We start from the raw sequence: 72089 nt of genomic DNA on the forward strand, positions 1-72089 counted from the left end.
CACAGACGCTGACTCAATCCGGTCGCTTTCAAATATCGCAGCAGCGCTTTTGTGGCCTTTTGTAGCTGTGATATGCGAGGCCATGATCCCAAGATCTTGTAGGCACACAAACTAAATTAACAAGCATGGTGTCCCGCGCACACAAGCCAACATGGACACATTTCACTCGATGACCGCGGACACTCGCTGTCGAAACGCTGGCGTGAGGAAACGCGGCGGCAGCAGCGAGCGAAGTGTCCTTCGTGCTGTCTATCGCTTGAGCGCAAAGTGAACGCCGAGAACACGGCACGCACAAGTTACAAGCCCCCGCCGCAACTAGACTCTGCACCCAACGCAGATCGCTCTGAAGATAGGGCCACGGGACTGCGCGCAGCAGCCACATGCACAGTTGCAGCCGGAGTACAATGCCACCACCCCCCCTTCCCTGCCCTCCTCCTTCTGGGGCTTCGCAACGTTAGGTGCCTCGTGCGTGACGGAAGACCTGCGCTCTTCCTCTCCGTTTTCGTCCTTTTTGACGCGGGCGAGATTGAGCTGCGATCGTCGGCTGCCCTCGCGCTTTCACTCGCACGTGTAGGGCACGCGGCAACGGTGTACGGCAACGGCAACGGTGTCCAACCCTGCGGAGCAATTTTTGCGGCGAGGTTTTGTTTCGTCAGTCGGTAACTGGCCTGAATATTGTCGTGTCGGAAGTGCGGAAAAAATGGAGAAAAGGACCAGTATTTAAGGCGTAAAACGCCCGCACGTTGAGACTTCGTGTTGCTGAAACACGACGCATGCACACGGTGTGCTCAAACACGCGCGTACTTACCTCAGTTACAGGTTTTGACTGCATGAAAATATGTGTACGTGGTTTTGTAGGTTCATTTACGTGCCTGCAGGATACTTTTGTTGGAATTTGATCGCAAGAAAGAACTTGATGGGACAACTGAACAGAGGTTCTGAAAACCTCATTAGCACCAGTAGCACTTTTGTTGAGGTGCTCATTTTATACCTCTATACTACGTGCGTCTGTATTTTTTTGCGTTGCAAGTTTTCGCAGGGAGGCACTGTCTCTTTAACTGGAAAACTCCCCCCCCCCGCCAAGCCACACAACACAGAGAAAAAATTGATTTTTCCGTTTTACGTGCCGCAACCACAATATGATTATAGGCGCGCCATAATGGGGGACTCCGAATTAATTTTGACGAGCTGTGGTTCTTTACCGTGCCCCCAATGGACGGGACACGGGCGCCTTACCATATCGCCCCCCATCGAAATGCCTCCGCCGCGGCCGCGATTTTATCCCGCGACCTCCCTCGATCAATCCGTCTACGCGTACTTTCGTCGCACTGGGTCAGCAATGGCGGTCGGAGCGCGCTGGAAAGAAAGAAATATACAAAAGCACGACGCGTGCTTCCACGTGTCACAGATTAGCCAATGAAAGAGCAGAGGAGGCTAGGGCGACAGGAGGCGTGGAGGAGCAGAAAATTTGGGTGTGGTAGTTAATCATCACCATCAGCAGCAGCTGCAGCAGCAGCAGCAGCAGCCTATTCATCTCCACTGCAGGACTAAGGCCTCTCCCTGCGATCTCCAATTACACCTGTCCTGCGCCAACCGACTCCATATAGCACCAGCAAATTCCCCGAATTTCGTCACTCCATCTAGTCTTCTGCCGTCCTCTACTGCGCTTCCCTTCTCTTGGTGCCCATTCTGTTACCCAATTACACCTGTCCTGCGCCAACCGACTCCATATAGCACCAGCAAATTTCCCGAATTTCGTCACTCCATCTAGTCTTCTGCCGTCCTCTACTGCGCTTCCCTTCTCTTGGTACCCATTCTGTTACCCTAATGGTCCAACGGTTATCTAGTCTGCGCATCACATGACCTGCCTAGCGGCATTTTTTTCTCTTAATGTCTATTAGAATATCGTCTATGCCCGTTTGCTCTCTGATCCAACTGCTCTCTTTCTGTCTGCCTAGTTATGCCTAGCATTCTTCGTTCCATCGTCCTTTGCGCGCTCCTTAACTTTTTCTCAAGCTTCTTTGTCAGCCTCCAAGTTTCTGCGCCGTATGTCAGCACCAGTAAAATGCACTGATTGTATACTTTCCTTTTCAATGATAACGGTAAGCGCCCATTCAGGAGCTCCCGATGTCTGCCGTATGCAATCCAACCCATTTTTATTCTTCTGTGAATTTCCTTCTCATGGTCCGCGTTCCCTGAGACCTAGGTAAACGTACTCCTCCACAGACTCTAGTGGCTGACCTGCGATCTTGAAATGTTGTTCCCTTGCCAGGTTATTTATCATTATCTTTGTCTTCTGCATATTAATCTTCAGTCCCACTCTTACACTTTCCCTGTTAAGGCCCTCAATCATTTGTTGTAACTCGTCTGCATTGTTGCTGAATAGAACAATGTCATCGGCAAACCGAAGGTTGCTCAGATATTCGCCGGCGATCCTTACTCCTAAGCCTTCCCAGTTTAATAGCTCGAATACTTCTTCCAAACACACAGTGAATAACGTTGGAGAGATTGTGTCTCCCTGTCTGACCCCTTTCTCTATAGGTATCCTCCTCCTTTTCTTGTGTAGAATTCAGGTAGCTATGGAACCTCTGTAGATATTTTCTAGGGTATTTACTTAAGCGGTCTGTACTCCTTGATTACGCAATGCCTTTATGACTGCTGGTATCCCTGCTGAATCAAATACTTTTTCGTAATCTATGAAAGCCATATAGAGAGGTTTATTGTACTCTGCGAATTTCTCTATAACCTGGGTAATGACATGGATGGGATCTATTGTAGAGTAACCTTTCCTCAAGCCAGCCTGCTCCCTTGGTTGACTAAATTCCAGTGTTATCCTTATTCTGTTGGAGATTATTTTGGTAAATATTTTATATAATACTGGGAGTAAGCTAATGGGCGTATAATTTTTTAGTTCTTTAACGTCACCTCTTTTGTGGATTAGTGTAATGTTTGCATACTTCCAGTTTTCTGGGACCTTTGCAGTCGATAGACACTTTGTATGGAGAGCCGCCAGTTTTCCTAGCATTATGTCACCTCCATCTTTAAATAAATCGACTGCTATTCCATCCTCTCCTGCCTCTTTTCCCCGTTTCATGCCTTGCAAGGGCTTTCTGACCCCATCTCTAGTTATAGGAGGAGTTTCTCTATACTGTTCATTATTGTTTTGAATAGAACGCTCCTGAGTCGTCTGGGTACTGTAAAGGTCAGTATAGAATTCTTCCGCTGCTTTTACTATATCTTCCAGATTGCTCATGATATTGCCCTGCTTATTTTTTAGCACATACATCTTGGTTTGTCCTATGTCAAGTTTCCTTCTCACTGATTTCAGGCTGCGTCCATTTTGTACGGCTTCTTCAGTCTTTCTCACGTTATAGTTTCGAATATCACTTATTTTCGCCTTGTTGATCAGTTTTGACCATTCCGCGAATTCTATAATATCTCTTGAGTTGGACACTTTCATTATTTGTCGTTTCTTTATTAGGTCCTTTGTTACTTGGGAGAGCTTGCCTACTGGTTGCCTTGGTGCCTTGCTTCCCACTTCAATCACTGCCTCTGAAGCCAGCCTCATTAAGGTTTCATTCTTTACCTCTATGTCATCATCATCATCTCTCTGTTCTAAGGCTGCATAATTGTTTGCAAGTACCAGCCTAAATTTGTCTGCTTTTGCCCTTACTGCCTCTAAGTCGACCTGTTTTTTTTTACCAATTTTACTCTTTCTCGCTTAAATTCAGGTGGATCCTGGCCCTCACTAACCTGTGATCACTACATTTTACCCTACCTATTACTTGAACATCCTGCACTATGCTGTAATCAGCAGAAAGTATGAAATCAATTTCATTTCTTGTTTCACCATTAGGGCTTTTCCAGATCCATTTTCTGTTGCTACGTTTCCTGAAAAAAGTGTTCATTATTCTCAGCTTATTCCTTTCTGCGAATTCTACCAGCATCTCGTCTCTAGCGTTTCCAGAATCGACACGGTAGTTGCCAATTGTCTGTTCACCCGCCTGCTTTTTCCCGTCTTTTGCATTGAAGTCCCCCATTACTACTGTATACCGCGTTTACACTTTTCTCATCGCTAATTCAACATCTTCATAAAACTGATCTACTTCCTCATCGTCATGACTGGACATTGGAGTGTAGGTTTGTACTACCTTTATTCTATACCTTTTATTGAGTTTGATTACGACTACTGCTACCCTCTAGTTGATGCTGTAAAATTCGTCAATGTTGCCCGCTATGTCTTTATGGATTAGAAATCCCACCCCGTATTGGTTCTTAACCGGGAGACCTCTATAGCAGAGGACATGGCCGTTATTCCACCCTAGCCAGGTCTTCCTAACCCAGACCAGCCTAACCAGGTCTTCTAATCTCACTAAGGCCGATAATATCCCAAACAATGTCTGATAGTTCATCGAAGAGTCCTGCTAAGCTTGCCTCGCTCGAGAGGGTTCGGGTGTTAAGAGTTTCCAGGGTCAATTTCTATTGGCGGCCTGTCCGCACCCAGATATTCTTAGCACCCTCTGCTGCGTTGCAAGTCTGACCGCCACCTTGTTCAGATGCTCAGCAGCCACTGGGGACTGAAGGCCATTTCATTGAGGAGATCATTTCAGTAGGGAGAATGGTAGTTCATACTGTTTTTCCCCATTTTTTATTGTTTAACCTAGCTAGGACATTCGGCAGTATAATAGCAAGAGCTTGGTGGCACAACCCACCGTCCCGTTCCAAAGGGAACGCTCGTAACATCCATCCATCCATCCATCCATGGAAACGCCGGGGAGAGCGGGGTGGCGGAAAGATCTAAGAATGGCGTTACGTTTGGAAAATTTAGGGGCTTTAATCATCACCCTTGGACTTTATACGGAGCCTCACGGCGACGGCGGCGGTGACGCCGACGCCGACGGCTGAAATGCGCTTGTAGTGTCCATATAGTTACTATCGCAATAATAAACACGCGCTCTGTAATTAGTACTTTTTTGGACCAAAACGCTCTGTATCCCTCCACCCCACAGCCGGTCCGGGTGACCCATCTGTTAACTGGGTCCGGGTGACCCATCTGTTAACTGGGTGACCCAGATAACATGCGCAGCGATTTCGTATCAACTTGTGACCCAACGTATTTACAACAATATTGCGGAGCTGAGTGGGACCTCATAACTCTTGAACAGGTGTCGTATGAAAGTTTTGTTTTTGGTATTTCATCAACTATATCGTCATTGTTCAGAGATTCTTCACCACTTATTTTTGTTTGTATAGTGGAACAGATTAAATGGAAACAGCCACTGCTTAATAAACTTAGGATCAAACCAACACCTCGCCAGACATATGCAGTGACAGGGCGTGCTATATTTCATTATACAGGGTGTTTCACGTAACTTGAACGAAGAATTTAAAGGAAGAGTGCTTGGCGGCAACTGAATGAAACCAACGACATATTATTTGCCGTGATGTGGAGGTCCTTAAGATATTTTTATATTGCGCTTAATTAGTTCCATTAGTTCAAAAAGATCAATTATGCAAAATTTTTAATATTCTCTTTAGTCCTAAGTGCCTTATGTTACGTTCTCCGACCGGCCCAAAATTGACCGAGCCACGCACGTTTCAGTTCTGGGAAACTATATGTGTATAGGGGCGGTAGTTACTTGTGTTCAGAAATTTACGGTAAATAGCGGCCTTCGTCATGGTAATCGACGGGGGCTTTCGATGGAAGTGTGAACATAATAAGAGCCTGTTTAAGATGGGCTGATTAATAGCCTGTTTAATAAGAGCTGATGACATGGTAGAGAGAATGGCATAAACAAAACATCGTTTGTCTTCCTCTGCGGGGATCAATATCTCCACAGTGGCAATGTGAAGCTATAGGAGTCGGAATCGCGTATTACATCTATTCTACGGTGCTTGTGGCGTACACAACACAGTCTCGGGGACGGGGTCATTTGCGCATCCATTTCGGAGGCGCCAGCAGGCGAGCCTGTATAGTTTCTACGCTATCTGAAGTGCGTAAAATCAGAGTTGCGAATATGAAGCTGGGATCCTGATGCGCGAAAGGCGCGGGTGGCCGTGTGTTCCTTCTTTTAAATGGCGGATGTTGCTCATTATGCGCCTAGCGGAGTGGATTATAAAGATGGGTCGCTCGTCCATTTTTCGCAACTGATGAATGGAAAATAGTCCGCAACAATCATTGACATGTCAGCTCAGCACGTTCGCTGATGTCAGTCATCGCGGAGTGAGACCGAGATCCACATCTCTCTTTCCTTTTATCGTGTGTCTTTGCCCTGATCATGTTCGTGCATCCTCAAAATCCTCGTATAGAACTCGTTCCTCGTGCAATGTTTTTTTTTTTTTTTTTTGTGAAAAGAGGCATAGATCGTATGAATTTAAAATAAGTAGAATAACAATTTAAATTAGGGACCTACTCTTCACAGTTGGGATCCAACTTTTTTTTTCTGTGTTGTGCAGGCTACAATATAAATTATTATTATTATATTTATTATTTTTCAAATACTGCAGGCCCTCACAGCGGGCCCTAGCAGGAGTGGCATAAAAATACAACAGGGCCCAATATAAATTCATCGTAGTGACAGCACAAAACATAAGAGCTAATTTACAATGGGACAGGTTGTATAGTAACAGGAGAAAATTTATACAGTGTGAAACATGACTATGAATAAGAAGCAATCAATTTGTCAATAGATTCAATGTTCATAATCACATCAGAAGGCAGCTTGGTCCATTCCTCAATTATACGCGGAAAAAAAGAATACTTAAAGGCGTTTCTTTTGGCGTGGTATGGAGTTAGAGACTGATCATGATGATGCCTTGTACGACGAGTAGTAATGGGCATAAGATAAGGTTGAGGATTCATAGAAAATTTATTGCTCTTAAGTAAAAAATGAAATTTTAGGCTTTGAATTTGCCTTCGTTCTTGCAGCGATTGAATGGCATGCTCTTTCAATAATTCGGACGGTGAGTCTTTACTGTGGTATTTTAAAAAAATGAAGCGTACGGCTTTCCTCTGGATTGACTCCAGTGCCTCAATATTCTCTTTAGTGTAGGGGTCCCAAACTACAAGCCTACACTTGTTTTGGTCTGAGGAGGGTATAGTATACTAAATGCTTTACCCTGGGAAGAACATTCTTTAGTTTGTGGTGGAGAAGACCAAGTTTTCGGTAGGAAGACGAGCAAACATTGGCAACATGACTGCTCCAGCCTAAAGGTTATGTTATGGTAACACCGAGGTATTTATATTAATTAACTTCTATTAAGGGATGCGGTGCAAGGGTGTGCGGAAAGAAATGCACAAGTTTTTGGTTGTTAATCTTCATAAAAACTGCTTTTTGGGCAATAATCTGCATATCCCAACATCTGCACCATGTGTTAATCCTCTAGAGGTTAGAGTTAAGCAGAACTTGGTCACCAGGACAGTTAATGTCGTTAAACAGCATGCAATCATCAGCAAACAGTTTAATTTGAACCGGTTAAGTTATGACACTAACAATATCATTTATATATATTAGAAATAACAACGGGCCCAGTACACTTCCTTGTGGAACACCTGAAGTAACTGGTAAAGTATTTGGATGATGACCAACAACGGTAACACACTGTATACGGTTGGTGAGATATGACGAAACCCATGTGACCACAAATTTAGGAAGTCCAATTATTTCAAGTTCGTATATTAATTTTGCATAAGATAGAGCATCGAACGCTTTTCAGAAGTATAAGAAAATGCTATCGACCTGGCCTGAGCGGTTAAGCAATGTTGCAAAGCTGTGTATAACATATGTGAGTTGAGTCACAGTGGACAATATTTTCCTAAATTGGTGTTGAACAGATGAGAGTAAACCATTGTCATTTAGAAATTTAGTTATATAGTTACTTAAAATGGGCTGTGCTAACTTACAACAAGTTGTAGTGAGCGAGATAGGACGATAATTAGAAATAAGCCTCCTATCACCCTTTTTACGCACAGGTACAATGCAAGCTTCCCTCCAATCAGAAGGGAGCTTTCGTGTGGCAAATTAGGTGCGAAAAAACAACGTCAGAACTATTAAAACTGTCACCTTCAAATGTCTACATTCGTTCGTACGTGTTTTTCTTATCTACCTCAGAAAACTCTGGCATATTATCTTGATGTCTTGATTTTCCTGAAATTTGCGAACTGATGTTTTGACCAACATGACGCCACAATAAATTTGACTGCGATATATTTTAATCCACGGCATCACACTTGAAAACATCTTTGCTGAGTTTGTTACACTTGCCGACGATTCTATAACTGTGCAGAATTAAAAAACCATTTCCACCGAAATCGGCAGCTTTACGCCAGTTTACGAACTGGGCGGTGCCAATAGCTATGGTTTAGACTTTCAACACTTTTACATTGAATGACAATTGTATTTGTTTTTATTCTTCCTGTGTTAAAAATCTTAGCACTGCTCTCGTGTAGCATACGTGAGCTCTTCTCGGCTGAGTTTTGCTTTATATGCGACGGCCACTGTCAAGCGGTTACAAAATGTAGATTACACAAGCTGACCATTTCTAAGTTCTATGCAATTTTTGAAATAGCATCTTGCAGGTAACACAATTCTACTCCTTGAGCTAGACTGTTCAGAGACGCGGACATTACTTGCGAAATAAATCGAAACACATGTTCAACTAATTAAAAAAAACACTAATCTTATTTTGACATAATCGCTTTACGGCACATGTTGCAATTTACGAATTGTAGCCGCTGAGTTTGCAAGGCTTAACCACTTGGAATGAATTTCCAGAATGAGGCCGGTTTGTAGATATGGGCCATCAAACTTGCGGTAAAAATGCTCTGTTGTTCCCCTTACTTTGTTAACGAAACGCTCTTTCATTCATTCAAGCACAAAAGTAACTGAAACGCCCAGGTATTTCGTTCCATGCTATGGCACATATCTCGAAGCAGGTGACATTCTGGACATGCATTTCCCGTGAATACGTCTTCCAAGCTCACCGGCTACAATTTGTAAACCACAATATATATGCCGTAAAATAAATAATTAAAGAGTTAATTACTAAGATTTTTAATTAGTTGAATATGTATTTTGATTGGTTGTGGTAGTAATGTCCCCTCTTCGAATAAGCCAAGCTCAATAATATGCTACCTGCCACAGGCGATCTTAAAAATTCCATAAAACTTAAAAAGGATCACTCTGTTTAACTTTAATGAACGAAAATGCTTAACGATAGTCCCATTTGGAGTGGCACCATTACAGTGATGGCCACGGTTACAGACTGACAGAGCTTTATTTTTTTTATGATACTTCAACGAGTTCTTCATCTACAAATAAATTGATCAATTCAAGATTGAATGGTCTCTCAGAACCGTTTTGGTGAAATATTACGCTGTTGCTAAGTACCAGACGAAGACTATACCGACAATGAAGCCAACGGTAATCTAGATAAAAATAACTGTTGGTTAGTTGAATAAGTAAACTTAATTATTAATAATTATTGTAATTGCCGAAAGGTTCAACAAATAAAATGGATAGATGATAAGAGAGAGAGAGAATGAAGAGGAAAGGCAGGGAGGTTAACCAGATATGAGTCTCCGGTTTGCTACCCTACACTAGGGATGGGGGATAGGGGTTAGAAAAATGACAGAGAGGAAAACGCAAAAAAAAAAAACGAACGCGCACACATGGAGACACACACACAAAAGGCGTTCCAGTTAAAGTCGTTCACACAGGCCGGTAGATCGCAAGAAGCGCAAAAGCGCTTGCACGGCCTTCTTCTGTGACGGTAGGTCCTTTCGATGTTGCAGAATTCTTTTTTCGGATAGCGGTTGGTCGTCCAGTTGGTCAAGTTCGTGGCTAAGGCATGCCCTCTGTGGACTGTACTGCGGGCAGGTGCACAAAATATGGCCAATTGATTCTTCATGGCCGCAGTGGTCACAGGTTGGGGTGTCGGTCATGCCTATGTGGAAGGCATAGGCTTTAGTAAAGGCAGCGCCCAACCAAAGTCTATATAAAAGCGTGGCGTGGCGTCTCTACGGCGAAGCTGTGATGGCGCTCGAAGACTTAATGTTGGATCAAGTGCGTACAGTCGCGGATTTCTTAAATGTGGCTCATTCCATTGCGACGCGGTGCACTGCCGAGCAAGTAGGCGGAGCTTCCGTGCCGCGTCAGTTCTAGAAAGAGGAATTGGGACGTGGCGCTCCTCAGTATGGGCTGAGCGGGCAGCGTGATCCGCCCGTTCATTGCCGATAATCCCGCAGTGAGTTGGAAGCCACTGAAAGGTTATTTCGTGGCCTGCATCACTTATATGGTGTAATGTCTCTGTAATATGGAATATTAGTTGTTCGTGCGGTTCGCGTCGTAAAGGGGACAGTAGAGACTGCAGTGCCGCCTTCGAATCGCAGAATATTGTCCAATTGTGTGGCGGTTCATCACCAATGTGATGAAGAGCAGTAAAGAGCGCGGCGAGCTCTGCTGCCGTCGATGTTGTCGCGTGGGTCGTCTAAATTTGATTGTTGTAGCTTTCGCTGGTATGACGATTGCCGCCGCGGAGCTGCTTGGAAGGACAGATCCATCAGTGTAAATATGCGTAGAGTCACGGTAGTTCTCGTACAAATATAGTAGCGTGAGCTGTCTAAGGGCTGGTGATGACAGATCAGCTTTTTTCGAGATACCAGGTATTGCGAGGTTGATTTTTGGCTGAGCGAGGCACCATGGAGGGATCGAAGATCTCGCAGCCGGAGTGAAACAAGCTGGCAATGATTCATCATATGCAGTTATCGTTTGGCTGAAAGATGTGTGTGGCCTGTCCGCTGGTAGAGAGGCTAAATGGTGACGAGGAGTCCTGGCTAGATGCCTTATATGGGTCCTGAGTACTTCAATTTCAATGTGGGTCTTGACAAAGTGGTCTCTAGCGATTGCTATCGTAGCCACTGTTGAAGCACTCTGAGGCAGGCCTAGACAGATCCGGAGCACTTGACCCTGAAGACTTTGTATTGTGCGTAGATTCGTTTTGCCTGTGTTGTTTATTGCTGGCATGCTGTATCGCAGAAATCCCAGAAAAAGCACCCTGTACAGTTGTAACATGGCACTAGGCGACATTCTCCAGGTCTTGCCAGCGAAAAACTTGACCAGGTGGCAGATGCCTGTCAACGGTTTTTTCACGTAAGATATGTGTGGGCTCCATGACAAGTCCCTGCCGATTATGACACCTAGAAACTTGTACGATCGGACCCGTCGTATTATTTGGCCATTTATCGTTACACTGTAGCTTGCCATGGGTTTGCGCGTAAATGGCACTAGTGCGCATTTCTCGGAGGAAATTTCGAGGCCTCGATTAAGGAGGTAGATAGCAGTTTGTGTCGCGGCTTTCTGAATTCTCGCTCGCAGCAGTAGGCGTGTTACTGCAGATGTCCATATGCAGATGTCATCCGCGTACATTGATAGCCTGACTGTGGTTGGCACGTGCTCAAGGAGAGCAATTAGTGTTAGATTAAATAACACGGGGCTAAGTACGCCGCCCTGGGGGATGCCGCGGTAGCTATAATGTAGAGAAGTATGGCCTTCCTCGGTGCTTACAAAGAAGGATCGCATGGATAGATAGCTCCGTATCCATTGAAACACCCAACCACCCACTCCTACCTCTGGGAGAGCAGAGAGGATGGCTTCATGCGTAACGTTGTCATACGCCCCTTTAACGTCGAGGAATAAGGATGCGCAGAGACGCTTACGGCGTTTCTCATGTTGAATGTAGGTCACCAGGTCGACGACGTTATCGATCGATGATCGACCGCGTCGGAAGCCCGCCATGGCATCTGGGTAGGTGTTGTGGTACTCCAAGTACCACTCCAGGCGTCCTAGGACCATCCTCTCCATTACTTTGCCCACACAGCTCGCCAAAGCGATCGGGCGATATGATGAGAGCTCCAACGGCGACTTGCCAGTCTTCAGCAGTGGAACAAGGCGACTTGTCTTCCAGGTTGTTGGTAGCGTGCCATTTCTCCAAGATTCATTGTACACCTCAAGAAGAACCCCTCTCGCTCGCTCCCCCAGGTGACACAGAGCTCGGTAGGAAATTCCGTCAGGTCCTGGCGCTGATGTGCGGCTACACAAAGCTAATGCTGCCTTAAGTTCGTGGATCGAGAATGGTAGATCCAACCGGTGATCACGTGGTGGCGGACAGCTGCTCGAAGGCGATGGAATGTTGGTAGCTGTGAGTTGGCCGGATAATCTGGCGCAGAAATTCTCTGCCACGTCAATCTCCGATTTCTTTTGAGAGAGGGCAAGTGCCTTGAATGGGAATCGCTGTACGGGAAGTGTCCGCAGTCCGCGCACCGTTCTCCATAGTTGCGATAAAGGCTTGCGTGGATCTAGCGGCTAACAGAAGGCAGCCGAACGTTGCGATTCGAGCTTGTCTAACCGGCGCTGTATCTCCTTTTGCGTGCGCCTGGCGGTCCGTAGATCGTCCATTGTTTTCGTACGTCGGTATCTTCGTTCAGCACGTCGTCGGATTGCTCGAAGTCGTTCTAGTTCCACATCAAAATCATTAAGTTTCGAGGAGCATGTTAGAGTAAGCATAGTGTCTTGCACCACGCTCTTGATTGCCTCTTCCAAGTCGAAAGATGGATTGGCGTCGCAGTGTTCTTCCATAATAGACTGAAATTTAGGCCAGTCCACTCTTTGGATCGTATCCCGTATTTTGGAAGTGGTCAATCCTCTGATCTTGATGCACGTGGGGATATGGTCGCTTCCGTGCGTCTCTATGTCCGCAAACCGCCCTGCACGTCTGACTAGGCTTCGTGAGACGAAAGCCAAGTCAAGACAGCTGCTGTACGTGGAGCCACGTAAGAACGCAGGACTTCTATCATTCAGCAGCCAAAGTTCATTACTGGAGGCGAAAGATACCAGAGCTCTGCCTCTTGCGTTGATGATCGGACTTCCCCAGAGTGTATGATGGGCGTTGAAATCTCCAGTGATGACCCAGGGATTGGAAGCTGAGGAAAGGATGTCTCGTAGTCTTTTGTAATCAAATCGACTTGACGGAGATAGGTAGGCGCCTACAAAAGTGAAGGCCAGATTCTTTTTCCTTACGCTTAGGCATATATATTGATTACTGTCATTAGGTGGTACAGGCTGATGAGTGTAGGTGAGGTCACGGCGAATAAACACCAAAACCTTACTGTTTTCATAAACAGCTGACGAGATAAATGATTCATATCCAGAAAGCCTGATTTTGTTCGATAAGTTCGGCTCGCAAATGACGATAATGGGAAACATATTGGCGAACACGAAGCGACGGAAATCCGAAAGGCGCGCTCTGAGTCCGCAGGCATTCCACTGAAAAATAGCTGCTTGTCGGACCTCTTCCCTAAAGGACCGTGGCTGTGGAGCCATGATCTACTCAAGGGTTGCAAGCACCGGACTCAGAGCGTCCAGTACTTGAAGCGCACTTCTGGCAGACGGTGTGTGCATGTTGCTTAGCAGCACGCGAATGGCATTCATTAAAGGCCTAATAAGTGCTATCACTTGTTCATCTGTTTTCCGCGGCTCCTCGGATACAGCACCTTGCTGTACTGGGGGCGGCTTCTTCTGCGGCTCTTCTGGCGGTCGTGTACGCGGAAGTGGCGGCCATTCCTTTGTGGAGAGAGATCTGGCAGTTTGCTCCCTTCCAACATTGGTGTTCGGAGTGCTGGAAACGTCCGCTGATGATGATGCTTGACGAGGGGACTTTTTCTGAAAGCTTGATGTTTTCCGCCGTGAAGACCTTCGTCGGTGACGTCGTCTTCGCCGTACTTTCACAGCGGCCTCTTTGTGGGTAGAGTTGTCTCTCACCATTTGTTTAAGAATGGTGATCTCTTTCTTGATCTGGGGACAGTCTTTGGAAGTGGCGCAGTGATCACCTTGACAGTTAGGACACTTCAACGTGGTTGCGCTGCAGTTGTCTTCTGAGTGGGGTTCGGCACATCGAGGGCTTACGGCCGAATTTCTGCAAACACCCTTCACATGTCCAATCTTCTGGCAATTGAAGCATTGCATTGGTCTTGGAATAAATGGTCGAACCTGGTGGCGGAAGTGGCCGACCTTCACGTAGGGTGGAAGGCAGTCGCCTTTGAAGGTTATCCTCACACAACGTGTGTTGCCGAGGCGACCAACATGCACAATCACGTTGTGTTCGCTTGCTGGTTTTATGAGAATTGGGAGGTCTGCATTAGATATTTCATTGTCAATGTCATAGATGACTCCTGTTATTGTGGCACCATTCGTTGGCACGATGGATCGGACCTTGATGTTTCCCAGTTGCGTTACATGTTGTAGTATGGTCAGTGCACTCGGGTTCATCACATCGATTGCCAGGATGTTTCGCCTAGTATTTATCCTAACATCCTTGATCTCATTTGGCACGGTGTTTTCTAGATACACGGAGAGTGCTTGCCTGTTGAGGACGCGCAGGTTGTCGGTAGCGTTCTGTGGCACAAACAGGATGGAGTGAGGCCATCGCTGAGGAGCTGTTTTCACAGTGTTCGAGCTGGACGCCGAAGATGAGTTGATAATTCTTCGTTTGGCCTTGCGGTACTGGACAAGTCGAAAGCTGTCTTCCGAGGACTCGTCACCTGATGCACAGTACAGCTCTGTGTCCTCACTACCACTCGACGTATTTCCTCGCTTCCTCGAACCGATGTCCGCGGGTGAACGGGAACCGGGAGGATCCTCGGGGTGTTGTACATTCATCACCGCGATGGAGGGGGCGGTAGACCCCACAGGTGCAGTAAGAAGTCCAGAAAAACACAGAGACGGGCGAGATGTGTTCCGCAAGAGAAGCAGCACCGGCTAACACCCCTATGCGCAGTCAAGAAGGAGCCCTCGCTGTGGCGCGATTGGTAGAGCAACGCCCGCATCATTGTATCGGCTCTCACCGGGAGCGCTTAGCCGTTCTTTGTTTTCTCTTTTATTTTATTAAGAATATGATCCAAGATCCTCGCAAATATAAACCTCTATTATATTTATTCTACATTTCAACAAAATATACGATACCCCCTGTCCTTTCATTCGCTTGTGTTCATTGGTTTTTCAGCTTGCGCTTATTAAAGGTGTCGATGACGGAAGAAGTCTTTAGCATTGTGCGTGTGATTGCATCAAACATTTGAGAATTTGTTAATTGAACGCAGCCCAGCTGCGCGTTCTATGTCACCGGTAGCAACATGTGACAGCGCTTAACAAAGGCTGAGCTTGATATGCGGTAGTGTACCGCTGCTTACAAGACCACCCGACAAACAAAACATGAAGGCCGCCTCTGATGCGCCGGTGCTCCCACACAGTTTTCTGTGGCTAAGTATAGGACGTAATAGGGAGCAAAGTTATTGGTGCATTTTTCTTCATGCGTGAGATATCAAGTTTATTTTTTCCATTGAACAACATTATGCGAAGCGGCGGTAGTTTTCAACAAAGAGGAAAATAAGGTTCGCGATATCGAAATAGTAAAATAATATTGTCTGGTATTCCAGCTCTAATAAATATGACTTCTTAACAAGTTTTGCACACTTTCTAGGGGCGTATTTAGGACATCCCAATGTGAAATAACACCGTCGCACTGCCTTTGAGATCTTTCGTTAGCTTAGTTCAGAAACGAAACTTGTGGAGCAAACATGGGTGCTTCGCGTCACCCTGGAACCTTTGGCTGGACTGAAGACGGCGGTGTCTCATGGTGAAATTGACGCGTGCTATGAAGGAAGGAAGGAAAAAGTGGAGAAGGAAGGCAGGGAGGTTAACCAGTTTTGCCTAACCGGTTTGCTACCCTACACATGGGAGGGGGATGGGGGGGATGAAAGATGGGGAGAAGAGATAGAGGGCACATAACACGGCACACACATCGTTGGTTACAGTCTGTCACTCTTGTGTGGTACGTGACATCACTGTCACAGTCGCTTGTCCAAGCCCGTATCCTTCATAAACCGAAGTAGTCCCTTCGTCGCCTTCAGCTGCGATGTCTTCAGTCGGCGATATGTGAAAATGGTTGCAACTGACAATGGTCTACTGTCAAGGTGCGCTAGAACGGACGCCATGGACTGTCTCTGAACATTATATTCAGGACAGTCGCACAGAATGTGTTCCAGCGTCTCCTCGCAAAGACAGGCATTGCAGAGAGCGTTGTCGGCCATTCCAATGCAAAACGAGTAAGATTTCGTGAAGGCCACCCCTAGCCATAAGCGATAAAGCAGGGTGGCCTCACTTCGGCGGAGTCCGGTTGGCATACAGAGATGCATCAAGGAGGGCAGGTCGTGTGCATTATGGTATGCGGGGCGCGAAACTGTCTCTATGAAGCGAGACCTTTGATAATAGCTCACAATCCTTGAGGCGCAGTAAAATTCGGCAAACCTAGGCGGTGGTCTTTCCATTTCTCCTGCAAGTAATATCCGTCTCTCTGAATAATCCAGCTGAAGGACTAGAACTTTGTTATCTGCCACAGCAAATTTTTAAAAATTTCATGAAACTTAAAAATGATCCCCCTGTATGTGCTCCCAGTGTTTTATCACGTGCTATTTTGCTGGGGTACCGATATTTTATCCATGTCCGAGCCCATCAAACGTTGATTTTGAACGAGCCCATTGATGTCATTACGGAGAGTACAAATTCTGGAGTCATAGCTTATCGGTGATGACTCTCGTGTAGAGCGATGCGGTGATAGCGTAAAAACTGAAACCAATGCACAAAATACCAAGTTAGCTTTATAATAGTGCTCGAAGTACCCGATACGGAAAAGAGAACCCAATTGGCTCCTCCGCCATCCCGCCATATCAACCATTGGTTTAAACGGCTTATTTATCCTTTCTCCCGAGCAAATATTTTTACACCCTGCTCAGTATCTAATATGTAAGCATTGCCATTTGACATTCAAAACACAATTTAAGGAATCGAAGAAGACATACAATATCAGCACAGCCTTTATTTACATATACTCTACAACAGCCACATACAAGGTGTGCAAAGACCACATTGAAATTCGGCGCCTTGTCTTGCCTTTATATGTCTTGTGTCCTGGAATAAGGAGCATTGAGAGTGTTGAAACCTTTACCCTCTTCTAAATCACAAAAACAAGCTACGATGTATGTAATAACGCATGCACAAAATAAAGCCTAAGCAGGGAGAAACAAAAAGAAAACGGATAACAAAAAAAGGCCTACGTGATGGTATTGTTCATCGATAAGAATTGCCTGTAGAGAAGCAGTAATTAAAGGCGTAGTATTTTAGGGCTGTCCTTATTACAATGGTTCCATTAGTAATGCGAAAACACGTAGATACTGTAACTGAAATTAAATATCCTCATTTGTGCGAAACAATGCGTCGGTCTAATTATACACTCAACATGGGACAATATGTGACGTCACTACTGCTCACCTCCTGCTAAAATTTGACAAAAATATTTCAATTCTTGTTTTCAAACTCGATATAGCCAAAAGCCTACTCCGTGCTTATGAACCATCAGTCGTTAAATATGCTAGATAAATAAAAATTAACCATGACATGCACTGCAGTCTTGATATTTATTTACGCTATGCCTCCGTAATGTGCACACTTAACGCTGTTCTCCATTTTAAGAGAAATAGTACGCAGAAGAAAATAAATGTTACCTCAAGAATACATGACATTCATCCCTTCAGGCCGTATCCTCCGTACTTCAGACCACCTCCATAACCACCACCGTAGCCAAGACCAACACCATATCCCAGACCGCCTCCGTAGCCGAGTCCACCACCAACCCCTCCGAGGCCGGAGTGGGCAACGATGGCGCCTCCGCCGTGGACCTTGTTCACGTGGTGCACGGTACGCACGAGGAAGGCGGGTCCGGCCACTGATTTCGCGAAACCAGGACCGCCGCTCAGCAGAACCACGCTGCTGCCGACGCCCACTCCACCGAGACCTCCACCGTAGCCAAGACCACCGTAGCCTAATCCGTAGCCGCCTCCGTATCCAACACCATAACCTCCCAATCCGCCAGCGCAGGCGCAAGCCACCATGGCCAAGCAGAGCAAAAGAACCTGGAAAAGGCGAGCTCTTAAAGAATTAAACACCCATAAACACTATCTTCAACAACTCTGAAATGCACGCCCTCGCTTCATGAGTGTTAAGGACGTGAAAGTGTCTCAACATGCGATACACCAGTACTTTGTAAACACAACGATTATTTGTGGTGGATGAGATATTGTGGCGAGGGGGTCTTATATAAAAACAATTTGTTAATAAATAAAATGTGTGGTAGATTGGGCCTGAATTCCTATAGGCGTTCGTAGGAAAGTGCGGTTCGTTTTAACGAATGCCGGGTAACTGCAATAGCAACCAAAATGATAACAGAGACAGCTCTTTAAAATATATTTATGAACTTGGAGAATACGCCTGTGTAACCCGCCGCGTTGGCCTAGCTGCTATGGTGTTGCGCTGCTAAGCACGAGGTCGCGGGATCAAATCCCAGCCGTGGCGGCCGCATTTCGATGGAAGCGAAATGCAAAAACGCCCATGTCCCGTGCATTGGGGGCACGTTAAAGATCCCCTTGTTATCAAAATTATTCCGGGGTCCACCGCTAAGGACTGGCTCATATTAAGAAATCATGGTTCTGATGCGTATAAAACCCAAGAATTAAATTCAGCAATGCCTCGATAAGGCAACTATTTAATTTCTCAGGACTGTCTTCCATTGTGCGATGTTTTTGGGGCCATGTGATTTGCTATTACTGCAGCCATAATGAACAGCTCTTTCGGACAAGCGACTTCGCGAATCTTGTCCCTGATTTTGTTTCTTCACATAAAAAGCAACCAATACTACGGTTCTTCATAGGGAATAGTAAGAATGGCCCTGCCTGATCCCGTAGACTGGCGTAATTTACTGCGACGTCGTCAGTATTTCCAGAGCCGACAACTAATCTCGGCGAGACACTCATGTCTAAACTACACGATGCATTCAAACTTCGATGTAAATGTCGGTCCTGCCACTTGATTCCGGCATTTCATGAAATATAGTAAAGCAACGACTCACTTACCAGAGCGTTCATAGTGGACTTCTGGGAAGTTAGTAGGAGCACAACTGTTCTGACTCGGTCTTGTGTTCCCTTTATATACCCATTGTAAGCCGCCTTCCACGCAGCCGTTGCGTCACTGCAGGATAAGTGTGGCAAAGGCGGGGCCAGCAGACATTCCTAGGGAGTTTGTGCTTTGCCTTACTGGCGTTACGAATAAAACCGTAACTCGGACATTAGCCGGCAAATCACTTCACGGGGGTTTTCTTTTACGTTGCAACCAAAGATTAAAAAAAAAAGCGTTAAGCTGATCTTTGTGATAACATTCGTGCACAGGAAAAGAAAAGCCACCCGCACGGTTAAAACCAATTTGTGGGCATTACCCGCAGTGCTCGCGGTTCGCCACTGCATATCCGGCTTCGATTGTCGCCCAGCGGCTTCTTCGCCGAGCCCGCTGTTGCGGCGGAATTCTTCCCCACTCGTCCGGCAGCCCTGAGCAGCTCACCGAGCGAGGGAAGAGAATGTGAACGGTGCCTATCGGTGCCTAGCTCGGCTGCGCTTACACTTTCGCTTTTGGTGCGTCCTGTTACTTCAGGCCGTGGGAGAAAGACACAGTACAGCTGTCGCACCCTGTGCTTTTCTTGGCCATTGCACACGTGATCAGCGGGAAGGATATCGCACTTTACGGGTGGCAACTGTGGCAATAGGCTACCCATGCGCGCGGTTGTCGCACGCTCCGTCTGCGCGCTTCCTTGTGCACCTGTCTAGATAAATTGCAATGCCGAAAGACTAAGCTCGACGACTAGTTTCTTCTTTTCCCTTTATTATTGGCCTATTCACGTGCTTCAAGTGCAGGGTGTAACACTGAGTCGTACCGTCCACTAAAATGGGTCAGATACTTATCTTGTTCGCCTGCATATTTCGTAGTATGGTGGGCTAGCTGTATATTATAAAAATGAAGTATGCTTCAGCTTCCATTCTCCTAATTATTAAGCTGAGAGGAGGTTCTGCAAGTGCCGATGCTCTCGTTTTCTCAGATAGACAAGAGGTAAAAGATATCTGCCGCTGCAGACTACGGGCCAATATAGTTTCATAGATATACTATAGTGACAGGATTTGATTTCGGACTCAAGATAGGTGAAGTTTTTGTTTATGTCGTAAGGGAAAAAGGCTAAAGTATGAGCTCCCTCAATTTAATAAGTATTTCTACTAAAATGCGGGGGGGACAAGGAGCGAGAAATCTCTTCATTTGAAGCCAGTGAATTCTGCCGACGTGTATTGTAAAGTACAGTTTCTTTCTCCAATGCCTGCACCTCATGACAAAGAAATACTTCATGAGACGTTCCATTTCTGTGTTTCTTTTCCTAATGGAACGGTACTGCAGGAGATGATAATTCCGCTGTGCACATCTTTTTCAGCATATTTTTTGCATGCAATTTATAGGTCACGTCTCCGGAGCATAGGGATGCCATCAAATGTTTCACCACTGTCACCTCCTGTTCTCGCTGCACACTTACTACTTCAACCTAAAGCCTGCGACACATATGAGATCTGATGAGCAGCGCTCAATTGAGGAATATGAGAGTGAGACAATTCAACCAAGAGCAAATTCCGAGGTCTCACGACAGTGGTGGCAAAAGAAAAAGTTGGGCAGCGGTGTAGGCAGGGTTGTCTAGACGGGTACGCCTAATTCTTCTGGGCACCAGTTAAGGAAATCAAGGACACAGCCATGGTGTTGATACAAAGCGGCAAAAATTCACGCTGCAATCTTGTGCTGGCCTCTTCTTGTCCCTGTTTAAGAGTAAAATTTGATACGTAATTGCAGATAAAATTTGCACACAGAGGCACTGTCTGTCTCGTTTCTTTCTTTCAATTATTTCTTTGCTTGCTTGTTGCTTTCTTTCTACTCCTTAATCCCTTCGCTGTGTAGGATAGCAAACCAGACGTGCACCTGGTTGCCCTACGTTTCCTTCCCCTTTTCTTTCTCCCTATACCTCTCATATATATCTCACTATACTAGAACACACGACCAGACGATTTGCTCCGAAGGTTAATTGATTAGCTCGCCAAGAACGCTCTTCAATAAGTATACACCATCTCTCAGGTCACGCATCTAGGCAACGTTTAGTGAAGTACGCAACATTTAGCAAACGGCGTTAGGAATACCGTAAACAGACCATAAATCAACCCAAACCTGACGCATTAGCCTAATTCAAAGGCTAATGTACCGATGAAGCTGCTCTCGCACTATATTGAGGAGGAGGATGAGGAGCAGAAGTGCTGCTTCCTACAGGCGAACTTAGCCTTGCAAAAGCGACCGTCAGTTGATCCGCCCGAGCGCCACTTATCAAGAGCAGTAGAGTCTCAAGCCCGTCGCACACAACAGTACCTGGTAATGCAAAGAACTTGAAGTGGATCACAACAGACTGTGCGCCATCCACACTACGTCTACCTACAGAGCTCAGAATTCACACTCCAACTTTGTAACACAGAGGAACTTCAGGAGCAGCCGAAGCGTCTCTCTGCTAAATGTCCACTGTCCTCACCAGGAAATAATGAAACTTTCACTAGCTGTGGGTCCATCTTGCGCTTCAGTCTATCTATTAATTATTTACGTTCTGCGTCAAATTCAGGACGCTCTATTAAATATAGGTCGATGTCACCAAGAATTTGACAATACACACACGGTGATGATATGCTAAAACATGTCTTGCACCGCCATCCTAGCGTTGGCTCTGTCCCTGTGCGGATTTGACAAAGCAGGGCGGCTTTAGTTCTGTGAAGTCCCTGAGACACTCAAGGTTGGTGCGACGGAGACTACAACGAACTGAAGGGGCTCATTTTGGCCTGCTTCATGACTATTTTTATGCCCTTCTTTTTCTTGGGCGGGGGGGGGCGGGGCCCTAACTTTATCGTCAGCGGCCTCGTTGCCTGCTACGCTGATATGTGAAGTGCTCACTGGGAAACTATGGTTAAAGTGATGTTTCGTCATTCTTTAACAGTTTGTTGTAACGCACGCTGCATACACTTCTCTAGGGTCTACCCGTGCTGCAATAGCTCCAGCGCTGCTTTGCTGTCTGAAAACAGAACAGCAAGCTGAGGGTGATGGGAATTCAGTTTCTGCAAGGCATCTTCAATGGCGACACTTTCACATGCCGCAGAAGACACAACGCGGACAAGTCTACCGGGATCAAAAAAGCGGCTGCACTAGCTTGTTTTTATTTGTCAAAATAGTCACCAGTGTATAACTAGAGATAGTGGTTGCATATTCCGTCAAGGTGTTAGAGCACCGGAAATCTTGCGTCGACCACAGGTGTAAGGCGGTTTTTGCCAATATGTTGAACGTTTAGCAGATATTCCACAATCTCGTACGACCATGGTGGTTCCTAATCAACTAGTCTTTCCTTATTAAATTACAATCCAAGTACACGAACTGTGTTGAATGCCACAAATGGGCTCGATTCGGTCCGCCTCCGGAATCTCCGGAGAAGAGCTTTCTTTGCTTGAGTCTCACTCACGTGACACTGCTGCTGCAGCAGTCCTTCAGAGGCTAGGAGGCGGAGGGAGGACGACTGAGACTCGTGTAAAACCTTGTTGCTGACAGATGTCCGTAGCACACCAAGAGTTGTCTTGACGCCTTTCCAATGTACCGATTCCATTGGTCGTACTAAGACTTTGACGGCGACATTAAAACGACTGGAAAAGCAGCAGTACCGAGAGCAACTTTAACACTGAAAAATAGCCGCCGTGGCTGATTCGTGGCTTTGGTGTTGGGCTGCAAAATGCGAGGTCGCGTTATCGAATCCCGGCCACGGCGGCCGTATTTCGATCGGGAGAAAATACGAAAACACCCATGTATACATAGATTTAGGTGCATGTTAAACAACCCCTGCTGGACCAAATTATTCCAAAGTCCCCCTCTGTGCCTAATAATCGGATCGCGGTTTTGGCACGTAAAACCCCATGCCTTAAACATCGAAGAAAGATGAGCTCAAGGGGCTTGAATTTTGTTGTTTTTGTTGTTCAGAATTTACTTGGCACGCTTGCTTGTAACGTGACTTCGTGGTGGTAACATTTGCCTGATGCTGTTGGGCATCGGTGGACTAATCCTACCAATACCAGTCTAACTGCGCTTAGTACCTGGTCTTCCTTAACGAGATCCAACCAAAATATAGGCCTATTGTTCTCTTCAACCTCCATTTCCTTGATTAAAATGGTGGCCTTCGTAGGAAGTTTTCACTGTTGTAATTATTTAGGGGAGGGGGGGGAATGCGAAATAAGGTTGTCACATGGTAGCTGTCTAGCAATAAATGTGACAGCTGAAAAGCAGTCAGCAGAGCAGGGAGGAACACAGCACAAAAAGATAAAAATTTGGAGGACGCCTAAGCTTCGCCTTCAAGAGTGGAACGTGGTAGCGCTCAAAGATCCCTGACTGTTTCTCACGCTTCCCGGCCACTGGAGTGTATGTAACCATAACCTTTACCGGGAAACGCTGGCCACAAACGCTATGCACGAAGGCGGGCTTTGTGGTAGAAACGCAGCCTCTTATGTGGGCCGCGATGCGGTGGTGGCGAGCGCCAGCTGGAGGTATTTCAAGGAACCGGGCGCGCAGCTCCGTGGCCCCCAAGACACCCACGCACCAGCACGCGCAAATTCCGGAAGCCGCGGCTGGTCTGTGTATTGTAGAAACGCTGGAAAAGGGGTTTCTTTGAGTTCTCGCGTAACAGAATTATGTTTTCTCGTATAGTCAAATTACAATCTGAGAGATATCATGTCTGTAGGTTGTCTGTAAGTTGCAGTTTACGGTTTTTCCATGTATATTAACTTGATAAATTCAGTTATCTCAGTAAATTTCTTGCGTCACGTGGAGGGCTTGTGTATGTGTGGTTCAAAAATCTTTTTGCCTGAATGACGTCCAATGCCGACACTGGATTTTCTACGACACGGGCTCCTTAACGCGGAATAATATGAAGAAAAGTTGACAAGAAGCGATGGTACTTACAACTTTATTTACACGATGCTATTGAGCACGAATGTTCACGTTACTTCGGTTGTGTCGCAATATTAAGCACTGTCCACTGGCTTCATATGCCATGGCCGACAACGAAACAGCCAGGATGCAAGTCCCGACTGCATTAGAAGATCGGAGCTTTGTGAGCTGCGCTCTCCGTGAGCGAGTCACCTTTCCAGAGAAGCGCTTCATCACTGCTGGTTGAAAGACCGACGCTTATGAACAGACCATTACAAATGTTTTACGTGACTTCTTTTCCTTTGACGACAACAGCCTGCCTTTTGCTTACTCCCTCCCCCCAGACGTCTAGCTAGTCGGATAAAAAGTCCTACCTTGCCAATAAAGCGAGATTTAAAGCCTGTAGTCTCGCATCTCGAGGGGCGCTGCGGCAGTTGAAATCAGTCCTGAGGGACCGCTAGTGAGACGGAACTGTATAAGTGCCGCCTATTCATATTAATAGTATATTGACTGTCTGGTTATTTTTCCGGTCTCATGATGTAAACTGTAGTTAAGAGTGTTCAGCCTTGGCCAGCTCTCTTCCTTTTCGTTATCTGCTTATAATTTTCTTACTTTCCGTCGGTCTCTTTCTTTAGCTGCCTTCAGGCCAGTTCTATTGAAGTTTGAACTTTTTCTTTTTGTTCATTTAAGATTTTTGTGTGAAAAGGAACAGTCGCCACCATAGGGGTGTGACTAAGACACAACTTATTTATATTTCAGCAGTAAGATTCCAGCGCAATATGGTAGAGCACATGCATTCGGTAATTTTCATCTGCGGCGTGAATGCTTGGTCGCGGTCATTACATACAGCATTATTTTCGTTAGCCTCAGTGTGCGTTATGTAAAAAAGTAATATGCTTCCGGACGCTTTTTATCCGCCTTTCTTGCAGAGTTAAAAAAAGAGCTTTGGAGCTTCCTTGGGACGAGATGTCTCAGTTGGAGTTAGCAGATGGCTCTAAACATGAATTTGGGAAGCTCGTGCATGTTTGTTTTTAGAGCATCACCCAGCTTTTCAGTCTTGAACATGTGAAGCATATCATCTCACGAGCTTTACATTTTGACATCTTTACATCTGCATGTCAGCAACTCTGCTGATAACATTTCATTCATGCGGAGTGGTTTTCTTCAAATGACGCACGTCGCTGGGAGATTTTCTTCTGTCCAGCATTTTAAGCTGTGCTTCTTATTTCCTTCTAAATATGCCGGTTCCAAACTGGCGCTTTAGGATAAAGCAAGTATCTTATGGCGGAATAGGAATAATTACCATTGCAGTAACCGAATGGCTTTTAAACGATATAATGAAATTTATATTCGTATTGCGTTCAGGGTTCTTTGGTGTAGTTTACTTGGGAGACTTTATATAAAGGTTTAAGGCCTTACAGTAGTTTGCAACTTGTACTTCATGCTGAGACGTTCCCGTAATCACATTACGATGTTCAGAAATGATGCGACTACATATAAACTTTCCAGTGAGCAGTTGTGAGGACCCCGTGAGTAACCTCCTTATGTTTGATATGCAAAACAACATGATATCTCTGAACTACCTGAACAAATATAGTACGGTCAGATGATCCCTTGAAATAAACATTTCCTTATCACGAACAGGTGTCGAAGTGAACCTTAAGCGAAAATTTCACACAAGCCACGATTTTGTTTACTAGTGAAACTGAACCTAAACCGAAACCGCGCACGAATGTGCCTGAACCAAAACCAAACCTACACAGAAATAAACAAATAAATTTTACTGGTTTGGAATGGAACGCATTCATCATATCGCGTAGGACGGAGTCAAGGAATGCATTAAACAAGTAAAACAGCTGTCCATCCTCAGTCAACGCTCGCCACTAGCCACCTGTTAGCGTTGGGAAAACCCCGTGCGACGCGCGAGTCGGGACAAGTGCACGCTGCGTATCCAACCAAAAGTACGAGCACCTAGGCCGAGATGCTTGCCGTTCCCAACCTTACAGTGACAGATGGGCTCCATGGCGGAAGCATTTTATCGCGTTAGCAATTATATGGACACTCCAGGCACATTTCTGCCGTCGGCGTTGCCGTGAGGTTCCGCGCAAAGTCGACGGGCGATAAAATCGTCGCCAAGGGCCGTATGCAGCGAGTGAAAGTGTGCAAGGGTGAGCCGGCGATCTCGGTTCAATCTCGCGCACGCATCGGCGGAAAGCGGGGAGGAAGCGCGCCGCCTTCCGTAGCGAGCACGGCTTCGGGGTGAGGATAGGTGGGGGGGATCCCAATTTGTTATTGGAATGCTGCTTCGCCTTTAAGGTGAAACTGCGCCTTTTTTTATTATTGAAATGAATATTAGGAGAGGTTGGCGCCTTTATGGTGGCACCGGCTACTCCTTGTCACTTGGAAAAGGAAACAAATTTGCGCAAAAAGGGAATATAGTGACACAAAATATGGCACTCAGTAGAACACTGGATGAATAAAAAATACACAGTCCAACAGTACATGAGTCGCAAAGTTCTGTGCATTAGTTCAGTCCACGTACGCATATATAAAGTCAGCTATTTTGAACAGCCAAAACACACAACACATGCAATGCACTGCAAATACAGAACAGAATTATGCATATTGCGTAAAAGTTGCAATCACCACATAAACCAATTATGAACCACGAACAACGTTTGTGTTACTCATTTAGCGTATTCGGATCATCTGATACCTAATAATTTCCCAAAATGTTGGCGTCCTCTAAAAACTTTTTCAGAGCAAGAAGCGCTCTTTTTTGAAGGCCCGCAGTTGGCCATGGGCCAAGTATCTTTTTTAGAGTGAATGGTCTTCTGTCTAATATCAACAAATTTGCTTGCAGTACCGTTCTTTGTGTATCGTATTTCGTGCACTCTTGGAGAAGATGATGCACATCTTCGTCTGGATGGCGACAAGAACACTGCGGACTAGAGACACGTTTTATCCTGTACAAGAAGTGTTTCGTAAATGCACTACCAAGACGCAGGCGGTGTACCAATGTTTCAAATTTTTGGTTGTCCCTTAGATTTTCCGTCATTGATAAGTTCATACATGGTTCTGTAGAGTATAGTTCCGAGATTTGGTTTGCTTATCAAACCAGGTAGTTTCGCGGAGGCGACTGGAAATCTGTCTCAGGATCAGACGGACTTCACTACGCAATAGAGGAAGATTGGTTGTCTCCGCGTTGTTGTGCGCCCGATTCGCAGCTGCGTCCGCTGCAGTATTACCAGGAATATTGCAGTGCCCAGGTGTACACTGGAATGCAATTACGTGGTTCATTGCGCTTGCTTATGTAAAGAAGCGGTTGCTGCTGCTATCAATATTGCGTAACAATTGGTTTGCTTTTCTTTCTACTGATGCCGTTCGTGACGTCGCATTTTTTTTATTATTTAACTTCTCTGTCATTAAATCGGCTGCGGTGCCTGCAGCCTAAACACACACACACAAACACACACACACGCGCGCGCGCGTGCAACCACGCAGACACCCACACCACGCGATTCATTGCATTATCGAACTGTAGGTAACAGAAATTTATGCTCAGTTTTTGAACAGCGTGAGCTCTGACCGCCAGTTGATCCAGGTCAGACTGTGTCAGAGAGCATATACTAGCATCCACCGAGCTTCCACTGAGCCCGCTGTTGGCATCATCCTGTCGCTTCACGCTCTGCCCACAGAATCACTAAACATGCATGCCTCATCAAAGAACACCTCGTATTGTGAGCACGATTAATACACGCCAACTTAGTTTCATACGTTGATATATTTACTGGTGTTTTCAAGTGGAAAGAAATAAACTAAAACATTTCAAGTTACAGCCATTGAAAACTTACATGTCTGTTCCTACTATAATATTAATATAGTATGCTAAAAACTAGAAAAAATGAATCCCTGTCTCCAAATGGGACCAAATAAAATCTTCCAAACAAAACGTTACGCAAACCACTGCACTGAATATCGATAACCTGATGAAAAGGGTGGTGCCGGTGTCTGTTATTGGTCCGTTTTCCCTTATTTAGCTTTCGGTGGCTCGTCGACAATCGCGGCGGCATGCAACAGAAGCTTAAGAATGACGCTAAAACGGATCCTCAGCAAAAAAGTGTTGGCAGAGCGAGGTTGTAAATGCGCCGAAAGTCCTCGAAAACGTAACATGGCCACGTAAAAAGTTTTATTGCACGCAAATAAACCGATGCTCTCCGGCAAGTGCGGGTAGCCAGTGCCTGAGCGATCGGCGGAAGCCATCTTTTATTCCTTTCGAAACTGGGCAGCCTGCGGCTATTCAGACGAAAATTCAGTTTTGTTCGCCATATCAATGCATCTTTAACGCGTTCACGTCTCTTTGACGCGGAGAGTTTTGGGGGTATTGCGACGTCGCGTGATAGGCAGGTGACGTGGGTGAAGGCCGAAAACTTTTTACCAATAGCCGAGGGCTAATGACGAAAAGGCGACGAATCAGAAATTATTATATTTCCTTCGTTCGGTCAAATCATGCATACATGCAAATCATGCAAATCATGCAAATCAGTGTGGACACGTCACATCAGATGGGGAGCTATCGCGGTTTTCGTGACGTCGCGTGAAAGACAAGTGAAGTGGGGGTGGTCCAAAAAAAGCTTTTCACCAATCGCGGAGGGCTGATTGCAGAATTGGAATAGAAAAGTTTGGAATAGTTTTACGTTATAGCGCCCCTGGAGACGTATAACGTAAATCTCTTGACGTCAAATTAGCGTGACCGTCGACCGTTTGAACGGCCGCTGTTTGAAGCATTTGTTCGATTTGCCCTTCACTTCCGTTTCTCACCCATAGGGCGATATCGTCTGTGCATAAGGTAGGATTGAGTCCCTCGATTTCTTGTATCTTGGCTGGCAGCCCGATTAGCGCCAGATTGAATAGCACCGGTGATAATACTGAGCCCTGTGACGTATACCTGGGGCCCTATAACGTAAAACTATTCCAATATGTTTCTTTTCCAATCTCCCGACGTCAAATTTGCGTAACGACCGACCCAAGCACCGGGCGGTCAGCCGCAGGATTGTCTGAAGAGACCAATCAAACGCTCTCCTCGCTCATAGGAGGTCACTTTTGTTTGCTTGAAAAACGAATAACATTGCTAGACTGAGCGGCTTGTCTTATCTAATTGGCTCACAAGAGGCGAGGAGCATGCTCAAGTGGAGAGGGATTCAACGGGGTCGAGCCAGTGCACTAAAAATCGATAACCGTAGGAAGAGGATGGTGCCGGCGTCTGCGATTGGTCCGCTTTCACTTACTTAGATTGCGCTGGCTGGAATGATGCTAAAACGGATGCTCAGCAACGAAAAGTTGGCCGAACGAGGTCGTAAACGTGCCGAAAGTGCTCGAAAAGGTTACACGGCTACGTAAATAGTTTTATTATACGCAAATAAACCCATGATATCCGGCAGGTGCTTGTAGCCAGTGCCTGCGCGATTGGCCTGAGCCATCATTCATTCCTTTCGGATCGGGGCAGCCTGCGGCTATTCAGAAGGAACTTCAGTTTTGTTCCGCATATTAATGCATCTTTAACACATACACGTCACTTCGACGCCCTGAGTGTTTGCGGTTTTGTGCCGTCGCGTGACACGCAGGGGAAGTGGGCGCAGCCCGAAAGCTTTTGACCAATAGCCGAGGGCTAATGGCGAAAGGGCGTCGAATGGGAAATAACTATTTTTCGTTTGTTCGGTCAAATTATGCATAATCAGTGTGTACACGTCATATCATATGGGGAGCTATAGCGGTTTTCATGACGTCGCGTGACAGACAGGTGAAGTGGGGGTGGTCCAAAAAGCTTTTGGGCAATCGCGGAGGGTTGATTGCAGAATTTAAATAGAAAAGTTTGGAATACTTTTACGTTATAGCGCCCCTGTTCTACGTAACAACAACAAAAAATCATGCATTACTAAGAGTGCAGGCAGGAAAGAGCCAAATCCTTACAAAAACGCTTTGCAGACTCTAAGGACTTGGCCTATGTAGACGCGACTGAGCATCGTGATCGAGACGCCACGACAACACCTGTGCTATATGAACAAAATCGAGCCATAGCTGCAAGCTCAGTTATTGCAACCTCGCCGGAGGTCGGGGAGGAAGTAGCAATCGTCTTGGCCTATGCCTCCTCAGCAGCCAAATTCATCAGCAGTCGCTGAAAGACATCCATGCGAAATTTCGCCAAAGGGTGCATTTCGCCCGAAGCCCTCAAAATTGTAGCCAAGGTGTCTGAAACCCGGCACAGATAGACGCAATTTGTTCGGCGACCAGCGCACTCCGGTATTCCGGGAAATGAAGCTCACCAAAGTGCGGCCTGAGAACTGGCCATCCACGGCCGCACGATTTCTTGCGATGAGCAGTTGGAATCCTTCTGCCATTCAGGCAGGGACCGGATGGTGTACTACAAGGAAATTCCACAATTCTACCGCAAAGGCAGGGGGTATTACCCCGCCACTAAAAATATCTTAGATAAAAACAATCAGTAACCTGGCGCCTTTTACAGACTGGCCCACTTTGGCAAACCCAGTGACCTACACTCTCAGACAAAGGTACACCCATTGGAGTGTATATCTGCTACGCAACAATAATCGTCATCTGCCTTGCTTGCGTCCCCTTTCTTGAAAACGCCTTGCCCGCTACTTTTCTGTCGGGATTGCTTGTCATGCCGATAACGCGCATGCCGTTCGTTACTGGGAAGTGCCGGGCTCGCAGCGTGAAAGAAAGGAAATGCGGACAAGACAGATGACGTTTACTGTTGTGTGGCAAGATACAACCCAAAGGGTGTAATTTTGTTTTAGAGTGTACAGTCACCTCTATCCCGGGCTATATACCGCAGGTTGTGAATTATGCGCACATAGAACCGAGCTTAACCCCATCGTGTGGGCATGCCCCCTGATCAGTACCAAAAACCTCAATAGCTCATTACCGCCCTTTTGTCATCAACAGCCTATTGCAGTGTGGGATTGCACTGCTCAGCTCAGACCGTATCTCAAACTCCGGGTCGTCCAGATGGTCGAAGGCGCCGCCAAAGTGCAAAGCCTGACCGCCGCCTGAGGAAGAAGAGGACGGGCCCTCTCACTTCCCTCATCCCTTAACTCCACCTCGGACAAAATAAAGTTTACTTCTACTACTACTGCATCTACTACATAAAACATGTTCATATAACGTTGGCTCACAGGTATTTCTAAAGTACACCGACCTGTTAACGGAACAGCGCAACATGTTGAACGGATTCGTTGATTGACTGACTGATATTTTTGTTTTAGCAATTCGGATATGTGCCACTAGGTACGTGGCCAATCCTCCAGAACGAGTGAGGTGCCACTGTGACACAAAATTCTACAGATTCCTTGAGGGTAGCTAGATATATCTTGTACTTCTTTCTGCATACACCAGCAATCTCCATTCTTCCCTCGACACGCATCATACGTCGCGCGTTGTCCTCTTAATGTCGCTGCGTAGACGTATCGCACTGTGTATTCGCCTGATTTCAGAATAAGTGATGACGCAGCGTTACGTAGTATGTCGTTGAGGCACCGGTTCGAACAAAAGTGACACATAAGCAATAAAAGGGCTTCTTTCTCTTCGATGATGGTTAAACCATGGTACGCGCTTTGCGCGTATCTTTAACGTTAAGCCATGCATTGTAAATATGTACGAGCGCGCCTGCGTGGATCCAGAAAAGCTTAGTTGTGGCAAATAAAGGCAGATTATACTCTTGGAAAGGGAAGTCTTGAAGTTGTTATATAGCCCGTGTCGGGAAACACAATTCGCTATTACAGTGGCTCATATATAAGTTCCATGCTGAGGGACGTAACAAAAGCGTATCACACGGCACTGTTCTCGGTACAGAAATTTATTTACATTTCATATACAAATGGTTCTTCCAGGATATATCCACGCTGTGTCGACTTTACCGCCATGGACATAGCGCTGACAGAAATACAGCAACCAAGGACTTCTTCTAGCTGAAAACAAAGAAGAAAAGAACAAGTTTTTTTGTCACATATGACCATTCGCATTCCTTCGTTCGTTAAAGATATATCACTGTGACTCCACATGACGATACAAGTCTACTCGTGCTCATAAAAAAATATAGGAAGGAAGAAATGGTGCTATCATCGTGGAAATAAATTTTATAACTACGCTTCAGCTATACCTATCGTCGATTTGCACTCGGCTGTGACATCTCGACACCTCTTCGTACAGATTACCTGCTGACAAGACGAAACGCCGCGCTTAGCGAACGGCAACTGGAGAGCAATTTGATTCATTCTTAAGGAACGCGGTCTATAACGACACTGTCTAGAATCTAGTGAGAATATTTAAGGGAAAAAACAACAGAACTATACCTTGTGGTTACATGGCATCTATCCCTTCAGGGCATATCCCCCGTATTTCAGCCCACTGCCGTAACCCAGGCCACCGCCATAGCCCAGGCCAAGTCCGTAACCCAGGCCTCCACCGTAGCCGAGACCTCCGCCGTATCCCAGGCCTCCCCCGTAGCCGAGTCCTCCACCGACTCCTCCAAGACCGGAGTGAGCGACGATGGCGCCTCCGCCGTGGACCTTGTTCACGTGGTGCACGGTGCGCACGAGGAAGGCGGGTCCGGCCACAGCCTTCGAGAAGCCAGGTCCACCGCTGAGCAATGCTACGCTACTGCCGACGCCTACTCCTCCGACACCTAAGCCGCCACCGTAGCCGAGACCACCGTAGCCGAGACCACCATAGCCGAGACCACCACCGTAACCGAGGCCTCCACCGTAGCCGACGCCACTGAGCCCACCGGCCATAGTGCACACCAGAAGGGCGGAACCAACGAGGAAGATCACCTGTATTTTCAAGCATCAATTTTCTTATAGTTTATGCATTTTCGTTCTTAACTTTCGTTGTTTCGTGTTAGCCTGCGCTTTTTTTTTACGTTGCTTAATATATTTGACGTCGAACATTTGCACTAAACAATCTTCACGTGAGAAATGTTGTTTGCGTGGTCAAAGCAAATCGCAATGATTCCATGTTTCCACACACGTATCTTTTAGCGACGCACACTTCTTTCTGTCATCAGAACAGTACTATACGTATACATGTGTTTGCAGTAAATATGGAAATGGCGAGAACCAATCGCATGCGACAGTTGCCAAAGGTTCTGTCATCTTGTGCCGTGATGCGAGGCTGTCGCAAAGGAACTGGGTACAAAATCAAAAAGCTACAACATATATATTTCCGGCCAAACAATAGGATGGTCACGTTGATAACTATATATTGTTACTCTGCAAGTTACTTTATAAACAACTGCATGCTAAATACATGTGACGCCTACTCACTATTCCTTATTAAGACGCTAATGCTTGTTTGGTATATTTTACATGTCACGTAGAAATAAAATATAAATATCTCAGTCGACTCGGCATAAGCTAATCTAGGACTGTCTCCTGAATTTTTTTTTCTTACTACCCAACTGTGAGAAATATATGAGTGTCCGGTCACTAGCACCTTCAGGGATCACGACACAGAATGCATAAACTGAACCTTTTCCACGCACTGTTTGATTCACACTGATATCATCGAATCTATGTTAGAAAAATTGTTTTTTTTACATTGGCCGACATGGCTGCAAAGAAATTTGGCTTTGTAATCCTAGTTAGTGTGCGTATTTAGGCATGGAACATCCTAACGGGGATAGTGACAACTTGAACTCTGAGCGGTGCAGCTGAACTTCCATTTATGTTATTATTAATCAGGTGGCGTTTCGCGTACACTATTTCGCTCTCAATGTTTGAGATTTTGCAACTAGGAGAAATATGTAACGGGATAAATTTTGCACCTGCGTTCTCGTACTTCTTTCGCCATTAGAACGTAATAAAATTATTGTTTCTTGTTATACTTCATTAAGGTTTCTTATTACAATATTTAACGTACTTTATTCAGAAATTGAACTAATTACAGATGGTGAAAAGCCAATCAGAAGTACACTAGCTTTTGTAAACTGCATAGAGATTCTTCCCCAACATGTACTGGCGCTGCTGCTAGAAATTTAACACAAAGACTTAAAGGGCGCCCATGTTCTAGGCAGTAAGAACTGAGGGATTCCATCACTGCTCCGAATATTAAAATTGCACGCTGCACTTAGCCACGTTTACTTTGCCGCAGCAATACGATAGCGCACGCGCGCAGTCACGTGGTTTTATTTCATATTTCTCAGGCTTTCTTGAAACGCCGGAAAAAATCACCACACAGCATGTAAGTTGGCACAAAAAATTCGATCGGTAGTTTTTAAATGCCCTCTACAACGTAACGAAACGCACTTGGCCATAAAAGGATTATTAAAACTTTTGCATAATTGATCTTAGTCAACTTCCTAATTAAGCGCAATATAAAAAATATGTTAAAAAGCGCAGCACGACGGCAAACCATATGTTGTTGGTTTCATTTAGTTGCGGGTAAGCACATTTTTTAACTCCTTGGTTCAAGTTACGTGAAAACACCCTGTATAAGGAACATTTAGAGCCAGTTTCCCAGTCCGCATACCAACATGAAAGCACGTAACTAATGCGCACATTCATTTTGGTGGCACGGATGGCCATCTGGAAGAGAACCTACAAAGACGTACCAATGAGTTCATAGTGCGGCTCTTTGGGGCTGCAGTCCGAAGAAGTGGTGTTCTCGGTGTAGCCATGGGCTGCTTTTATACTGCCACCTCTCCCAGATTCTTGGCTCTTATTACGCCACTATGACGTATTTGCTTAAGAAGGTCACTCCTCGTTTATGCTCGACAATTTTTTACTTGAAAGCGAAATCCAAGCCTGCACATACTCCTGAATCACATCGCGAACGAAGTCAGCCTCGTGTTGGGAGCGCGTCCGATTGTGGGCAGATAGCGGGATTGAAACTGCCATCCGTATAAGCCCCACGTTGGAAATGACGAGCTTTACCGGCCCCGCTTCTGCGTTTGGTGTTTTGCATCCGGGTTTGATTGTACGCAGTTAGAATTCTTCGAGTACCGTTGAGATACTATCGGAAAAAGCGGAACGGCTTTCGCGGCAGGCTCTCTGCGGGAGTTCGGACGGAGAGCTTTCGGCAGAGGGGCCCACGTGTCTCACTTGCGTTCATGCGTGATTTCCCGCTTTTGTGCTTGGAGCTCGCACTAACCCTCTGTTTCATTTTTCGACTGCGGACAATTCCTGCTCTCCGCGCGTGCTTCTCCTTCTTTACGAGGCGAGCACAGCAGGAAGAGGCGGTGGAGAAACCTGGTTTTGCAATACAAGCACGAACACAACGGAAAGTGGAACTAGTCCGGAACTAAGCCGCTGCACGTCGAGATCCTCCTTGTCGCGACGTTACGTGGATTCCGAAATGAATGGTCGTGTGCTCATTGCGGAAGAAAGCCACTTCCACACGTATGATTCCTCGGCATGCGCTTGAACGACATAACCTAACCTGACAAAAAATATTTCGTTCGATTGTCGCGTTGCCCTAGCGTATGCGTATACGTCCTGCTAGTGCGTGCGTGCGTGCGTGTGTGTGTGTGTGTGTGTGTGTGTGTGTGTGTGTGTGTGTGTGTGTGTGTGTGTGTGTGTGTGTGTGTGTGTGTGTGTGTGTGTGTGTGTGTGTGTGTGTGTGTGTGTGTGTGTGTGTGTGTGTGTGTGTGTGTGTGTGTGTGTGTGTGTGTGTGTGCTCCCTTGCATTTCAGGTGACTCTATCGCTTACTTTCTTTTTACAATACCACACAAAATGAGCATGTTATTAGTCACCGGGTGCATTCTTACTTTTTATTTGATGTGTGGCTATTTCGTTGTATTTAACGAAAGTTAAAACTACTACGAAGAACAGAGAATGTACCGTATTAGCGTCTTTTTCCGCATTAGCTTTGGTGTAACACTTGATCGTAAAAAAAACATCATCGAGGTATTTTCTTTTTTGATTGAAACTTGGCTTTCACGAGTTTTGCATCCATCAGAATAGAACACATCATGGCGTCATTTCATGAAAGAGTGCGAGGCAACGTGATCCTAGAGATAAGACAAAAGCGAAGCACGTTGCCATCAAAGTTCCAATGTTCCCAACGTAACAGTACACACTAGGCCACATACCTTTTCATCATACGACACGCAGCTTCTGTGCTCTCTGAAAATATCAGTTCTAGATATGTTGCTCACATAGATACAATGGTGTTGGCATCAGACACTATACTATTTGCATGAAAAGCGAAAATTCGATTACATTCTCCACCTCTCTTGTTTTTTTTTTCTTTTTGATTCTCGAAAGCAAATCAAATACGAAAACGCAGCCGTCTTATCATCTTCGTATTGTTCAAATATTTTTCTGTACCACTGGAGAATATCATTCAGGGAACCAGGACATCCACCTCATGTCAACAGATAGGAACAATGCTTTCCTGGTAGGCAGATTTTCTGAGAAAAGATCCAAGGAATATTCAGGCATGTTTCTCGTTCATAATTTTTGCTCGTCTCCTACAAAAAATAAATCTCTGTAGCGCGGTATGGCTGCATACACCTGCTGCCTCGCATACACTTGCTGTCAGATCTTCGTATTTTGTGAAGCCCTCAAATCTAGAAAAAAAAAGTTAAATGTCGCAAAATATAGAAGTAATTTGGCAATTCACACATTGTGAATCAAATTTTGGGCTTAGCTTGACACGCCCACGACATTATTAACTGCTACAGATAGAGGTATGCTCGGGAAGGAAGTTCTGAATATTGTCGCTATATATACAGGGTGTCCCAACAATCATGCACTAATATTTAAAAATATACAAATGCCAGGTAGCTGGACAGAACCAGGGCTATGTTATTTGCCGACGCTTGGAGATACTAAGATTATTTTTTGCATTCCACCTAATTACATAATTAGTATTCATTAACGAATCAACTTCTCAAATATTATAACTACATGAAGAGTGTCAGTGATAAAATTGTAGAGCGACTTGGAAAACTCCCGATACAGCTTTCCATTGGTGAATACGTGCTGCATGAAAGTGTTTTTTCGAGCGTGAAAGAAGCCCGCGACAATTGAAGTTATAGCGCTGGATTGACACGGACAAGACAGACGACAGGACAGCGCTATCGTGTTTCTCGTCCGTGTCGATCCAGCGCTATGACTTGAATTGATGCAACAAACCAACTAGCCCAAAAATCTGCACTCTTGAAGCTGGTGATTACACGCAAAATTGCCGCGTGACAGACTAATTGCGGGCTTCTTTCACGCTCGGAAAAGCACTTTAATGTAGCCTGTATTGAGCAAGAAAAAGCTGTATCGGGAGGTTCTCATGTTCCTATGAAATTTTCCGATTGGCACTTTTCGTTAAATTGTAATACTCGAGAAGTTGATTAATTAATTAAGACTAATTATGCATTTATTTATTATACCCTCAGGTCGAAGGCATCACAGAGGGGAGTGGGTAATATAGGTTATAAAGACAATAAATGCAATACAGTGAATTTTGTTAGAACATAATTCCAACAATTTCCAAAATAAACAAATGTTCTTAGTGCATCGCGAAATCGTTGATTATTTTCGATGGCTGCAATATCGGGAGGAAGGCGGTTCCATTCGACAGATGTCTGGGGAAGGTAGGACTGAAAACAAGCTTTAGTATTGCATTTTTGGTGCCAACCTTGTGCCGATGATCAATGCGATGGGAGATGTATTCCGGTGGTGAAACAAAATCATCGTTTAGCGTGACGTGGTGATATACCTTGTGGAATAGAGTGAGGCCACTGATTTTCCGGCGAGATTTTAAAGGTGGGAGAGAAAGGTTAGTTTTCATGGCTGTGATACTTGCGGTACGGTTGTAATTTGAAAAGATGAAGTGAACGGAGTTATTTTGTATAAGTTCGAGAGGAGATACAAGATTTTCATGCCCAGGGTCCCATAGAGATGACGCGTATTCAAGTTTAGGTCGTATTAGTGATTCATAAAGTAGGAGTTTTAAGGACGATGGAGCAGCAGAAAAGTTGCGACGTAAATACCCTAGCATGCGATTAGCGCTATTGGCAAAAGTATTCAGTATGGGCATTCCATGTTAAGTTTCGTGATATATGCACGCCTAGATATTTATATGATGCGACGGAATCAAGAAGAATGCCGTTAAGACAATAAGAAGGGGAAGTGTTAGAGCAGCGAGAAACACGCATGAACTTACATTTGTTAATACTTAATTCCATTTTCCAAGTTTTGCACCAGTTAGAGACCAAATTAAGATCGGTCTGGAGAGTATTAATGTCGTTGAGGTTACGTATTTCTCGGAAAATTACACAGTCGTCAGCAGAAAGGTGGCTGGCAGAAGATAGGGTGGACGGGAGGTCATTAATATAAATTAAAAATAGAAGTGGTCCGAGGACGGATCCTTGGGGTACACCAGATAGCACGTTAGTGAGCGCTGAGGTTCTGCCATTAGTGAAAACAAACTGCGAGTGGTTGAGAAGGAAAAGTTGAATCCATCTAAAGACGTGTGGATCAAGATTAAGATGACTTAATTTATGAAGCAACAACTGATGGCACACTTTGTTTAGGTGGAATAGGTGGAATACATTTAGGCGGAATACAAAAAATACTCTGAGTATCTCCAAGCGACGGCAAAGAACATTGCCTTGGGTCTGTCCAGCTACGTGGTATTTGGATATATTTAGAGCATTCTTTTTAATTCCGCCTTATTAGTTAATTAACTTATATTAATTATACAAAATATCAATATTCAGTTTTGGGTAAAGTACATTTCGTTGTTTCGTTATCTTGTAGAGGAGGTTCAGAAACCACTGGTTCAATTTTTGTGTCAATTGACACCAAAATTGGACCGGTGGTTTCTGAACCTCCTCTACAACATAACAAAACAACGAAATGCACTTTACCCAAAACTGAATACTCCGTGGTGACATTTTGGACGTCAATGGAAAATTAACGGTGTCAGCTTTGCAAACTCCGTCATGGCGCTTGACAGCACAAATGAGACACTGGAGAAAGGCGGTTTCTGTTTTTAAGCATGGCCGCTAAATGCGGGAACACTGTCCACGAGCCACACTTAGCCAGCACGTGAAGAATGTGGCGTAAATTGTAGCGGCGCGTATACATGGTGTTTGAGGTAACTTGAACCAAGTATTTTTAAAAAAGTGGATAACCAGCGGCGGTATGAAACCAACTACATACGGTTTGCCGTCATGTGGCGCTCCTTAGAGTATTGTCACGTGGTGGTGACGTTCAAGAACACAGTAGCAATACTGTGAAGAACAAACCTAACTTTTATTGGGCGAACCTGTGCCCACAAAAACAGGCTACACTTATAGCACAACGATAGCGGCGAACACTGTCGGCGATCGTCGAAAATCTGATCAGCGGGTCAAGCGCGTCGGCTTTTATAGAGCAGTCATCGAATGTTCCAGACTAATCGTTGGGACCCGCATGCCTTCCACAAAGTTCTACAACATTCGAGTCACGCGATGAAATCAGATAACACAAGGTTCGGCGACAACAGACAGCCGGGTAGAAGCATCGATAACTTTCCAGAAACGTCGGATACATGCAGGCGCGTCCCTCGCTGTGCGATTACAGTTGTTAAGCGGCGAAACGTGGTTGGCCGATAAAGATAAGCACACGTGTCAATACCCCCCTCTTAAAAAGCATCGACCCGATGCTGCAAACAAACGAAGTTAATAAACAAAAAAACTCGTAGCAAAGAAAAGAACAAATAACAAAGTTCGTCAGCGTCCGTAAAAGGGTTTAAGGCGCACGACGTGAACCACTTCAGATCGTGCACGGCGCCGCTGTGAATGCGAAATGCCGTCTGGCACGACCTCATAGTCCAGAGCGCCAATACGTCGGATGACCTTGTAGGGTCCGAAATAGCGTCGGAGTAGTTTCTCACTGAGTCCTCGTCGGCGTATCGGGGTCCAGACCCAAACACGGTCGCCAGGCTGGTACTCGACGAAGCGTCGTCGGAGGTTGTAGTGTCGGCTGTCGGTCCTCTGCTGGCTCTTGATTCGCAAGCGGGCGAGCTGTCGGGCTTCTTCGGCGCGCTGGAGATAGCTAGCGACGTCAACATTCTCTTCGTCAGTGACGTGGGGCAGCATGGCGTCGAGCGTCGTTGTCGGGTTCCTGCCGTAAACCAGCTTAAACGGCGTGATCTGTGTTGTTTCTTGCACCACCGTGTTGTACGCAAAGGTTACGTACGGCAGGATCGCGTCCCACGTCTTGTGTTCGACGTCGACGTACATTGCTAGCATGTCGGCGAGGGTCTTGTTCAGGCGCTCCGTGAGACCATTCGTCTGCGGATGGTAGGCAGTTGTCCTCCTGTGGCTTGTCTGGCTGTACTGCAGAATGGCTTGGGTGAGCTCTGCTGTAAAAGCCGTTCCTCTGTCGGTGATGAGGACTTCTGGGGCACCATGTCGCAGCAGGATGTTCTCGACGAAAAATTTCGCCACTTCGGCTGCGCTGCCTTTTGGTAGAGCTTTAGTTTCAGCAAAGCGGGTGAGATAGTCCGTCGCCACGACGATCCACTTATTCCCGGATGTTGATATCGGAAACGGCCCCAACAAATCCATCCCAATCTGCTGGAATGGTCGGCGAGGAGGTTCGATCGGCTGTAGTAAGCCTGCTGGCCTTGTCGGTGGTGTCTTGCGTCGTTGACAGTCTCGGCATGTCTTGACGTAACGGGCGACGTCGGCGGTCAGACGCGGCCAGTAATACCTTTCCTGTATTCTCGACAGCGTCCGGGAGAATCCGAGGTGCCCAGCGGTTGGATCGTCGTGTAGGGCATGCAGTATTTCTGGACGCAGCGCTGACGGTACAACAAGAAGGTAGCTGGCGCGGACTGGTGAGAAGTTCTTCTTCACGAGCAGGTTGTTTTGTAGCGTGAACGACGACAACCCGCGCTTAAATGCCCTAGGGGCAACGTCGGTGTTTCCTTCCAAATACTCGACGAGGCCTTTTAGCTCCGGGTCAGCTCGTTGCTGTTTAGTGAAGTCTTCCGCGCTTATTATCCCAAGGAAGGCGTCGTCGTCCTCGTCGTCTTGCGGCGGGGGATCGATGGGGGCGCGCGATAAGCAGTCGGCGTCGGAGTGTTTTCTTCCGGACTTGTATATTACCGTGACGTCATATTCTTGTAGTCTGAGGCTCCACCGCGCCAGCCGTCCTGAAGGGTCCTTTAAGTTAGCTAGCCAACACAATGCATGATGGTCACTGACGACTTTGAATGGCCTGCCATAGAGGTAAGGGCGGAATTTAGCTATTGCCCAAATGATGGCGAGGCATTCCTTTTCAGTCGTAGAATAGTTGCTTTCCGCTTTTGACAGCGACCGGCTAGCATACGATATCACCCTTTCAAGTCCTTCTTTCCTCTGGACTAGGACGGCACCGAGGCCTAGGCTACTGGCGTCAGTGTGGATTTCGATATCGGCGTCCTCGTCGAAGTGTGCAAGTACCGGCGGCGACTGCATGCGTTGTTTGAGTTCTTGAAATGCCTTGGCCTGCGGCGTTTCCCACTTGAACGCGACATCACATTTGGTTAGATGTGTTAGCGGCTCCGCGATGCGTGAGAAGTCCTTGACAAAGCGCCTATAGTAGGCACACATGCCAAGGAATCTGCGCACTGCCTTCTTGTCGGTTGGCTGCGGGAACTTTGCGATGGCAGCTGTCTTCTGTGGGTCGGGGCGTACTCCTGATTTGCTGATCACGTGGCCTAGGAACAAAAGCTCGTCGTAAGCGAAGCGGCACTTTTCCGGCTTCAGAGTGAGCCCTGATGACTTGATGGCTTCTAACACTGTCGCAAGCCGCCTAAGGTGATCGTCGAAATTTCCGGCGAAGACAACGACGTCATCCAGGTAAACAAGGCACGTCTGCCACTTCAGTCCGGCTAACACCGTGTCCATGACGCGCTGAAACGTTGCAGGCGCCGAGCACAGTCCGAATGGCATGACCTTGAACTGGTAGAGGCCGTCTGGGGTGATGAAGGCGGTCTTTTCACGATCTCTTTCGTCGACTTCTATTTGCCAATAGCCAGACTTGAGGTCCATCGAGGAGAAGTATTTAGCGTTGCAGAGCCGATCCAATGCGTCGTCTATCCGTGGGAGAGGGTATACGTCCTTCTTCGTGATCTTGTTCAGACGACGATAATCGACGCAGAAACGAAGGGTTCCGTCCTTTTTCTTCACCAGCACAACAGGAGATGCCCACGGGCTTTTCGACGGCTGGATGATGTCGTCGCGCAGCATTTCGTCGACTTGTTCTCTTATAGCTTCACGTTCTCGCGGCGAAACTCGGTAAGGGCTCTGGCGAAGTGGTCGAGCGTACTCCTCGGTGATTATGCGATGCTTGGCGACTGGTGTTTGTCGAATCCTCGATGACGTCGAAAAGCAGCCTTTGTATCGCCGGAGCAGACTTCTGAGCTGCTGTTGCTTAATCACGGGGAGACTTGGATTAATGTCGTAGTCTGGTTCGGCAACCATGGTCGTCGGGGTAGATGCGGCGGAATCCGAGAGGACAAACGCATTGCTGTTTTCCAGAATTTCCTCGATGTATGCGATCGTCGTGCCCTTGTTGATGTGCTTGTACTCCTGGCTGAAGTTTGACAGCAACACTTTCGTGTTTCCTCCGTGCAGTCGAGCGATCCCTCTTGCGACGCAAATTTCACGGTCTAGCAGTAGACGTTGGTCGCCTTCGATGACACCTTCTAAGTCAGCGGGTGTTTCGGTGCCGACCGAAATAACAATGCTGGAGCGAGGCGGGATGCTCACCTGATCTTCGAGCACACTCAAGGCGTGGTGACTACGAGGGTTCTCCGACGGTATCGCATGGTCTTCCGACAGAGTTATTGACTTCGACTTCAGGTCGATGACTGCGCCGTGTTGGTTGAGGAAGTCCATGCCGAGAATGACGTCTCGTGAACACTGTTGGAGGATAACGAAGGTGACAGGGTAAGTCCGGTCGTGAATGGTAATTCTTGCCGTGCACATTCCAGTCGGCGTTATGAGGTGTCCTCCGGCGGTACGAATTTGAGGGCCTTCCCACGTAGTCTTAACTTTCTTCAACTGGGCGGCGATGTGTCCACTCATGACGGAGTAATCAGCCCCTGTGTCGACTAAGGCGGTGACTGCGTGGCCGTCGAGAAGCACGTCGAGGTCGGTGGCTCTTTGTCTTGCATTACAGTTAGGTCTCGGCGTCGGATCACGGCTGCGTCGTGTTGAACTGAAGCTGGAACGTCGCGTCGTCAAGTCGTCTTTCGTCGGTGTAGTCTTGGCTTCCTGACTTCGTCGGGACGGCGGCGTGTCGTCATTAGGTCGTCGAGATGGTTTCTTCGTCGTCTTCGTCGGCGGCGGAGGATCTTCGTCAGTTCGACGAACAGCAACCGCACCTCCATCGGTTGCTGCTTTTAGTTTTCCGGATACGGGCTCGCTGACCGGCCCCGGGCTGGGCCAGTGTATGGTCGGCGCTGCGGCGACAGGTAGCGGCCTGGTGACGGCGAACGGGACGGTCGTCGAGGGCTCCACTTAGTAGCGGCGAGGTAGTCGGCGATGTCACGAGGGCGTTCACCTTCCCTCGGGCGCTGTGCGTTGACGGCGAAGCCTCGCAGTCCCATCTCCCGGTATGGGCATCGGCGATACACATGGCCGGCTTCTCCGCAGTGATAGCAGAGCGGGCGGTGGTCGGGGGCGCGCCAAATGTCCGTCTTCCTCGCGTAGGTACGCTGGGCGACGGGTGCGCGTGCTGGCGGCGGCGGCGGCGGACGACGGAATTGCGTCGTTGCAGGGCCCTGGCGTGGTCGCGGAGGGGGACCTTGACGGCGTGCGACGGCGGCGTATGTCATCGCTTCTGGCTGGGGCTGCGGTAATTGTGGTTGCAGCTCGGGAACTCCAAGCGATCGGTGCACCTCTTCTTTGACGATGTCGGCGATCGAAGCCACTTGGGGCTGCGACGAAGGCAGGACCTTGCGCAGTTCTTCGCGCACAATGGCCCTGATGGTCTCCTGAAGGTCGCCGGAATCCAATCCTTGGATGGCGTACTGCGGCGTGAGCCCCTGGCGGTTATATTGCCGAGTGCGCATCTCCAGAGTTTTCTCGATCGTCGATGCCTCTGCCGAAAACTCAGCTACGGTCTTCGGCGGGTTACGAATAAGTCCTGCGAAAAGTTCTCGCTTGACGCCCCGCATCAGGAAGCGGACTTTTTTCTCTTCTGACATTTCCGGGTCGGCGTGCCGGAAAAGACGGGCCATCTCTTCCGTGAAGATCGCGATCGTCTCGTTTGGCAGCTGCACTCTGGTTTCTAGTAGTGCTTGGGCTCGCTCTTTTCGCACGACGCTTGTGAACGTGTGCAAGAAGCCGCTTCGGAAAAGGTCCCACGTCGTCAAGGTGGCTTCCCGATTCTCGAACCACGTCCTGGCGGCGTCTTCCAATGCGAAATAGACATGCCGCAGCTTGTCGTCGCTGTCCCAACTGTTAAACTTAGCGACCCTCTCATACGTTTCGAGCCAGGTTTCCGGGTCCTCGAATGTTGATCCGCGGAACGTCGGAGGTTCCCTGGGCTGCTGCAGCACGATGGGGGACGCTGGGGCTGCCATTGGGGTTGCCTTGTCCACAATCTTCTTGGTCTTCTCAGGTAGAAGTCCGTGCTCCGGGGGCAGCTGTTGAAGACGGCGGCTTGCTCGATGCTCCGGGACTACGTTGGTGTTCTCTTTGCGGTCCGGGCTTGGATCACGGCTTGTCGGGGGCGTCCGGTACATGAACGAAAAGCACCTCCACCAGATGTCACGTGGTGGTGACGTTCAAGAACACAGTAGCAATACTGTGAAGAACAAACCTAACTTTTATTGGGCGAACCTGTGCCCACAAAAACAGGCTACACTTATAGCACAACGATAGCGGCGAACACTGTCGGCGATCGTCGAAAATCTGATCAGCGGGTCAAGCGCGTCGGCTTTTATAGAGCAGTCATCGAATGTTCCAGACTAATCGTTGGGACCCGCATGCCTTCCACAAAGTTCTACAACATTCGAGTCACGCGATGAAATCAGATAACACAAGGTTCGGCGACAACAGACAGCCGGGTAGAAGCATCGATAACTTTCCAGAAACGTCGGATACATGCAGGCGCGTCCCTCGCTGTGCGATTACAGTTGTTAAGCGGCGAAACGTGGTTGGCCGATAAAGATAAGCACACGTGTCAGTATGTTTCATATTCCCCTTAATCAATTAATTAACTAAGATCAATTACGCAAAGCGTTTAATACTCACTTTAGGACCAAGTGCGTTTCGTAATATTGTAGAGGGGATAAAGAAACCATCGATCCAATTTTTTGTGGCAACGTACATGCTGTGGTGGTGATTTTTTTCGGCGCTTAAAAACAGCCCGCGAGATATGAAACAAAACCACGTGACTGCGTTTATGCGCTACCGTATGGCAGAGCTCTCAACCGCGCTTCGTGCGAAAGAATCATGCACGTGCGGACCGTGGCGAAGTGAGTGGCGAAGTCAGTCAGGACCGTGGCGAAGTCAACAAGGAAGCGCCGTTGCCCCTGATAAGCGATAAGCTCGAAGCGCGGTTGAAAGCGCTTACGAGACGCACTTGGCCCTAGAGTGAATGTTACTTTTTTTTTAATAATTGATATCAGTTAATTAATTAATTAAGCCGATTATAAATAATATACTTAGGAGCGCGAGGTCACGGCAAAGCATATATCGTTGGTTTCACCCAGCTGCGCTTAATTGCTTTGGTTTAAACTATTGGTTCAAGTTAAAGTGAAATACCATATATGTATATATGTGCCAACGGAAACATGTGTCCAGCAGAGTGATGATGTGATGTATACACATTCAACTGGTCTTTGCCACCTGCACAAGTTATTTAAAGAAAGAAGCGTGCACAGTCCATTGAGACGTTTCGGCCGGGGGAACTGCCTGTATCAAGAGTGTGTATGGGAGGCAACATGATGTTTCCACTTGTACATATTTAGCTGTGATTGGAGCCAGCTTCGCCAGTTATTGATGGTAAAGTATTCTTCAAAACTGTTTTTATTAATTCTGTGAAAACGAAAGGTTGTTGAATGCTTGAAGAAATAGACGAAACTAGCTTTTGTCTTCTAAAAGTACTCTGAAAAAGAAAAGAACGACAGAAAACAATTTTTCTCAAAATTCGCTCCTTTTTTTCCGAATCCTCGCTGCTCTGGGGATGTGGTCTTCTTTAGCAGAGTTGTAAGCAAAATAGGAGCTGTCGAAAATAGAGTGCTAAAATCTGCTTGGTGAGTAAAATGCCAACGGAAACATGTGTTCAGCAGAGTGATGATGTGATGTTTATTTACATTTGCATACATTGGAGATCGCCATTAAGAATACGTGATGAGTGACTTGGTGAAAGTTGATGACTTGTGCACAGGTGCTGGCACATTTTCGGAACCGACTCGTTTCATCCATAGCTAGGGAGAGAAAACAAAAGGTCACACCATAAACAGTTTAAACGGAAACGCTCAGCCAGTACAAGGTACATGGAAAACAAAACACCGCCTACTAATACGCTACATATATTCTTCTGTAATCCACGAGACGGGGATATTCTCGTGTCGGTTTCATGTTTCTTTCGGTCGTCATTCACATGCAGCCCAAGAGTCGTTTGGAAGAAAAGCTCCTATCATCAAAATATATATATATATATATATATATATATATATATATATATATATATATATATATATATATATATATATATATATATATATATATATATATGTATATATATATATATGTCGCCTTTAACACAGACATCCAGCGTAACTGACTCATAACATGTGATATAAAAAGCCTCAAGTAATACAAGAAAATCGAGCAGTTAAAGTTTGCAGTTAACATCGTTTCACGAATATCCTCCAATACTATCATGATCATTTACATGTATGCTCTTCGTTACTGTTGATCATAGCTCTCCATGGCATTACTGCTCACATTCAAGCCGCGTGAAAAAAAGAACGTATCCATACATGGCTCAGGATGCAACGGCTAGATATTCTCCAGTTGTTTACTATGGTAGAATAGCTCTCCAGAAGAAATCGTGTCTATAGATTTTCCTACTCTTGATGTATATATACAGGGCGGCAGAAGGCATGCTTTTATAAATAATGTGAAATAATAATGAAAAACATAGCAGCTATATGAACGACGCTAGTGCACCTACATTCATTGGTGAGGAGGCCGCAATGTTGAAGAGTCCTTCGGAGATGGCAGAAAGAATTTGACTAACTTATTAATTTCCTTTCATTGGCAATGATTGAAGTTTACATTTATATTAGAGAGTTGAAAGCGACTCTCACTCTCAAAAGTAACCACCCTTGGAAATATTCTGCACCAAAGTTTGAAGTTGAGCAGTTTTATATTGCAAACTGACGCACAGCCAGCCACGATGTGGTGCGAGATTATCTGTACATGCGTACAGATAGTGAGTGCTACCTCATTGAGATGCACTGCAGCTGGTACTCGCTTAACAAAAAAGTGAACAAGCGCAAGAAGGCGCACAACAGCTGACCCGTTCGAAGTCATATGCAACTGGGAGGTGCTAGGTGGCGCGATTTCACCTCCGAATGCGCAATTATAGGCCAAAGCATAAAATGCTTGACGCATCGTATTTCAAAGCAAGAAGCAAGCTTATAAAGCTTGCAAAATAAAGCTTACTTATAAAGCTTACTCACAAAATGTAATGAATTTCTGTGAGTAAACGATGAAAATAATTGCACTGAAGGTACTATACCGTTCTTATCGAATAATGTAAGCGCAGAATGACAGTAATATTTTTCTTCTGTGGTAACTGTAATGTTTCTGCGGTGATTATTGCTGGCATGATGCTAAGTTACTTTCACTCTTTACTCTTTAACTACTATATGCGAACAGCATGCCTGAACACGGGCACCCTTACTGCATTACCTTTTAACTGAAAAAAAAATGCAAGCTCTCTGGTTCAGCAAACGTCAAGCTAACGAATACATTGACATTCTGGCATAGCTAAAGCGGCGAATGAGAAAATCTCTCTTGTCTAAAAGTTCCTGTCGCAATTAGCTGCGATTGGTCACGTACCTTTCAAGTTACCCTTTATAACTGTAGCCACCGAGACCGCTGTAGCCGCCGCCGAAACCACCGCCATAACCGCCACCGAAGCATCCTCCATAGCCGCCACCGAAGCCGCCCCCGTATCCTCCACCGAAGCCACCTCCATAGCCGACGCCACGGTCATAACCACGACCAAAGACTTTGCCGAAGCCAGCACTGTAACCTCCTCCAGAGCCGCCTCCATAGCCTCCTCCATAGCCGCCTCCATAGCCTCCTCCATAGCCGCCACCATAGCCGCCACCATAGCCGCCTCCGTAGCCGCCTCCATAGCCGCCTCCATAGCCCCCTCCATAGCCGCCTCCATAGCCTCCTCCATAGCCGCCTCCATAGCCGCCTCCAAAGCCACCTCCATAGCCGCATCCATAGCCGCCTCCATAGCCTCCTCCGTAGCCGCCTCCGTAGCCACCTCCATAGTCTCCTCCGTAGCCACCGCCGAAACCTTCGCGGAAACCACCGACACTGCCAGGTACCACGACGTCACTTCCGCCGTCTAATCTATGCAAATGGTCTATGCTTTTGACCACATACGCTGGGCCTGGAAGAGACTTGGCGACTCCGACGCCCTTTCCTGAATTCAGCAGAACCACACTGCCCCCAACCCCAACACCTGCCAGGCCACCACCGAGGACGCCATCGAAGCCTGCGTAGGCAGTCGCCACGAGGCCCGTAAGGACGGTGATCGTTCCCTAAAGAAAGAATTACCAGAACAGTCACAATCCGCAAGCAATAATTACTCAATCATATAATTTATCCGTATTTTGTTTATTATTATTTTGCCATTGTTGGCGTTTCTAATGGCATCGTGCACTGTAACAACACTAACACTGGAAGTCAGGCCGGCGACCATAAACATTTTTTTCTTATATATGTGCGTTAAAAGATTCTTTGGTGAACAGTTATCTAGGATATTTGTTTACTTTTTTTTTTCAAAGGAGTAGCCCACATTTCTAGTGTCATATCACACATGTAGTTAACAGCTTAACCACGTCAATATTTAAGATCTCTCAGGGAATAGATAACTATGGCTTAATTAACGCCTAATTAATGCGACCGTTAACACTGGAAGCTAGACATGAGCATTCAGGCTTCAGTATGTGTTCCGAACCAAAATATACCGTTGTATATTTTGATTAAGTGCGCTCTTCGTAATGTCTTTCACAAGTGAATACCATATAAACAAAGAGAAAGACGGAGAGGAGTGCTACGAGATATCTCACGCTAGTTCCACTTTCCATTCGTGCGCTCATTTGCTATCTGTTAAACCAAAAGTGAAAAATAAACAGGGCGAGAAGCATTATAAACTGTCGCTCTAGTATCAGCATGGCGATTCTCCCTGCGTGTCCTAATCCGTGCAGTTAATTCTCCCTTCGTTAGGCTTCGCTATGCGAAGTCGAAAGATGCGTCTTTCAGCAGCGGCAACCTGAGAGAACCTTACCAAGCTACGCATTCTGGGCAGGCTGTCGAAGAAGTGATCCAGCCCCGAAGTGTCGTGGCTCCTTTTATACACACAACCCCGAGGACACGTATAGCACGTACCGCGTGGAAACGTGAATTATCTTGTTTCGCGCTCGCAGGCATCGAATGCTTATCTGGGGGAAGCCAGAAGCGGACAGGGAAGCAGGCTCTTTGCGTGAGCCGTATTCCTTCGCGGGCAAAGTTCGAGGAGATCACACAGCGCCGATTCAGAAGAAGAAGGTCGTAAGGAGTCAGACACAGAACCAACTTCCTTTCTTTTTTTAAACGCACTTTCACTGCAAGCGCAGAGTCTCAACGTGCCACTGGAGGAGCAGCTCGAACTTATAGGCAGATGTGCTAAGCGCTAAAACCAACCACCTAGAAGAAACCGAAGGCAATTTAGATACGCTGACACCAGTAACAAGAAATTAAGCAAGGTACAATAGCGCCCTTGAAACCATTGTTTTACCTCTCATTGAATAAGGAAAACAATGGTTCGTGCCATGCCAAGTGCAACGTAAGTGTAGGTGTTTAGGCTATTATTATTTCTGTATTGCTTTTTTGTGGTGGCGTGTTGTTCGCACTGCTTTTATTGTGGTCCTCCAAGCTCGCCTACGGCTTTGATAGCCCTTCCCATTTAAGTAATACGCAGCTTGATCAAATAGAACCGTTCGTGCAGCGTCACGTTGACCGATCCTCGGGCGAACCGCAAATGACAAATGTACTGTGATTAACTAATATTAGTAGGACAAGAAATGATTCGCTCTTGTTCTATACTTATTTTGTACCATTGCAAAACGTGGTTCTGACAATTTAGGCTGAGGAGCCGTGTAGCTTGATATTGCGACAGGTCAGGTTTTCCTTGTGCCCTCTGACGATCCTGACGATCCTGTTTGTAGCGTTAAATAGCCGACATTAAACACCCGCTCACACAAATTGAGCGCTTAGTCCCAATATAGCTATTATTGCGTATAAGCCAGTACTAAGCACGTTACGCGTTCTGCCATCGTCCCCACCACAGCTTGGGCGATGACACGGTGGTTATTGTATCTGGTTCCAGGCTGTCACATCATCAGTGTAGGACAACACTGCAAAAGAGCGACCAAGCTTAAGTTACTAGCAGATTATAGTCACAGGGAATGGCAGTCAGTGACCAAGTCTGGAGAAGCATAGGTGTTTCGCAACCACGTACGGGTTTCTTGTTCACTGAGTAGGAGAAGCTAACCTTGTTACTTATGCGCGCAACATCTGACGTAATGAGTGTGCTAAACGCTAAGCATATTTCCTCCTGTCCTGTTCATGGTAACGAATGTTGGCTGAATAAATCAGTGATTCCAGCAGTGGCAGGTGTATAGTGAGCAGTTTTTTTCGCGGGGGGGGGGGGGGCGCTAAGGTTGCATTTCGGGGGGGGAAGGAGCGGGGAGGGGGTGTTGTTCTCTGTTATGTTTCCCGTGCTTTGTGCATAATAATACAACTATTACCTTGCCTGAAGGCGTCTACCATCCTTTACTTGTCTGGGGCGGGCGTTCGAAGGATATGCGCCTCTGTTCATGGGCGACGTGCCAGGCATAGAAGGGAGCAGGGCGCCGGCCGGAAAAATTTCGGGGGAGGGAGGGCTGAAGTATGTGAGTGCCCCCCTCCTGGCTATGCGTCTGAGCAGCCGCCAGGATGATACGTTCATTTCTTTATAATGGCGTTGTCCCAGTCAATCTCGTGAGTACCTTTCTGGGCATACACGCCTATGGCGTTCGTCATATGACTATTCTTTCCAACGTCATATTTGTGGTCTTTGAGTCACGTTAAGACTTTCCTATTTCAGCGATGTAAACTAGATAGCAATCAGTGCATGCAATCTTGTAAACGACTCCTGGGAATACTTCAATCAGCATCGTACCTTTCCTGTTCATGAGGTGATTTCGGAGATTGTTGGTTGGAACGTCGGCAACGTGCATGTCGCGCATCTAAAATACGCGCGATAGTGCCTCGATAATTCCTTTGACCTGAGGGATGGCTGCACGTGCATGACACGTCAAGATTAAATTACATTCAGTTGTTCTACGGGCCAATACCATGATTTCATTATGCAGCACGCCGTAGCAGGGGACAATAGAATAATTTTAAACACCTGGGGTTCTTTTTTTTTTCTTATGGTGACAACCTACATCAGCACACTACGTGTCGGCTGATATCGGTTAATACGGCACGGGCACTGATTACGTCATGTGTTGCGTACATAAGCTTTAAGGTTGCTGGTCTATAGTCAGTGAATAATGAAGGCGTACGTGGTTCCGAAACGTCGATACTTCTTCCGACTTGTTGATGACTTGGATATTCCAGAAGCTACTTCTTGAGACGGTGGATAACTTCAACCCATGCCTGTCCAGACGAGCTTTCGTCAAACCCTTGATTTTATTATAGTTATACTAAATATACTTACGGGCGCTAGCCTACTTAGGGTACTTCGCGCACTTTCCGGGGGCTATCTATCTATCTATCTATCTATCTATCTATCTATCTATCTATCTATCTATCTATCTATCTATCTATCTATCTATCTATCTATCTATCTATCTATCTGTCTATCTATCTATCTATCTATCTATCTATCTATCTATCTATCTATCTATCTATCTATCTATCTATCTATCTATCTATCTATCTATCTATTTTTGTTTCCACCTAACCGGTTTCCCGCATACCTGGGTCACTGGGTAGTCTGTAGTTGAGTTGAGTTGAGTTGTAGGCTACTGGTGGGATTAGCCTTGCAGTTGCTGCCGGCAATTGCTCCACCGTAGCGACACTTAAAATAAATAAATCACATAATCAAACACAGACCTCACAATTACAAATGGTCACTCCTCAGTTCACCATGTGGAGGCCAAATCCGTGTCCTGTAGGTTATTTGAAAGAAGGCCAGAGACCTCCTTCCTACACAACCGGTTCCCGCGCGGGAAAACAATGTCCTGAAGAGAACTGTCAGGAACTCCTGTCTTCTTGAGGGACCCGAATAACACCCTCCTTTTCGCGTTATACAGAGTACAGCACATTAGGTAATGTTCTATGTCACCGCACACACCACACGTTGAACATAATGGTGATAACGCCAGGCCAGTCTTATACATCCACGCAGGGGTACGAGCAGAGCCCGTGCGAATGCGGAGCAGTAAGGTGGCTTGGTTTCTTTTGAGACCCTTGATCACACATGGCTTGTGAGGTGAGCTTCATAAAGAACTGAAGTGGCACAACACCGCTTCTCTGAAGAGTCTGTTCTCCTCTTGAGGCACTCTTCTCGATGGATTCCCGGACAGCGCCCTATGGGCGAGGCTGTCCGCCATCTCGTTGCCTATGATACCTGTGTGCGAGGGCACCCATTGGAAACGTATGGAGAAGCCTTTGATATGGAAATTGTGCACCGAGCGTAGGGAGCTAAGACATAAGGCATCAGTAGGGAACCGGTGCTCTAACCTTTGAAGGGCATATTTTGAGTCTGTAAGAATAACAAGTTGAGGCGTACAAAACCGTAGTTTCTTTAGAGCTGCCTCAATGGCAACGCTTTCGGCCGTTGTGGAGGACAGGATTGCAGTGAAGCGAACAGACCAATCATACTTCAAAGAGGGAATGTGAAAAGCAGCTGCACTAGATCCTTTGACCTTGTCCACAGAGCCAGCAGTAAACATTTGAAGATGACGTGCATATTCAGTCTCGAGATGTTCCAGTACCAGCGAACGCGTTGCCGCCAGAGGAGAACTCCGCTTAGCGCGTACGTGAGGAATTGTCAACGAACAATCGAGGCTCGCGAATGACCAAGGTGGTTTCAACCTCTTAGTTCGAACTCAAGCGTGAAGACCCAGGTAACCAAGAGTATTTAGTGCCAAGTACGCTCGGGACTCAGATCTCTTTCGAAGGCGCTGTAGAAGGGCTCGGCCGGCTGCCGTCTGTTTGAGGCGGCCAATTTGCATCAATAACCTTTATGAAGCGACTAGGCTAAGAGGTCTCGATAGAGATTCATAAAGTACTGCATTGTTAGGAGCAGTCTGCGGAACGCCAAGAGCCCTTCTTAGGCCCTTTCTGTACAGAAGCTCAAGTCGTTCCAGCTGTGATATAGAGGGGGAAATTAAAGGGAGCTGATACATTATTCGACTCGTCACTAGTGTATCGTGCAACCTGATCATTGAAGAAGGGTGATTTCCCCATTGCTCACTTGCAACTCTACGGATCACATTGAGACGCGAAGATATCGATGCCACAACCGAGTCCACAGCTCGTCGCCACTGTAGGCGGTAGTCAATAATGACGCCCAAAAAGCGCTTGTGTTTCAATTGTCAAAGGCAAGATTGATCAATGTCTATCTTCAGCCGCGCATACCTTCTTCCTCTACCTGAAAACATGATGAAGCCAGATTTTTCCACCGAGAGAGTGAACCCAACACCTTGAAGGTAATTTTGAACTGAAAGTAATGCCTGTCGAGCTATCAGAGCTAAACGCTTGTGCTGATATCCGGTTAACCAAAGACAAATGTCGTCGGCGTATATCGACATATGGACATGAGTGCAATGTTTTTGCACTTCAGCGGAAAGACCAGCCATTACAACATTAAACAGCGTCGGGGAAAGAACACTTCCCTGAGGTACACCTCGCGATACCATCCTTTCGGTGCTTATGGTACTTCCTAACCGCATTTGAATTTTACGATCACTGATAAGTGAGTGAATGAATCGCAGAAGATAGCCCTGTACGCCCATGGCCTGCAAACTATTTAGTATTGAGCTCTGAAGGACGCTATCATAAGCCTTTGATACGTCGAGGAAAATAGCTAGTGTTGAAAGGCCGAAAGCTCTGTGATGTTCAATATGGCTTATCAAGTCCAAGACGCTATCTTGCGCGCTTAAACCTGTTCGGAATCCAGTCATGCATGTTGGCAGAGCCCTTCTATCTTCTAGCCACCAAGATAAACGCTTACTTGCCAGCTTCTCCATGAGCTTAGCCACGCACGACGTCAGTGATACAGGACGGTACGAGGCTAAGTCTGTCATTTCTTTGCCGGGCTTCAGCACTGGGACAACACAAGCCACCTTCCATGAAGGAGGAACGTCGCCGGTCTCCCACACTCGATTGAGATAGCTTAGGAGCATCTTCCGGTGTTCCAGAGGTAGGTTCTGCATCATCTGGTTGGTGATGTCGTCAGGACCTGGTGAACATCGACGCCGCAGGCTGCTGAGTGCTGTCTGTAGCTCTCGAAGTATAAACGGGGCGTCCATCGCAGACGCAGATGTTGCAGGCAGAGCGCAGGGATGAACTCCTGAACTTGCACTTACACAGGCATCTGCAAATTCCTCTGCCAAGCACACGAGAGGTTTTTGCTTGCGCAGTGCAAGCGCTTCGAAAGGTTTACTAGGACGAGAATCACCAGCAAGACTGCCAATGACTCGCCAAATTCTCGTCATCGGTGAGAAAACCGTCAAGCTAGCGCAGAAGGACGCACACTGCGACCTACAGAGCTTGTTCGTATGGCGTCGAATGGCAGAGTTAAGCCTATTGAAGGTCGTTTTCAAGGATCTGTCGTCCTTCTTCCGCATCAGTTGTCGCTCCGCCCTTCTGCGTGCTGCGCAAAGGTTCCTGAGTTTTAAATCCGGAGTCGCAAAATGATCAGGCAACCTGACCGCTGTGGTAGCAGCCATCTTACCAGAAATCATTTTGTCTATCCCATCACCAGAAACACATGCAAGTTGCTCCCTGTATTCGTCCCAATTAACAACATGGCTAATTTTAGGGCCGCGCATATGGAAGTCGGCAGCAAACACTAAAATTGGATAGTGATCACTTCCCATGCGGTCAGGTGCAGTTGACCACTTCACGCGGATGTCAGGTGAATGCAAGGTTAGGTCAATAGATGTGGCTGAGGCAGGAAGCAGGAAGAAAGTGGGACTTCCGTCATTGGCCACGCACAGGTCCAAACTGTCGATAACTTCTACAAGTTTGCGTACGCGGGAATCTGTGTTCCTGTCACCCCAGACAGAGTGATGGGCGTTGAAGTCCCCGCAGATAATTCGGGGCGCTGGGCAACGGTCACAAAGCTGCTGGAGAAACAAGTCCATTGCTACCTTCCCGTGGAGACACGTATACGGATGCAACAGAAAGAGTTCGGAAGCCAAGCCGTATCCTCACAGCCGCTACTTCAATACTCTCGGTGCAAATATCGGTGACGTTCAAAGCCACATGAGGATCTCTCTTCGTATGTAAATGGCGGCACTTCCCGCGGGAAATGACTTTATGCTGCAATTCTTATGGGCGACATATCCAGTCAAAGATCTCCCGCTTGGTAGGCCATCCTCCAGTCTGTAGTTATATGCGTAGCGCATCGGACTGCTGTACTGAAGAAACAGGTTTCGATACTAGCCGCCGGATCCACTTGAGTCACTGAGTATATGTACATGAGCGTCGCTCTTTACGGGAGTTCTTCAAAAAATTACATTTTGGTGCTTTGCGTGTCAAAACCCCAATCTGATCTCGAGGCACGTTGCCGTTGCGGACTCCGGAATAACTTGGACCTCCTGGGGCTCTTTAACGAGCACCTAAATCTTAGTACACGGGTGTTTCCGCATTTCGCGGAATCTCTCTCTGGCCGAAAAGGGTCTCTGTAGATGGGGGATTGGGTAGGTACCGCTGATCGCAGAAACTCTCTGACGCTGACTTGGAGCACTGGAATGTGCCACTCGGTCTGTGATGATGTTCAATGAGCCTTTTTGATGCCATACTTGGGTCAATGGGTATCAGTGGGTCAGTAACTTGGGTCAGTGGTATGTACCACAGGGTATTTGCTACTCTACAATGAAGAAAAATATCCCTTAAATTTCGCGATGCTGAGAAGAACAAAACCCACGTCAGAAGGGCTCCTCAAGGACAGCAACCTAACGCATCAGCAGGCTACGCCACAAATTCCCTAGGTATGTGTCGCTCTTCAATGAACGGCTCACCCACATGGGTCACTGGGTATGTGCCACTGAATGTGCGGCAAGCGAGGGAACAATTCTGTGCGCGCACTTCTCCGCAGCCCCACTCAGTGGCGCAGCGCGTCCTGAAAAAAGTGCGATAAAGGATCCCGGTTGCCTAATGACGCGTTTCTCAGCATTTGCACGCACCGGCTCACCATGCATCTCGGAGGCCATGCGCAGGCTTCACGGTGGCACCGTTACGTAGCGCCGAGCGTTCTCAGGGAAGCGCGAAAGAGGAATCCCGCTGCCGTACAAGCCTCCAACATAACTCGTTTCGAAGGTGCCAATACGCTTTGTCACTATATTGATTCAACGCTAAAAGCATTGCAATCCACAGTCATCGTGAGATGGGTTCTGCGGAATGTTTTCAAAATTATACTGCAACGGAAAGAGCAACGCCATTTAAGCCGCTTTGTTGGACCTTCTCAGGAGCAGCAGTCTTGAAGTTCAAGGCATTTCAACTTCGGTACAATGGGTGAATATAGGCTTTCTATTCGATCCCTGACACTGCCTGCATTTGTGTCCCATAAAGCGACACTACAAAGGTGTTGGCAGCTTTTCCGGTGTATGAGCGTCACAACAATCTTAAGTGCACTATTGAAGTGCATGATTCAATAACTTTTCATGAGATGTCTGGCCATGGCCCCGCCATGGAAGGGACGCAGCCGTCATTGAAAAAAGACAAGAAAGTACAAGTAATTTTTTTTCTGGATGTAAACTAGGCCTATACGCTAACTTGTGCTTTCTTTCTGCTTTTCAGTAAAGAGCTCTCTCTCTCTTGTCATGTTGACTTGCGCCATTGCACTTTAAACATGTGATTTCCATAAAGATCGCAGGTTTTGAAACCTATCTTTCAATAACATGTTCAGTGAGCTTATTTTTCAAAACATTCTTGCAACAAATGGTAGTTATAAAAGTGCTATTTGTCGTCTGTGACATAATTGCTATAGGAGTCTTACTATAACATTCCGTGTGCAGTCCGATTCTTTTGTTTTCCATGCGATTCTGACCAAAAATAAACTGGAATTATAAGGAATTCGTACAGATTCTATATGAATTGTACGAAAAGCAATAGAAAATATATAAAATTATTTATCTACATACGAAACATTTTAGTGGGTAAGAGAAACCTTTGTGTTTTAGCGCTTAAAATTGTGCCCCATTGTGCACAGTTTCAAAAAGATTATATACTATCCTAAGGCATTTTGAACAAAATGCAAGAAAAGGGCGTTAAAGTTCAATCACGTCATTTTCTTGCCTTACTGCAAAGAAGTAACGCAATTTTGGTAATAAACCGCGCTGGTAGAAATTGAATCGAGACCCCAACAAAGAAGTGTCTCTAGGAGCCGAACTCACTGATTTATTATTAATACAAATAGAAGTTCGCTCTTTAAAGCAAATCATAATCATTTTACGGTGAAGTTAATCATTATGAAACATCGTTCCAGCGCACAATTGAACACGGACGAGAAGAGAAAGACAGCACGAACGCCAGTGTAATGTTTCATAATGCTAATCCCAACCAACTAGCCCAGCTGTCCATACTTAGCGATATAAACCAGCGTTCGTATTGTCTTTCTTTTCTCGTCCGTGTTCACTTGTGCGCTGGAACGATGTTTCATAATGCTAATCACAACCAACTAGCCCAGCTGTCCATACTTAGCGATGTAACCGGCGTTCGTGTTGTTCAAGGGGAGTATGGTAGCGCGATTCAAAGACGGGACAAGAGAAGACACAAAGGGACACACACAGCGCTAACTTCCAACACTGTTTATTGTCGAAAACCAGGTCGTACTTATACACTCAGACAACATGAGTCACAGCCAGGTGAACAGATTAAAAATCAGAGCGATACATCTTGTGATATGTTAAGCCATGCGCAAAAATTTCAGTTCTTTTTCAGAGAAAGCCAATGATGGTTTGCTGATACATGAATCCCCTAGGTCATCAATCTGCTCGGCTTCTATTATAAGTCTAGTGAGTTCGCACTTGTTTCTACCGGTAATGGTTGTTGATTCGAAGAGAGGGGAGCACCTATGTTGCTTACAATGAAGGGAGAGAAACCCATCTGATACAAGTTTGTCGACTTTATTTTTGTGTTCGCGCAGTCTATCATTAATGCGCAGTCTATCACACCCGACGTCCAAATGCAAATGTCGTCGGCATAGATGGAGAGCCTAACAGTGCATGGCAGGATGTCGGCAAAGCCAATGAGTGTTAGACTGAAGAGCGTTGGGCTCAGTACTCGGCCCTGAGGCACCCCACGGTTACTCTAATGCGGGGAGGTCGGGCCATCCTCGGTAAGTATGAAAAAGGATCTCTTATGCAGATAGCTACTTATCCAAAAATAGACTTTGCCGTCAAGTCCTACTGCCTCTAAGGCGTGGAAAATCGCTTCGTGTGTTACGTTGTCGTACGCTCCTTTAACATCCAGAAACAGGGCAGCAGATAATCTTTTGCGGGACTACTGGTGCTCGACGTACGTCACCAAGTCGATAACGTTGTCTATGGAAGAACGGCCACGCCTGAAACCGGCCACTGCATCTGGATATACCTGGTAATGTTCGAGGTACCATTCTGGCCGTGCTAGAACCATCCTCTCCGTTAGTTTTCCGATGCAACTGGCAAGCGCAATTGGTCGGTATGACGCAATGTCTGCAGGTGAGTTGCCAGGTTTGAGCAGTGGAATTAGGCGACTGGTCTTCTATTCCTGGGGAGCCGTACCTGTCTGTCAGGAGCTGTTGAACAAGAGCAGGAGCACTTTCCGAGCCTCTTCGCCGAGATTACATAGGGCACGGCAGGTTATACCGTCGGGTCCTGGTAAAGATGAACGCTTGCACAAGGCCAGTGCAGCTTCGAGTTGCTCCACGGAGAAAGGACGGTCCATGCGGGGGTCACATGAAATCGGTGAGTGGTGGAGCGTCGATGTTGCAGCGGAACTAGTTTCGCCCGCAGTCCTCCTGTAGAAAGCTTCCGCGACGTCAATCTCGCTACATTGTTGGTGCAGGGCCAAAGACTTAAAACGGTGGCGCTGCTGAGTGGTTCCACGGAGACCATGAACAGTTCTCCATATGTGAGAGAAAGGTTTTCGTTGATCCAAAGACTCGCAATATGACTTCCATCTTTGCGATGCGAGTTTGCCCTTGCGACGCTGAATTTTCTTTTGAGTTCTTCTGGTCAACCTCAAGTCATGTACAGACTTCGTGCGCCTGTATCTCCGCTCTGAACGGCGACCAAGAAATCGCTGATCGCATTCAACCTGCTTTCACGCGCCGTAGCGGAACACTGGTTTAAGAGCAGATGTCACACGATTAGCAAAGCTAACGCTCTCGCGCTTCACTAACTTTTCAGAGTCAACGTACTGCCGGATCCCTTATCAATCCAATGATAGCAGACGCTAACTCAATGCGCCTAAATCAACCTCTTTCGCTTCACGGAACGGTGACCATATTCGGCAAAATGATGTAACTGGTCATTAATGAAGACGGAGCGCCGGCAGTCTTTACCGCTCGTAAAAGAAACCGGTGCTTCACATAAATCTACCGCCGGCTGCCAAGATTTATGGGACACGGAAGCGAGCGAGAAAAAAACGGAGCAGGTTATATCTTGCGATCATCTCATTAGTGTGCAGGGTGTGTAGTTAAACGCCGTTACCAAGAATAATTAACAGCGGCTTCTTCGAATGCCTCAAAATGCAATGCCATAATATAATAGGCGCAGAAAGAAAGCTTTCTTTTTACGTATTTATTGTTACTTTCTCTGAAACTTGGCAATCCTTAACGTTGGAGTGAGTCAGAAATGACCGTGTCACAATGACTTTAATCAAGTTTTATTCAAATATATCAAGTTTTCTCACGTTGCGCCATGTTTGATACAGCAAAATTCATTTTCCTCACCTCCATCTCAGTGATATATTCATTAAAGTAAGTTAAAGTATTGTGCCACTAATAAATATGTTTGAGAATATGCTCGAGGGTGATGGGCCAATAATTTTTTTAAAATGGCAGTCCAAGCCAAGTAGTAGACTCGTCTCCCTCGGTCAGATAACACACCGTAGAAGGTTACACATATTACCCAGATAATGGGACAGAGAATTAGAAAAAAGAATGCTCACATCTTATTCACTGAAAGCCTTTAAAACTCATGCGTGCGAAAAAAACAATAAACGTTCACTGGGCATTTGAAGCCTACCGCACAGAACAGTTGAGAGTACTTCACAAACCGCAACAGGGCTCTTGCCGTATTGTGGACGCATGACGCTCTACATCATCGCGCAGTGTCTTTATGTTCAGTGAGTATACAACGCTAGCCATACATATAAGTAAACTTGCTTAGCATCGAAATCACAATAAAGCGTCGTGGAATGCAATCGAAAGTTTCTGCATTGCAGTGACTTGCAATGTTCCAATGTAACGCGATGGGTGAGCAGTCGCGGTTTTCCTCACCCGTTCCTGTAAACGCTGGATTTTTCGAGGGTGCGGCGCAGCGCTTTGACCGCACTATACTGCCGCCGCCTTTCCCAATGGTACATATTTCAGATAATTGAAAACTTTAAAAAAAAATTCTGGAAGTTTACGTCCCAAAACAACGATCTGATCTTGAGGCACACCGTAGTTGGGGAGTGAGTGAGTGAAAACTTTATTCAAAATGTCCGGCGATTTGGGCGAAGTGGGGCCATAAGCAACCCAGCCTAGGTGACGGCCTCGAGTCCTTGGACACAGGCGGCCTTCTCGGCGTGCCGGACGGCCCAGAGTTTATCGGCAAGGCCGTGACTGAGAAGGGCCGCCTCCCATCGCTCCGTGCGGTTCGACACTACCCCGTTCGTCGGGGACTCCTGCTGCTCGCTACCGGTGCGTTCTCACAGCATGTGATGCACACCACTCTGGCTCCGCACGCTCTACACTCGTCGGATGAATAAAGGACGGGGTAGCAGAGGCGAAAGATCGCCAGGTTCGGATACGTGTATGTCTGCAATTGCCTTCAGGCAACCGCCTCTTGTTTAGTCTGATGTGCGGTGGTGGGTATTTGCATCTGTTCAATCTGTAGTGTTGCGTGATGTCTCTGAAAGCGGTAATGCGATCTCCCCACGTCACTCCCGCATCAGACTCGCGGTGAGCGAGATGTCAGGATTGCCAGCGGGTGCCGCGGCTCGGCACGTAAGTCCTCGAGCCGCGGCATGCACGCGCCGTGTCGTTGCCCAGGAGCGGAGGGTCCGTGTGAACGGCGGCCCGTACGAGGAAACTGTCGTTTTGGCTGCAAATATTGCCGTCGTGAATCTGGAGAATGCGGACCGCTTCCCGGGAGATCCACCCACTAGCGTAGTTGCGTATCGCCACCTGCTAGTCACTTATTAGACAATTTTAGTTGGGCGTCCGCAGCAGCTCTGGGTATGCAGCCAACCCGTGGAGGCGTCAGTGCGCATGCGCAGTATGCAGGAGCACGCACGGTATCTTGCGTGCGCCCGCAGCTTTTCAAAAGCTGCGTACCGTCCCCTGCGGGCTCAGAGGCCTTTGCGGGACGTTCTCGCGTGTCCACGAGAGTGCATTTTTCAATATCGCTCGGCTGCTGAACACGAGGTCGCGGGATCGAATCCCGGCCACGGTAACCGCATTTCGATGGGGGCGAAATGCGAAAACACCCGTGTACTTAGATTTAGGTGCACGTTAAAGAACCCCAGGTGGTCAAAATTTCCGGTGTCCTCCACTACGGCGTGCCTTATAATCAGAAAGTGGTTTTGGCACGTAAAACCCCATATTTTTTAATATCGCTCTTGCCGAAGATATGACTCCGGCTTGTGGTTTGACTTCGTGGTGGCTCATATTGGCTACACAGTTTCATAAGGTGGCATATGGCAGCGCTGAGTACACTACTGGTTCCTACGTGTGCAAGTGAGCAATCCGCTTGTCAGCTTTTGCGTCCGGTCAACTGTTGCCGTATCGTGAGCGCACGCTACGCTACGCACGCACAACCTCGCGCCCTGCGCACGTTGGTGCTTGCGGACGCCCAACTAAAACTGCCTATTATCACCTCGCCATACGTGCTGGCTACCGCGAGGGCTATCGCCGCTTCCTCGGCCGCCTCCGTCTCTCCCGTGCGCATGGTCGCGCTCGCGACGCAAGTTCCGCTGCGGTCCCTGATTGCGACCGCGAAACCGCGTCACTCCTCGTAACGGGCCGCGTCTGCGTGAACCGTTTCTTTGCTGCTGCCGCGTTTCTTTTCCGAACCTATGGCACCGGCAGACGTGTTGTGTCGGGTGCATGTTCTTGGGCAACGGCTAAACAACGATGAGCTCGCTAATCGGTCTGGGTATCCCGACCTTTTAGCCACGCTGCGTGTGGTAGCTGATGCCCAGCACCTCGAGGATGTGTCGTCCGGTTCTGGTCTTTGCCAAACGCTCGTGCTGCGCGACGTTGTGCGCTTCGATTATCTCGTCTAGGGTATTGTGTCAGCCCAGTTTGAGAAATTTATCCGTGCTAGTATTGATCGGTAACCTGTTGGCACGTTTGTGCGCCTTGCGGATGAGGCTGTCTAGCTTGGTCGCCTGCCACTTGAGGTACGAGGCGACGTACGTTATGCGGCAGGTTACGAACTATTGCACCAGACAGATCGTAGTGCCTTACTTCATTCCACTATGTCTAGATTTGATGCGTTTCAGCAACCAGATCGTTTCATCGGTCGCACTCTCTACTCTGCGTATGGTTTCGCCGTTGTTGCAGCTGGCCGACAGGTGCAAGCCCAGTACCCTATTGTGAACTTGCGCGATGATGGTTCCGTCCGATGTGACTACTCTAATATCTCTGTCTGCGCACTCGGTTGCGGAATCGGCGTTCTTGGGTTTCCGGCCCCTGCGCGTGGGTCTGTAGAGCAGGGGCTTCGATTTGGCCGCGGAGCTTTCGAGGTCCGTGTCGCGCAGGTACTCCTGTACCGCGTCGACGGCCGCCTATAAAGTTTGCTCTACATGGCCGTCATTTCCCTCGGCAACCCCGAGCGTGATGTCATCGGTGTACAAGCTGTGGTGGAGGCCTTCTATATCAGCTAGTTTCCGTGGCAACCCCAGAACCATGAGGCTAAGAGCATGGGCGAGATTACGGAGCCGGCGCCGTGCCGGTGCAATCCATGTCTATGTCTTGCGATTCCAGTCCGCCGATCGCTATGTGGGCCCTGCGAGCCGTAAGGAAATCCCGTACGTAGTCGTACGTTCTGTCGCCTACGGATTAATTTTTACCACCTAGTATTTCTTAACGTGCACCCAATTCATGGCACACACGCGTTCTTGCATTGCACATCATCAGAGTGTGGCTGCCGTGGCCGAGGTCGATGACAACCTCGTGCACAACAGCGCAACACCATAGCCACTGAGCTACCACGGCTGGTCGAAAACTTCAGAGAATCCCTTTTTCCGTCCCTCATTACGCATCATCGCACGTATCCCACTATATAAAAGGCATTGAGGCGAACTGACATATAAGTAATTCTACGAATCTGTTTGCGAATAACTGCGTCGGCTGGAATCGCCTTCCTACCTCCATCATCTCCCTCCGAGCTACCTACACCCTAAAAGTCTGCAGTTGAACTCCTGTAAGAAAGTCTACCCTTATTTATTTTATGATGTATATTTATTTATTTCTCAGTAACGCTTAGCCCATAGCCTGTAAGACGCTGAAGTGACTCCTCAATTAGTAACTAGAACGTTTTCCTTCTTCAAATTATGGGGTTTTACGTGCCAAAACCACTTTCTGATTATGAGGCTCGCCGTAGTGGAGCACTCCGGAAATTTCGACCACTTGGCGTTCTTTAACGTGCCCCTAAATGTTTTCGCATTTCGCCCCCATCGAAATGCGGCCGCCGTGGCCGGGATTCGATCCCGCGACCTCGTGCTCAGCAGCCCAACACCATAGCCACTGAGAAACCACGGCGGGTTCGTTTTCCTTCCTCTTGGGGATACCCAGGAATTCCGGTCATTACCCCTCGGGCCATGTTTTTATCTTCACGGCAGTGTACCAACGTAGTTCAATTGGCAACATTTAAAAAAATGATATTTGCAAAGACCGGCCAAACTTCAAAAACTTTCATTTGGCAGCGTCAAGAGGGTATACTTACTCCCGTCTAATTAGATTTAGGTGCACGTTAAAGAACCCCAGGTGGCCAAAATTAACCTTGAGATCCCCCAATGGCGTGCCTCATAATCAGATTGTTGTTTTGGCACGTAAAACCCCATAATTTATTTTTTCCCCTTCTAATAACACGCATTTACGGCATTTAGTCGTAACTTATTTTTTGCGTTATATCAGTGTTTTGATCAAGATAAACACACTACTAAAATATTCACCGATGATTACGATGCTCCGTAATGCGAAATTTGAGCGCAGCTCTATACGTGTTTTCATTTCGTGCGTCAATATTTTGTATTATGATTATATAGGTGCACGGTTTATATGTGGAAGAGAACGCTGTGAGTAGCGTAGCTAGCGCGGGCAATCTGTCTCGTGCGGCATACATTGCAAACGGAGCAAAGTAAGGCGCGACTGCGTCGATCGCCAATCGGGAGATCGACAGAGGCAGTGCGTGGGTGACACGTGGGCGCGATTCACAGCACCGGTGAACAAATCGCTGTTCATGGTGGCATCGGCCGACATCAGTGCCGCGTTCACGGATTCGATTGTGACGCACGAAGAAGTATTAATAGCACTGAATAAAGTGTGTTCCCATGACAGGATATCAGTACACTGCCGAGTGTCGCCGCAACTGCATCTTTTGTACGAACAAGACAGCAAGGCAATGCAAGCCCGTAAAAGTAACGCGCGCTACGCGAAGTGTGCCTGATAGGACTCATGGTCTCACAAAACAGTTGACGAACAGCGTGCATGTGACCGTGACAGTGCACTACGCAGGGTTCATTAACCAAAGTCCCATAGTCATCCACCTAAAACATTGACAGCACTAAATTCGGCACTAACTCGCTCAAATGGGTTTCAATAATTTTGATACGTATGTCTGTATAAACTAGGTGTCGTTCATGTTCTGTTTTTTTTTTTTTTTTGAGCCCATGAAAAAGGAAGGCCACAGTTCTGCGAGGTATGTATACGCACATGCATGGGCGCGTTTCCCTTTCAGCGCTGACGCAATCCCACGTAGTGTCTTATATGACGGTGTCGGAAGAGTAACTGTGCAGCAGCCCGCAGTACGCAGGTATAAAAAAAAAGAAAGAGAAACACACCGTGCTATTCGCACGTCATGTTCGCAAAACCACGCTGACGCATCAGAATTTTCCCGTGAAATCATCTGTTCTATAGAAACTCAGCTCCCTTAGCATTATAAAGCTTCAAGTTATGATTATTTGCTAATTAACTGCACACTGCTTTCGAGCCTGCTGCTTAGGGAGTCTTAGATATATTTAACAAAGAGCTGCAGCTTCTAGAACCTACGCATGAGGTCCCCATGGATAATTGCTTGCGCTTTCTAGATTTCAGGCTGTGCCTTGCTAACAAACATGTGTGCTGGTGCTTCGAACCGATAAGTAAGAAGCCACTCTTGCCCTTTAACTGGACACACTCAAAGCTCGTTAAACGAGGTATTATGAAGTTATGTCTCATTAACAGGCTCAATAAATCTTGCTCACACGAGATGCAGCATACTATTGCCGCACAGGTTGATTGCTTTTCTTGGGCTGGTTACCATTTGGCCTTAATTTCAGCCATCGCGGAACAGCTTCCGAGGCGCACAAAACGTGATGAGCACACTCAGTCAAGGAACCAGCCGGTTGAAAGGCGCAAGTTTGCAGTACCGTATGTGCATGATGTCTCCCATAGGCTAAAAAAGATTGGGCAGCGTGCAGGAATCACAGTCGTTTTCTAAGCCCCGGAAAAGTTGACAAGGCTCTGTGTACGTGTAAATGCGCCTCAATCACGTCAGAGTTGTTGCTCTGTCTGGCGCAGAAAACGTTTTGTGACATGCACAACGAATGTGGTTTACCAGATTCCCCTGTTTTGCGGCAGTAAATATCTTGAACAGACAGGCAGTTCCTTAAACGATCGTTTAAGAGAGCACTATAACAACGTTTATAACACTGTACATAACACTTGGGCACCCATTGCCGGGACTGCGGCTGCATCGGCTGCGTGCCCCTCTTTGAAGATACGGAAGCTTTAGCGAGGGACAGCTCACAGTTCGCGGATGAAATTATAGAAGGTGATTTCATCAGAAAACTGGGTGGTGTCTGCGTTAGTGCCCCCTCTATAGCGCTGACGCCTAGTGAAGTCATGTACCTCAACAGACAGAAATTGTCATGTGCGTTTCTTCAACTGACCATGTTCTTAGTACAATGACTTGCTGTTAGAACACCCCTTGTGACTGCTTTTCATTTTCTGCGCGTGCCCCCTCTTGTATATATACACATGATGTGGCAACGCAATAAAATATTGTTGGAAGACAGCGCAGTGTGTATCGTCTCTCACAGCCCTTGTCCTTCGCGCTGTACGTCGTTTTTATCATGAATTACCAACTTGCCCAAGCAGGACCGATAGGCGGCGTCGAGGTGTGCAGCAGCACCCGCTTCGAGCTCCGCAATATCCATGTTTTTCGTTGGTTATAGTTCCAGTAACCGACCTAAATTGTGTATCATCAGAACCGTGAACGTCTACGGAACCCAGGGACACCATCCTCTTGGACCTAGGCCCGTTTCCGGCGGCTCCACAATTTCAAGAAGCTACCAGGTACGCGGCGTCGGAGCTAGCATGCATCAGAGCTAAGGCGCGGCGGCGACCGCCGCGTCGCGTCGGTGCAGCATCTGGCACAAGACACCGACTCAAGAAATCGCTTCTGTTGCGGCGGGCGCCTCAAACAGCGCGCCGTCCCAACCGAAACCCGGTACGGAGGAAGACGACATGAATTTTTCCGAAGCCTTAACTCCTCGTAAAGATGAAACTAATACAACGCTGCTCACGGACGCTGAGGACCTGCGGTCCCGACGAGAGAACCCGACGAAGAGGGATGGCAGACGGTCCTAACGCTCCGCCAAAAACGGCAGCAAGCGAAGGAATGCCTGCAGGCTAAACGGAACGAGCCTTCGCAGAAGGAACAGGACTCGGCCCCCATCCGCCGACGCAGGGTGCGACGGAACAAGTTACCACCACTGCCGCGGGATGACTTCAATATCATTCGCCGCCCGCACCAAGGACTCCCGTTGAAAACTCTAACCAGTCCGATGCTCGCAGAAGCAGTGATCGCAGCCTGCCACAACAAAGTAAAGGGTGAGCATTTTATACTGCGGATAAAACAGGGCTCAAACATAGCAATAGTCTCAACGTCTGAGGAAGAGACAGCTAATCTCCTACGCAAGATCACAGTTCTTACAGTCAATGGCAAGACGCACGCGTTCAATGCGGACGCTGCCACAGGAGAAGGCACCGTCAGAGGTGTCATTCATGGACTTCCGCCGCACACGCCCGGAGATACAATCAAGGCAAACCTCCGAGTCCGTAACCAGGGCATCGAGATAATCCAGGCAAGAATGCTAGGGGACTCGAAGAGCGCAGTCATCACATTCCTCGGCACGGTCCTACCGCGGTTCGTCTACTATTGCGGTGGGGAAATGGCGTGTCCTCCATACCGCAACTCGGTGCAGGTTTGCAAGATTTGTCACAGCATCGGCCATCGCACGGACGTTTGCCCGCAACCGGACACAAAAGTGTGTGGAATCTGTGGGGCGCTTGAGCCCGAAGACGGACACGAGTGATCACCGCGATGTGCCGCTTGCGGGGCGCAGCACCTCACGGTCGACAGAAGCTGCAAAAAACGCCTGAAGCAAACACGACCACAAGGCCGGCCGAGAAGCGGAGCGCATAAAGCTGCCCAACAACACCGACCCCGGTGGTTTGCAACAGAAGACGAAGAATTGGAGCTCAGTGGCTTTCCGGAGCTCCCTCAAAGGCAAGAGGGGACCCCCTCCAACCTCAGGCAAGCAGGAACATCGAGATCCAGATCGAGATCGCGTACCAGGCGGCGGAGTCGTCAGAGATCTAGGTCAACATCCTGGGCACGCAATGTCAAGCCTCTAGCCCCCAAACAGGAGAGGGCTCCGCAGGCTAAACATCAGACGGCGGCCATCGCCACACAACAGGTAAGCTGGGCGCGAATAGTGTCTCCCACTGCCGATCCACTAACTCAGAGTCCAGCCTATCAAAAAATCTTAGAGAACAGAATTTTAAAGGACAGTCTTGCAGAAATTCGAAGAGAACTAGCTGATTTGAAACAAAGGAATGAGCCCCACACGAACAAAGCCAAGCCAGGAGAAACCAAGAACGCGAACACACAGGTGACAGGAAAAGACGATAAACTGGATACCATAGCCCGACAAATCCAACTTCTTTTCGCAGAGCTGTACAAGCTCAAACGACAGATAGAGGACTCCTCTTCTCATGCCACGAAAGAGGGACCGAACAAACGAATATGTGCTAGCGCAGGAACTCCTGCACGCAGGCCTAAAGAGAGAGAGCTGACCGACAGCCAAAGTACTATAGATGGCTAATCGCCACACGAGAGTAACCGAAAACCTCGAGGTCTGGCAGTGGAACTGCAGGACTCTTAGAACTAAACACGCAGCACTTTTGAGTTTTATAGATGCGACGCCTTTTCCCTCGGATATAATATGCATACAAGAACTAGGCAAGAAGATACCGAACCTCAGAGGATACAAGATGCACACTCACCCTGACCATCCTCAGATAGCAGCACTGACACGGGTGGACATAGCGGTGGGCGTGGACTACGTCCCTAACTGCGGTGTCCAACATCAGGTTCTCACGGTCTGGCCATGTAGACGCTGCAAACCAAAAACAGTTATTGCCAACGTCTACAGCCCACCTAGAGATAGGGAGGCAAAGTTCGACGTGCTAGTGACGGCCGTATTGCGCAAAGTGAAAAGCAACGACCGGGCAATTATCCTAGGGGACTTTAACGCTCCGCACTCTGATTGGGGCTATGATAGAGGCACTCCTAAGGGCCAAAGGCTAGCCGACCTCGCGGAGGAGCATGAGCTGGTCCTGCTGACGCGACCGGGTGAACCAACCAGAACAGGAAACAGTATAGTCAAAGCTACCACGCCGGACCTACCTTTCAGCAACAATGACAGAGGTGTTACCTGGACCAACCTAGGCAAAGACCTTGGCGGTGATCACTGCATTATTAGTGTCTCAGTTAACACGACGCGGGTTCGCCATAGATTAGGAAGGGCCACCATAACCGATTGAACAGCTTATAGACAGAAGCAAAGGCAGGCCACACCGTGCGATAATGCTACAGAATGGACGGAATTCATCAGGAGAATACACAGAAGCACTACACGGGAAATATCGACAACAGTTGAAACACCGGCAGTAGACAGGCATCTACTACGCCTGTGGGAAGCGCGGAGAAGTCTGACCAAACGTTGGAAGAGACAGAGACACAACAGAAAACTCAGGACCAGTATAGCCAGGCTTGCGCAGGAAACCAGTGAGTACGCGCAGCAGCTGCAAGACACCAATTTCCTTCAGTTTTGTGATGCACTCAAAGAAACGCTTAGCACAATGCGAACGTGGGCTATTCTGCGCAGTATGATAGATCCGACAAGAACACGGACCACCACAAACAGAACACTGAAATTAATTGAAAATGCATACGATGGCACGGCCGATGCCCTCATCAGGACCTTAAGAGCGTCTACATAGGAGTACCGGACACAACATCAGTGCAATACAACTATGAGGGACCAGACAACGCGGAGCTGGACGCACCCATAACAACGGCAGAGCTCTATGCAGCCGCACAATCTTTACGGAAGAACAACACACCTGGTCCGGACCACATTACAAATGCGATGCTGCACGACCTGAGTCAGGAATCACTGCGGCAGCTTGCGACCTATTTCAACGATAATGTATGGTCCGACGACGGGGCACTGCCAGAAGAATGGAAAGAGGCTACTATCATACTCATACCGAAACCGGCTAAACCCAGATCTCTGCAAAACGTGAGACCAATATCGCTCACGTCGTGTGCAGGGAAGCTTTTTAAAAAGGTGATCCAAACACGACAGAGCAGCTACATCGAGCAGAATGAACTTTTTCCCCACTCTATGCTCGGCTTCAGGCCACACGTCTCGGCACAGGACGCCTTTCTTAAGCTTCGCGGCGAAGTTTTCGACCCGCCACGAAGCAAAGAAGCCAGGATAGGTGTGGCGCTCGATGTCAAAAAAGCATTTGACACGATCTCTCACGAAGCAATCCTCGAAGGTATGGAAGACATAGGTTGCGGAGGAAGGGTGTTTCGGTACGTCCTTACCTTCCTTCGCGACAGGAAGGCAACGATTGGGTTGGGCAGTACGCGCTCTGACGTCTTTGCGATGCCCAACCGAGGAACTCCACAGGGCTCAATCTTGTCACCGCTTCTTTTCAATGTCGGGATGAGGCGACTGGCCCTAGAACTCGAGCAAGCACGGGACCTCGTATGTACGATCTACGCCGATGACATAACGTTGTGGGCACACCGGAGTTCCTACGGAGAAAAACAAGACCTATTACAGGAGGCCATAGACAAGGTAGCAAACTTTACCAAGCACGCGGGTATGACGTGCGCACCCAAAAAATCAGAGTTCACGTGCGTACGCAGCAAGCGTCATAAGAAAACTGCCACACCAAGGATAGACTTACATCTCGACAGCAAGGCCATTCGTGAAGTCGCCCAAATGAGAGTGCTTGGCCTACTTATCCAAGAGAATGGCAACGTCGATGCCACCATTCGGAGCTTAAAACCAACCGTTAAGAGTGTGGCACGTATGATATGGCGAGTTGGATGCAGCCGCAACGGACTCGTGGAAGAAGAAACTATTAGGCTGGTGCAAGCATTTGCGACTAGCCGCATTACTTACGGCCTGCCGTTCCAAAAACTTAATCAAACTGAAATGAAGAAGGTGGACACCCTTATCAGAACGGCATACAAATCTGCTCTGGGACTCCTGAACACAGTCAGCACGGACCGCCTGGAGAGGTTCGGTATTTACAGCAAATATGAAGAACATGCCTCTGCAGTTCTGATATTGCAAAGAGAAAGGCTGGGCTCTACGCCCCAGGGCCGCTCTATTCTCCAAAGACTGGGATACAACGCTCGACTCCTGTTCTGCGGAGACGAAACAGACTTGTTGTCACGAGATTTGAGGAAGCACGTCCACGTCTCACTTATACCAAGAAATATGAGTGCCAGGTACCACGCAGACCGCAGACAGGCTAGGACGACGACTCTGCAGAAGTGATTCGGCAAGGATCCGGCCGTCTACAACACGGACGCGAGTGCAACCACTCGCAGGTACTTCTACGCGATCGCCGCAACCAATAGAGTCACCACTATAACCGCTACGGTTAAGACTACCTCGGTATGCACAGCAGAGGCAGCGGCAATAGCGCTGGCGATACGAGACGCCGACTTTAAGGGTCAGTCGGCTCATGTGCTTACAGACTCGCAGGCAGCGTGTCGACTCTTCATGCGGGGAATGCTACCGCGCAGCGCCCAAGGAATACGCGGCTCACGACTGAACC

The 72089-nt window shown here is 47.3% G+C and overlaps 1 protein-coding gene and 1 long non-coding RNA gene across 2 annotated transcripts; both read right to left on the bottom strand.

Moving 5' to 3' along the window:
• Window positions 1-31820: 31820 nt before the first annotated feature.
• Window positions 31821-34677, bottom strand: LOC126544361 (uncharacterized). The gene is made up of 3 exons (XM_050191656.3): window positions 34591-34677; window positions 32333-32812; window positions 31821-31948 (listed from the first exon to the last, which is right to left on the bottom strand). The coding sequence occupies exons 1-2, from the start codon at window positions 34654-34656 to the stop codon at window positions 32351-32353; spliced, it is 528 nt and encodes a 175-aa protein (XP_050047613.2). The 5' UTR covers window positions 34657-34677; the 3' UTR covers window positions 31821-31948; window positions 32333-32350.
• An 11572-nt stretch (window positions 34678-46249) lies between these two features.
• LOC126543364 (uncharacterized) lies at window positions 46250-48185 on the bottom strand. The gene is made up of 2 exons (XR_011893473.1): window positions 48041-48185; window positions 46250-46395 (listed from the first exon to the last, which is right to left on the bottom strand). It is a non-coding gene; the product is annotated as an uncharacterized lncRNA (long non-coding RNA).
• Between the last annotated feature and the right edge of the window lie 23904 nt (window positions 48186-72089).

Source organism: Dermacentor andersoni, chromosome 1, assembly GCF_023375885.2.
Source record: "Dermacentor andersoni chromosome 1, qqDerAnde1_hic_scaffold, whole genome shotgun sequence".
Taxonomy (NCBI): Eukaryota; Metazoa; Arthropoda; class Arachnida; order Ixodida; family Ixodidae; genus Dermacentor; species Dermacentor andersoni.

Bases quoted from the DNA above. Each gene is read 5' to 3' on its own strand.
- LOC126544361 (XM_050191656.3), bottom strand. From the start codon at position 34,656: ATGGCTACACCGAGAACACCACTTCTTCGGACTGCAGCCCCAAAGAGC. The intron at 32,813-34,590 runs GTACGTCTTTGT...TTGAAAATACAG, and splicing joins GCCGCACTATGAACTCATTG to GTGATCTTCCTCGTTGGTTC.